Source organism: Seriola lalandi, unplaced genomic scaffold (genome assembly GCF_002814215.2).
Source record: "Seriola lalandi dorsalis isolate HSWRI2012SDOR001 ecotype SW California unplaced genomic scaffold, Sedor1 jcf7180002054244, whole genome shotgun sequence".
NCBI classification, from domain to species: domain Eukaryota; kingdom Metazoa; phylum Chordata; class Actinopteri; order Carangiformes; family Carangidae; genus Seriola; species Seriola lalandi.
In genome coordinates this window covers 257,588-326,681 of record NW_019524797.1, presented here as the reverse complement: position 1 = coordinate 326,681, position 69,094 = coordinate 257,588, and the positions used below count along the sequence as shown (strand labels likewise).

The following is a 69,094-nucleotide window of genomic DNA, read 5'->3' as shown; positions in this document are numbered from 1 at the left end:
TGTAAACTCTATAATTGCAAAATAACCCTTTTAATAAATGATGATGATTATGATGATGAAGTGGGTAAGAAATACAGATAATAATAATAACAGATAATAAATCAGGTTGTGTTTGAAGCCATATTTTCAAACTGAAAAGTAGAAGTCTGACCTTCAATGAGCGTCTCTTGATCTTTTTCTGATCTGCTGGTGACTTGGGGGTGGTCTTTGGCTCCTATGAGGAGAAGGGGGAAAACAAATCTGATAATCCTTATCTGACATCTGATCTACTTGATATTTTCTATGCACAAGTTATATCTGGACAAATCATTGCAATAATATTGATACTGTTCTATATCCAAGAATGAGATTTTACCAAAATACTGTAGGTGTTTCACAGTATTAAATATGAAACAACAAATAAAATGTTCTGGTAAAAAAATATCTGAATATATCTGAATGAGCTTACAAACATCCTCAAAATGCTGGTGTTACATTATCAGCAGAGGTATTTGTACGAATAAACAGATATTTCAGTATGTCAATATAGCAGGTACCTAGTGTGATAAAATCAGTGAGAAAAAAATTAATTATTGATCAATCAAATGCTATGTATTCTTCATGAGTGAACATCAAGTTAACATGTTACAAATGTTATTAAAAGTAGAAAGCAAATGCTAATCTAAATCTCTAACCAATAACAGATTATTGTGCAAAAAAAAAAACCACACTTTGTATTACCACCCTGAAATAATGTTTTCTGTGTGATGAATTACCAAACAAATTCTTAGAAACACAGATGAATTAATTTTGTGTGATAGTAAACTGGCTAATTTTACACAACCCTAAGAGGGATTAAACAAAAAGCAATACTGCATACTGTAGTTGTAGGGTCATCGGTCTTGGACTTCTCTGGTGAGCTTTCAGACATGGAGCTGACTGATGAAGCTGACAGCATGGACTTATTCCCCAAACTGGAAACGTTTCCTGACTCATCCTGCTCCTCTGGCTCACTGTCAGAATCCTGTGTTGTGTCAAGTTGTGAGACAGATTCTGTCTGACTCCCATCTTTATCCTCCACCTCTTCTACTTCATCATCATTGACACAGTCTAAAGTGTGTGTTTTAGGAGTGGGATCAATGTTGCTGGTTTTCTCAGGAGAAGCAGTTTTGTCTTTGCCTTGATGCTTGTCTTTTTTTGGGAGGCAGGGAGACACAGGAGCAGGTGAAACAAGGCACTTTACAGGAGAAGCTTTGTCCTCAGTCAGATCTATAACCGTGTTTTCATCTGAGGCTGCAGGGCACCTTCGGCTCAGGAAGCCATCGAGGGGCCCACGACCATTAACCAAGGGTGGTCCGCTGTGCACAGGGAGTTGAGAGGACTCATTCTCATTCTCCCTGTCTGAAGGTTCAGGACAGGCATGTGCACAGGGGCGTTTAGGCGGCTGGTTCTCTTTAGGTTCAGGGTTCAGGCGCTTGAATGGGAGGCGAGCTGCAGGCAGAATAAAAACATTAACAAATAAATAACATAAACACCCTGAATCACCATAATAGTTGCTGTATTGTATCTGTTCACATAACAAAATATTATTAATATATTAAAATATTATATTTACAGATATAACAAAGCATAACTGAATCTTAACTTGTGAAAATCTTGTGTGTATTAGTAGGGTTAATACTCCAATAATTTCAACTTGCGCTATGTAAATATAATACCAACCAAAAGTGAGGATCAAAAATACACAAAAGTGGGGATTAATCAAGAGGGCAGAAGGAATACACAAAGGTGCAATAATCATTAATAGGCACTGTAAACGTAAGACATGATTAGTTTAAATTATCAACTGTCCATGCTAGATCTAGATATCATCAATGGAATCAGATAATGTCTTATTGTCATGATCTTTCAATAGTGTCAAAAATCTTGAAAAATAAAAACTTATTTGATATTACCTTGTACAAGTTTCTTGTTGGCATTGTTACTTGACTTACAATCCATGCCTGAAAAGAACAAAAGCACAGGCACATCAGAAAACAATACTTAGTGTCAATACTAAACTTCAATATTACAAGTCTGACATAATGCACCAGCACTGAAATTGGTTGAAGAAAATCCATAAATGACCATTTTTTTTACAAATGTTGAACTAACTGGGTGATTGATAAGCGTTTGGTGGCAGATGAAAAAGCAGTACTAACTTAAAACGACCATCACTGCAAATAAAGCATCTCAGTACATAACTCATTTGAAATAACTATAACAACCTTGATGCGGATCACACATTTAACACATTAACAACTCCCCTCAGCCACTCTTTCTGTTAACGCTCCGCTTTTAGCAACGTAACGTTAGTTTACTACCGAAATAACCACATGCCAGTGCAGCTACTGTACTGTGTGTCGTAAAATACTCATCACCCCGTGATAATGTGAAACTCTTACCGACTTGCAATAACGCCCGAGAGTACCGTTTTTCAAGATGTTTCATTAAATGTCACAATAGTTTGCAATGTCGGTGTGCTAATGTTACGGTGTTACAATGAATGTAATGGTTGTGTTTGGTTTGCTCTCCCGCCAACCGGTATATAAGTCGGTGCAGCAGGCCCAGCCGAGTCCGCAGGGCACGCACCTTAGGGGCTGTCAAGCAAATGCTGCTTGCCTGGCCATAATAACTCGCCGAAAACTTCGAACAACTATAGCAAATGGTTATAATATTATTTATTACAGCCACAGGAACCTTGGATTTGGGGAAGATCTACGACAAATGAGCAGCTGTAGAGGTTCACCTATGGGACCGGCTTTTATGTTTGGTGCTAACGTTAACTACCTCACGGGGTGCTAACAGGACTAGCTTGACTGCTAACCCCACAAAACTAGCAACTTTGCTAAGTACCACGGGCGTAGCTATGAGCTAGCAGCAAAGTTTGCCACAAATATATACACTTTTAACGGACAACAACAGACTTGTGGATGAAAAACATTAGTATTTTGAGGCATGACTTACTTTAACGTGACGTTACTGTTTATCTGACGTTAAAGCTTCCGAAATAGCAATTAGCAATACCAGTGTTATGTCGAAGGGTTAGTCAGTCTGTTTTTCAGTCGATGTGTGTCCACTTACCTTAGCCTGAACCTAACCGTATATCTACCCCCAATTAGCCTATCCTTTGATATATAATCTGATCCTCAAAGTTATCTCCCCTACGCCAGACTATAAACTAAACCGAGCCCTAACAGCAACCAAGACCAGGTAGCACGTTAGCTATACACAGCTAGCTTTAACGTTTGAAAAGTTAGCGGGCGAGTTTCATATTAAATCAGTCAAAGTTTGTCTCATAACAATGACAATAGCAGACATTAAGTGATGTCGTTGGGGAAAACGAGGTTAATGGCCTTACCCAACTGAGCATTGAGAAGCGGGCTGATTTATCTTTAAACTAAAGTTTTTCATTATGTTGTGCTCGCCAATTAGTATAAACGGAACTGCACCAAGTCCACATTATAGTAGTGAACGTTTGGCATGTTGTTTGGACCATCTGCAGGCCTGTTAGACATGGCATTAGCTTTACCTCTTCTGCGGGGAGTCGATGCTGCCAAATGTCCGTCCACAGATGGGTTTTCCGCGGCCAACATCCCAACCACTGACCCCGGGCTCCTCTCGTTTGTAGTATTCTCAGGCAAAACAACTTCAAAACAATGGCACGGTTCGTATAAACACCCGAGAATGTCCCCGATAACAAACCAGATGCTGTGCTGCTATTTAAATTACATGTAATTCTAATTTATTTCAAATAAAACATAACGCATTCTCTTTCCGTATCTCCCACATACTCCCTTGGTTTACCCCACTGCCTGCCTCGCGCTCCTCAGTCGGAATTGGCGGGAGTGTGTCGCTTGCTTCAATAGCCTTCGCTGATTGGTCAGCGCCAAGTTACTGATCACCGCTAGAGGTGTTTGATTTAAAGAGCCGCGTTGTACTTTGCTCGGTGTTTTGTGTATTGTAACGTTTCAGAATATTTGTACGGACAATAACGCATCAAAAATTGTATGCAGCTTTAATTTGTATCAAGAAAGATCAAATTATGTGAGCTAAATTAATTAAATAGATCTTTTGTCTCTCGTTACAAACATATTATCCACCCGCCCGGCATGCCCTGTGCTGTAACCCGAAAGATGTTAGCTGTGTCTCGCAGGCTGCTCACAGGGCACGCCTTCTGAAGGATGTTTCGGGCTTTGTGATTGGCCTTGGTGTTTGACTTTCAGAAGTCTGGGTTGCCATGTTGTGGGACAGTGAAATGAAAGAAAGAAGTCGGACTGAAGTCCGGTTTATGAGGCCAGTGCTCTTTGGAAGTTTGTTTACTTAGCGATAGTTATCATGAGTTATCCATAGTGCATGATATTCCCTAATACAATATATATATATATATATATATATATATATATAAGACTAAAACATTTTTGTCGCTCACTCTCAGCACCACAGTTCATATCAGTGAGAAAGTTGTCAAATATCCATGAGAATGAAAGAAACTTCTACCCTGAATAAGTTTAATAAGAGTTTCACTGCTCTGCTCTAAAATGATAAGGGCATGCCATGTACTGTTTACAGATTGAAGACTTGATGTAGTCCGTAATTGCATGGGTGGGATATACAGCCTGTGGGTGGGATTCATGCGAACTGGTGTCATGTTGGAATCACGCGTCTCCCGTTTACCGCTCACACGAATCCTGGGACTTGTAGTTCTTCTGGCCCCCGAGCATGTTGAATGTAAACAGTTTGGAACTACAAGCGCAACGGTGCAGCGCAGCCGCAGTGTGTCTGATCGGTGTCGGAAAAGCGCATCCTGAATGAGTCCCAAACCCCTGCAGTTGTCGACGGAAACGTGAAGAGGTAAACGTTATCTTGATAATATTGCCTAATCTATATTATGCTTTTTGTGGATTTATAATCCGTAACGGTCTTTCACTTCTTGTCAACTGCTAATCAGTCAGTCAAATGAAGCAACGACGTAAGATAAAGAGACAGTAAGCTAGTGTATGCTTCCAAGGGACTGCTGGCTGCCCAACAACACGCTTTAGCTACTATCTACTGTATAATATCACACATAAAGTTAGCGTAACTTCACATAGGCATAGTTAAAAAGAAAACTAAACAACAAAAACCAAACAAGCACAAGTAATCAGAACAACATTTTAGAAAAAGACATGCAAATTGGTTAAAGTTGTTTTTGCCTGTATGACTGTAAACTGCTGATTTCGATTTCTGTGTACTCCTATTATCCAGGGGAGACCTGGGATTTCAAAATGGCAGGTTTGTCATTTAAAACTTATCTATCTATCTATCTATCTATCTATCTATCTATCTATCTATCTATCTATTTATTTATCTATCTATCTATTTGTAAGTGCATTCAGACATGATGTGAAATATTCAAATGTAAAATAGTTTTTAATGATGACACTTTTCTCCCCGTTTCAGAGCGAGTTAATAACTTTCCTCCCCTGCCTCAATTTCTGAGAATAAAGCCATGCTTTTACCAGAACATTGAAGAGGAAATCCCCACACCCCACCAGCAGTTGGTGCGCAGAGTCTACACACTGTGGATGAGTACGTGCTTTTACATGCATACATACATTTTTTTTGGGAGGGAGAGGCATTCCTTGTACTATTGCTAAGTTCAGAAATCAATCGCTGCCCTTCTTCTCCTCTCCTTGTCTCTCCACATCTCCTGTCCTCTCTCTTCTGCAGTGTATTCAGGCACTCTGTGCCTAAATGTGATCGGATGTATTGCGTGGTGGGCTGGCGGTGGAGGTGCCACAAACTTTGGATTCTCCCTGCTCTGGCTCATCCTCTTCAGTCCCTGTAGTTATACCTGCTGGTTCAGACCACTTTACAAAGCTTTCAGGTTAGTATCTGGTAAATCTCATGCGCAAGAGTCGTATCTGAAATTCCACTTTAACTTCAATTTATTAAAACTGCAGTGTAGTTTTTTTTAGCAGTTATATTAACAGGTTGTCTGAAATGGGATGTAGAATACAGGTCTACAACAATTTTACAAAGCATACTCAAATTAACAGTATAAAATAGCAAAAGTCAGCTGGTGGTTTTAATGGTTTTACTCTTCTCATCGTTAACAAAAAATGTGGTGGTGTTTCTGTTGTTCCGTTGAGAATAGAAGGTGGACTCGGCTTGCCAGAGAGCATATTTTTCTACACAAGCGATGATTAATGCTAGGCCAGGTGAAAGTATAGTAAGTAGTAAGTTCTAGTAAAGTATTGTGCCATTTTCACTCCAAGTGTCTGCAGGATCATTGTGATGATGATCATCAAGTGTGCATGTAGAAATCAGTGAACCAGGCAGTCTCAGCTGGTGCAGCTCTGATTCAAGAGCCGCTCTGTCACATGTGAGATGTGAACGTTAAATTCGATCAGAAAGTGTTCTGTTGACGATGGAGTGGAAAATGAAACTGGTAGTGTAGAAACAGGAAGACCATGGCGTAGAAGTAGGTCAGTGGTGTTTGGATTATGAGATGGTCTGAGAAAAAAAGCTTCAGTAATGTTGTGAAAGCTCCGTTTAGCACATTAGATTTGTTGTTAAAATTGATGTTTAAGTCACCAATTACAATGATGTGGTCAGCACAACACAACATCTGAGTTTTGTTTGCTTAAGATTTCTGGTTTATGATATGTAACATTAAGAGCATGGATCAGTTATTCTTATGCTTTTAGATAGTGTCTCGGTGGGATGAGTCACCAGATAAATACTATTAACACAGCAAAAAACAATATTGAGCTCTTGATGTTTGAGCCCAAAAATGATGTTTCTATGGAGCTAATTGTTTCATGATTTGCTCATGCACCAATCATGTTTACTGAGGACATTTCTATTTTTTCCATGGCTTGTTTAGTTGTATGCATCGTGTTTCATTGTAAGTTTGTTGTCAGTTTGACCCACATGTTGACAACCAGTAGGCGGATGCAACATTCCAACAAAAATAGGGCAACACTAACTTTATTTGTTTTCTTTGGTTTTTTTTCTTGTTCGTAGGGCCGATAGCTCGTTCAACTTCATGGCCTTCTTCTTCATCTTCTTCCTTCAGTGTGTCTTGGCCCTCATCCAGACTATAGGCATCTCTGGCTGGGGAACATGGTGAGTTGAATCAAACCGGCTTTGAAGACTGTGTACATGTTGCCTGCCAGTTTTACCAGAGAGCAGGTCACGAGGGTTTCTATCAGCCGGAAAATGTGCTATCCATCAGATGAGAGAGAGAGTTAAGATAGATTTAACACTAGAATACAACCGTTAAGTTAACACATGATGTGGTTGTTAACAATATAATAACTGTATTGGGTACTCATACACAATCTGCAAATCTTTAATTCTATTGATTGCCAAATCTTGTCTGTTTCTGAGTTTGTTAGCCCGGTGTGCTGTGCCATCAGCGTCTTGATGCTGGATGTAAATAGGGGATGAAAGGTTTTGGCCATGACCTTAAGACTAGATGAAGCATTCTTTACAGATAGTAATTTAGTGATTAGTGATTTCAACAATGAGTTCTTTTTCTTCTTATTATTTTTTAAATATATTTGAGTTGCACATGGGTTCAACTCTAAACACTGAGGCTCCTAAATTCAGGGGAATTTGAGCAAAGTCATAACATTACATAATATTATTCACACTTGTACAAATATGCTGTTCTTATTTCTGCAGTTACATTTTTAATAATTCAATTCTAGAAAATGCTTGATATGATACAGCGCTGTTGTATTATATCCTTTATTTTAATGTCTTTTCTGATGTATTTTTATTTTATGTGCACATTATAAATGTATGTGTTTATTTTATAAGTTCTCAGAGTAAAAATGCCACATCAGTCTTACTCAGAGACCATGTGGAATAGAGTTGTTTTTAAAAAATCATTTTTAAAAATCTTTTTACTTTTGTAAGTTTAACCAGAAACAGTCTTTCTCCAACTGAGTAAAGTAGGACAGTAAATGAACATCTGCATGTGATAACAACACTGTTCACTCATAGGACAATGTGTGACTATAAGTCAGTGTAACACCGATCATCATTATGCTGTTTGTCACTGCATCCGTTTCCTCACTGCTTAATGTTCCTTTACTGCTCATTAGTAATTTTGGATTATACTTGTAATAAATTCACTTTGCTAATTCCATACTGTATGATACACTAACACGTACTACTCCATCTGACTCTCACCAACACATCAAAGCGGCTGGATTGCGACAGTGATGTTTTTCAGCCAAAATGTGGGCTCCGCTATAGTGATGCTTATCACAGCTCTGCTCTTCACTCTGGTGACTGCTTTAATGGCACTGGTGCTCATTAAGGTGAGTGAACACATATGCTGCAGACACACACACACACACACACTGTTGAATGTAGTTTTTGCCCTGAGAGACTTAAGAACAGACACAAATACACACTGTGAACTGCTTTCTTTCCTCTTTCTTTTCCCGCGGGCAGGTGCACAGACTGTATCGTGGCGGTGGCGGGAGTTTGGAGCGCGCTCAGGAAGAGTGGAGCACCGGGATGTGGAAGAGTGCACCAGTGAGGGAAGCAGGGTTCAATGCTGTTGCTCAGACAGCCCAAGGCCCAAGCTTGCCCCAGTACCCTGCTGCAGTGCCAAGCTATCCCGACAACAGTCACTGGTGATAGCAAGGCACCACCTCTGGATGGAGACAGATAGCTGGCCATTTCTGTGGTGCACAACAAATCACTTGAAAGTGCCATATCATTTCAGCCTTTACATGACAAAATGCATAGGCATATATATTTTTTTTTTTTGAATGAGAGGACAGGATCACTATAAAATGTTTTATCAAAGAGTTTTGTCAGCAAAGCTTTTTAAAAGCCCTTCACTTCTACTAGAGGGATAGCTTCAAAATATACCATTCCATTTCATTTGTGTTTACATACAGTTTATTGAAATGAATGAAAGATTTACAGTTTTATGCTCAGAAGAAATTTTGCTTAGGAAGATGAACTGTCTCACAAATATGCAATTGGAAATCGCAGAAGAGTGTGAACAGTTTGACGATAGCAGTATGTGAAGGACGTGTGCCTTATGGACATTTATGATAGGATTGTTTTATGTGTTATACTAGAACTGCATGACAGAAGTTGAAGTATGCTGAAGAATTTTTTTTTCCTTTTGCAACAACAGAATCTGCAAACAGCAACAGAATCTGCAAACAGCACGCTTTTTATCTGGTGGAATTCTTTTCTGTGTACTTTGTGTGTTCTGGCAGGATTTAAGTTTATTTTTGATTTGTTTTGCTCACTAACTCCATGCCTGCCTGCTTTGGCTGGGATTTCATGAGATGCGCCTTACTACAGATTTTGCATGTGAAAAAATAGCTTGACTGTCGCCTTAACAAATGCTGCTGCTTTTTTTTTTTTTTTTTGTCAAACTGGACTTATGCTTCAGTGAAGCAATGTTTGGAAACAATTCAAAAGTTGTTGGTGCCTAATCCTCTTGTGATTTCTCACTGAGTACTGATGTGCCAAAACACTTGTCTCTTTCCCTTATTTTGATGACAAAAACAAATCACACCCAAGCTTTATATGTGTTTGTACTCCGCCTTAGCAAGTCTCAGTTTCTATATTTCCAAAACTGCACTGTTTGCTTTTAGTGGTCAGCGACCTGCCGTGAAAGCACCTTATCAGCTGTTGTTACAGTTCCCGACGCTTTCGATTTCTCCCAGATAGACTGAATTTTTGTGTTTGGTGGCTGCAGTGTGTTTGCATGCAGCTTATTATGGGTGTGGGGTTAAATAGGATTTTTTTTGTTTTATTTCAAATATTCTGACCTCATGTAACCAACATAAACTGACACAAACATCTCTCAAAAAAAACATCTGTAGATGGATCTGCAGTAAGGTGAAATCTTGCATGCAAATGTACTCACAGTCTGTTTAAGTGTAGTCTGATACTGGATATTGGCTAATTGTCATTCCAACAAATTTCAGAGTGAATGATCTGATTAAAACAAATGAATGTGGCTTTTTTTATGCAGGTAATATAGCAGCTCACTTTAATTTTGCCTCAATCCAATCAAAGCCTGTATGAAGCACCAACTGGAAGAAAAAGGTGCCTGGCTCATAGTTTGACAATTTATTTTTCTTTTCTTGTTACAAAAGTGTCCTTCATGGCCAACTGCCAAATTCAGTATTTTGATTATTATTTTTTCTTTCTGTTATTTGATAAGTGACAAAATATAACAGATATGTTAAAATGACCTTTAAATATTGCAACAACAATAAATATTCTTACTCTCATTGTTTCTGTATGTCCTAGTTGAATGTGTGAGAAATTACAATGGTTTAACGTCTGATAACCAGCTGGCGATGTAGGTTAGGTCTGAGTTGAACTATTTATGAACTCTAATAGCAGTGGTTCCCAACCTTTTCCACCTCATGGCGCACTTGAAAATCTCAAAAATGTTGGCCCTGGAACAATATGAAGGCCGAATACTTAAAGCAGGGGAAGCTCAATTTTCTTTTCTTGTTTGGTCACTTGTCGATTCAACATCTGTCTCTTGACTCTCTTTCCTTTTAATTCTTCCTGTTGCTAACCTGCTATCCATTTTGACATTCCAGTTTTTGCCATGGATGTAATCTTTTAGCGCGCAACTAGACTGAGATATAAAACAAGTAAATGATGTGGTCCGGCCGGCGACAACATAAAAGTTCCTATCATCGACTCATCACAATGATGAGCCTGAATACATGAGAAGAAACTATGAAAGAAGTTTCTCAACATTTTTAATGCTTTTAAAGATCATTACTTTTTAAAACACTTAAAAACATTTATTATATATATATATATTTTTTTTTTGTATAGTTACATCTTTTCACAAATGATTTGTCAGCCCTCTTGCAATACCTTCGTGGCCCACCAGTGGGACCCGACCCACAGGTTAGGAACCATTGTTGTATAGGCTATCTTATTTTTTGCAGTCTTTTAACACAGAAACAATGCTGCTGTGTGAAAAGATAAATACTATGTTGGTTATTGGTTTTTGTTTTTATATCAACTGAACTATAGTCTATGACATTAGATATCTTTAACCTTCAAACACTGTTAAGAGGAACAATACAGTGCAGAGACAAACAGCTGTCACCCACTGGGACCACGTGTGCTCGGGTTGTCCCTGTTGGTGGCCATTTTTGCTGTGTGTACAAAAAAAAAATTAAATAAAATCTCTGTATCCCTCATCCTCAGTGTAGAGTTGTTCACCCTAGCAGAGAGATGCTGTTGTCATATTGATTTATTCAGAAATGCAAGTCAGAAATGTTCAAAGAAACCAAGTGTGGGTTAAAAAAAGGCTGCGAGCATCATAGAGGAACTCAGAGAGACAGCCAGAAATAAAAGTAAGAGGGGAAACCTCATTAAATCTTGGGAGGAAAAGGAAGACTGACGAACAGGAGAGAGGGAAGCTAAAAAAAATAAAAATCTAAGACAGTGCTCTCTGAAACTTATAAACAACTACACTAAAAAAAGCTAACGTGGATCGTCTTAATTCCCTGGTGTAAATATGTCTATGCTAAGCATGAAAGCACTTTTTTAAAAACTGCACAGGCAATATTTTATTAATTTATCACCTGATACGATCAATATATATCCTTAATTCAGTTCATGACAAATATCTTATACTGCACTGTTGAATAATTGAGAAGAGATGCACTTCAGGCCTTTCATCTCTACAGTACTTGTTGGAGGTGAAACGTGAGGTGGCTCTGAGCGCTGCCGTTAATGACAGTGTGAAAAACACAGAGCAGATTCACACTACATTCCTGTAATTTAGTTTGGTCTCAGAGTCTTCTTCAACAGACAACAAACAGGTCTGAGATAACCGTGGCGTCGCTGCAGGTTTTTTTTGTTGATATTATCCCGCCGCACAATCCACAGGAGTATCTGTTCGAAAAATCAAGACAAGAAGCGCGTCAGTCAAACGTCGCAGCAGCATCGCTTTCAAATACATCACTCCACTGTGTGTGAGGGAAGGTAATCATTACTGACAGCTACATGCGCGTCAAACTCCCAATAAAGTTTATTGTCATATGAACAAGGACTGCATTTTCCGAAAGTTTGACACTTGGTTCTTATCCGCGTTGTGTCTCTGAGTTGACTGCCACTGCCAGAAAGTTACACCCACACCTGTACATCCCAATGACATGTTGTCTTTTCCAAAGGGAGACTACAGTGTATGCCTGGAATCTAAAATATAACTGTGTACCCAAAAACAACCCTCGTTACACTACGACACTCTCAATGATGATATAACATTTACTGGAGTGAGATAATCTTATTATTATTTTTGTGTTTTGAAAGATGGAGGTATGACGTTCACTCTGTTTCACCTGTGAGTGTCATTGACTGGTTAAACAAAGGTACATCTGTAGGTCTTTTTTTTTTTTTTTTTTAAACAGCCACCAATAAAGGAGTAGTACACAGAGTACTGATCAATCATTAACAGCCAAAGAGTGATGGTACACTCTGACTGATCAATGTTGTCTTAAATAAACAGTACTGTCCATAAAATGAAATGTGGCTTGAAATTAGAGGTCAAAGTGTTTGCTACTTGTTCACCGTTGTTGACCATATTTACAAGACTTTTTGTAGATTACAAGTGTTTAAAGATGAAATAAAAACGACTTTACAACAAATAAATAGTTGAAAAAAAAAAGGTCTTGGCTGTACACAATATATTACACAAAGTTATTCACAATTTGTCATTATACAAAAAAATACACATATAAAAAAAATGTCTTTTCAGCAGTTTCCTGGAGTGAAAAATCCACCAGAAAAAGTGTTTTAACTGAACATCAGCTGCCCGGTTAGAGTACAGAAATGACAGTGAAGGAAACTGGCGAGGAGAAACAGGACACCAGTCAAAAGAATTTATAATGTGAAAATCCTTTCGGAGAACTGTCTTGTGTTGGAAGGGCACCTATAGAAAGATGATTAGTGCAGTTTCGTTGGCCTCGGACTCTGCTACTCTATACCTCAGCAAAGTTAAATCTCTGACTCATCATTTATGTATCCCAGACCGTCCAGACTTGAAATGTTGGCCATAGGTGTGAAGTGGTGCTCCCCGTTCCCTTTGAAGTCAACAGCAGAGTGATTATTATTGGCACTGCAAGGTCTCCCCGCCTCAGGCCCCAGGAGCTTTATCTCTGAAGTTCTGTTCTGGATGTGCATGTATTCGCCTGACTGCCTTTTCCCCTCGCTTTCACTGGCGCTCTGTGCAAACTTGAAGCATTCCCAGCCTCCTCGAAACCAGATCCAAAATATGACCCCCATCAGGGAGAAACAAAGCAGCGAAAGCAGAGCCACAGCCACCTCTAAGCGAGTCACCCTGCCAGTGTCGCTTTGAGACTCGTGGGATGGGTCCTCATTATCCTCATCTGGCACCGGACCTGGTGCAGCTGTATTCACAGTGTGAACAGAGTCGGAGGAATTTGCCACCTCATTGCCTGGAGTGGTGCTGTCCCCCACCGCCGGACCAGAGTAGAGCTGCAAACGATAAACCGCCACAGTTCGGTTGTATGTTTTGCCATTTATGAGCTCTACTGAGTCACAGGTGTAAAAGCCAGCATCCGACTCAGAGGCGCTCAGGATGAGGAGGCCTCCGCTGTAGATGTAGTATTTGTGGTTGGAGTGAAGTGTTTGGTCAGAGAAACGCCAGTGGACCTCTGCCAAGTTGGAGTGAAGCTGGCAAGGCAGCTGGATGTTGTTCTCTGGGACGAGGGTGAAGTCCACAGCTGGGACTGGATCTAAAAACACACACCAACACACGGTTGGTTTCAATGCTTTCTAATAGATACAGCTGCTGGTACACTGGTTCATACAAAAAGTCTTCCTAGTAACGCATGTGAACAATGCGCTGTAAGGGAATGTACCTGGCTGAGGACACCGTGAGACGTCACCCTCCTTCAGACTCTGCATTGCAGTATCTGAGGAGGGGGGTACGCTGTGGACTGAGGAGCACTGCTCAGTAGAGAAGTCCCAGGCACAGTACGGATCCCTGGCCAGGATGCAGTCCACACAGGTGTCATAGCGGCTGCAGTTACTGACTGGCATCTGGATAGCACCAAACTCTGAACCTGCATACAGCTGGCCCTATGTTTACACACACACACACACACACACACACACACACACACACACACACACACACACACACACACACACACAAATTAACCAGCTGAAGTGTTTCACCTTTACATCCTCTCTACAGTCTCTAAGTGACGACATATTCAAATTTAGACTCAAGCTTGTTATGTAATATTTACCAAGTAAAGTAGCAGTAGCAGTAAATGACCATAACCTGTGATGATGATGATGATGATGATAATGATGATGATGATGAGCTAACAAACTTTATTGAACCATCTCGGGCCTGTGTTGAGTTACCTTGCTCGATGAGAGGCGCAGGATGGTGATAGACTCTGGGTTTTCAAACAGTTGAATCTCCTCAATTATGAACATTTCTCCGTCGTAGTTGACGGCCTTCTGAATAAAACCATTGTCTATCAGGAGACAGTAAATACCAATGACATTTAGTAATTATATAAAAATCATTAACCACGCAAGTTTTAACCAAGATCACGGCTTTGATGTATCCTGTCACTATTCATATCAAATCACTGCGTCTCTATCAGCCTGCAAATGAAAAAGATATTGATTGAACAAATGTTTTATAAGACATGACAATAACGGAAACATATTGTAAGTAGAGAGAATAATCCTGAGTGAACTGCTGATCTGTCTCATTGATGTCTGTTACACCTACAATATATCAGTCAAAGGTCTCCTGACAACAGCTGCTATAAGCTACTGATCAGACCAAGTCAGGTTGTAGCTGTAAAATTGCATTTTATTTCTTATTGACTCAATTTTTCATGCGGGAGAGGAAGAATGTATTATTTCTTCCTTCAGAAGTTACTTAATCCTGCTTTAAAGCCCTGAAAACTTTCTTAATTGCAGATTCTTACTGTGAACTATGGGCTCCTACATTACCACAGTCATTTTTGGAATTTCACACAAGAGTTTTCTGCATTTCTGTTTTTTTTTTTCATTTCTTTTGTCACTGGTTTGCAGTGGGTGGGGCTCACCTGGAGAAAAGGTGATTTGGAATTTCTTATGATGCCAGCACTGTCAATCAAAACACACCCACACAGTCCCGATGAAGAAGATTAGCTGACATTTTTTATCTTAAACTCTTAAAAAGTAATAATTTAAGATATCTTTTTCCAAACTTTAACTTTGATTGATGCTCCCTCAGTCATTAAAATTTGATATCACAGAGAGCTACTAAAATTTTCAGGGGCTTTAAGTTTAATCAACCAGAATATTCAAACAGAAAAGTAAGCTAAGAAAGATGCTAATTTTCTGATAACTCCAACATCAGTTCAGTTCTCCTTGAATGTGACAAAATCTACTTTGCTGTCCTATAGTTTACCAGTGCCAGTGAACATGACGGCGTATCTCTGTCCGTCCAGCGCCAGCACACTGTCCACTACGATCCGAGTCATCAAAGCTCCTCTCTTGACCAGCAGCGGCTCTCCTCTTATTGGACGAACGGCATCATCCATGAGGGGACGGTCTCTGATGAACTGGAGGGTTTTGTCAGGAAGGTCCAGAGAGCGATTCATCCCCATTTTACGAGCCACATTATTGATGCACTGCAACACAAAACCTCCATTTACAATTGTGGGTTTTGGGGATTTGCCTCGTACGCAGCGAAATTTCTTGCGGTACACTCACCGCTCCTGGTCTGGGGACTGGCACTTCTCCAGTGTACATCACCCACTTCACATGGGATGTCTCCACAGCAACGGGTGTCTTGAACTTTCCCTCGCTGAAAATATCTCTAATGGCAGACACGCTGTATGCACACACTGCTGATACCTGGGAGAGGCTCCTGGAAACACCAAGTCCAAACACATTTAGTCAAACAAACTGATACATTTCTGTTTTATTTGTATGACTGGAGAATATTTTTTACATATGGAATAAATAAATCACACATCGGTCAAGTTATAGTATTAACGGCTTAATACCTTATATTACAATAAACACAATGAAACAAACGCAACACCTAATAATTTTGTGTGAATATAGACACCTTTGTTGTTCCTCCTAACTGACTGCTCTGCATACGTCCTAGATTATCCTATGTCAACACCCACCCTGAGCCATAAAACCACGGGATTTTACTGTAAATACTCACGACTGCGGGGTGAAGACAGCGTAGAAGACACTGTTCCTCCAGTCCTTGTGCTTAAGCAGGAAGACATCCTGGACAATGGGGGGCAGGCTGGGTTCAGGGAAGGAACAATCCAGACGAGCTTTCAGGAACGACGTCCATTTCCTCTGCAGCGTCCGCTGTCCGCCCATATCCCCCTAAACACAGAGACAGAGCACTCTGTCATGTGCACATATTCGCTTTAACCACAACAACCCGACTTGTCAGATGAGGCTCCATGAAGATGCCAAAGATCTTGAATAGATTAGACGTTTTTATACCTTGCAGACACGGGCCACTCGAGATACCGCAACTTTGCTGTAGAAATCGTACTCCATGGCGTTCTCGCTGAAGAACAAGTACACTTTATCATCATCGCCATCGGGACTGTCAAAACTCTCACTCACAAAGTCCATGTAGACAAAGTTTGGCTCTGAAACCACAAAACGTGAAATAAGTACTTGATATGAGAGAAAAGTCAGATATCAACACATATCATTAACCGCATCATGCATTAGTACTGCTGCTGCAGTCACTTTCCTCTTAACCATGCACATCATCATCATATAAAACTTTAAATGGCCATTTTTTTTTTTTGCAGCTGAGGAACTCACCACTGAGCCAGGAGCTCTTAAACTCAGTGCGGAGAGCCAAGTTTGAACTGCGCAGAACCACAGGCTCAGAGCCCAAGAAGTTGATGGATGTAGCAGAATACAGGTCATTTCCTGTTGGACAGGAACAAGAGTTGAGGAAAAATTCCTGGAAATCAATTATTCATATTGAGTTGGAACAATATCACATTTATATGCCAACTAATGAACTGAACTGACTCTGCTTTAGTGCAGCTGTTAAAGGAGCAGGTAGCAGCAGTAAAAGATACTAGGTCACATTTATAACTCGGTCTTGTGGCTCGTCTAATCTCTATACACTTATCATACTCTCATCTTTTCTGTTGGTGCACTTTGAGCGTTCAGCTTTATTCTGTGCTTCATTCCCTCTGGCAGAAAACCTGAATCAGACACTCACCAACCATGAGGGAGGAGTATCTCTGGAAGGGATCAAAAGGACACTTCCCCTTTCCCTCCTCCTGCTTTCCCTGCAGCCTCAGCTGTCCATTAGCAAACGTCTGCCGGAAACAAAGGGAGAGAGAGAGGAAAGAAAGAAAAACTTGTTGAAGGAGGGAAAAGAAAGAAAAACTGAGTCATTTTATTCAGACAAAGTACTGAGAGTCTGGTTATATCTTATCATGATTAATGTTTAGCCCATTAACCACAACTTGCATATATTGACATTATTACGCACCATTTTCTAAAGTCAACAAAAGATATATAAAAGTTTTTACAATGATTAACAACCTTTGACGCAGCCATTGTTTTACATGAAAAGCAAACCTGATGTTCATTTCTTACTAAAACTTACAGGTTTGCTTTTCTTTTTTCTTTTTTTTTTTTGTTAAATCAAATTCACATTATTGTTTTGTGGTTCTGCAGTTACACATAAGAACCATTTAACTCTCCGTGATGATGCTTTCAAGGGAGTGCAGCCCTCTGAGATTTGAGTTCCCTGCCAAAATAAACTGCATTCATGAGCTACTGTGTGTTGTCGAAAAATCAAAACCCAACAAAGGCAATAAATAAGCAAACACCGACATTATGAAGGGATGGGCTTAAACTGCTTTTTGAATCACAACCAAGACACACTTTAGAAAAAAGGAGACAATGTGTTGACTCTAATAATTGAATAGCCACAACGGCCATTAAAGGAACTGCAGCATAAAGCCTTTGTCTAATGACTTGAACACTGACTGCAATTTTTGCCGCATGGCTTAAAAGAATAACTCAGGTGATGTTCTAGATACATTTTTCTTTTTGTCAACAAATCCCATGAGAACCAAAAACAATCAAATGATGTTACTAACTGGCACTTGAACTGTCTGTGTATCCTAACACAGACAGTTCATCCTGTTGTACAAAAACTATTAAAAACACATTGAGCCGCATCATTGCACTGGGTGATATGTTCCTTCATTACCATGAATATGGACACTGCAGTTTATCTTGACTCCCACACACACACAGTCCTACCGCCTGAAATACTCACTAGCGCGCCAGATGGGTATTAATCTGCAGCTTTAAATAGTCCCCAACGAATGCAATACTTGCTTCTGTTTCAGTAAAGTTTAGTAAAAACTATAGCACACAAGTGTTTTATAAAATCACAGCGCCTTCTTTTAAAAAATGAGACTATATTTTTGAGACATTTTTTTTTAAGAGTTAAGATGGACTAACACATTGTTGCTTTTGATCTTTTCATGATATTTGCTGACAATAAAAAAACAATACAGAATAATGCCAACTGATTAACCCGATAGAGAGTCTTTCATCAAAGTAAAAGGGAAAAGGGCAAAAGTTCCTGCCCACAGAAAACAGTTTGTAAGATGCTCTAAACTAACCTCATATTCTGTACTTACCATATAATCACAGGTGGGGCTAAAAGCGTTCGTGCCACACACATACATTGCAGTGTCATTCACTCTGTGCAGGGTTCGAATGTAGTTACGGCATTCCACCTGCAACAAGATCCAGCAGAGAGCATGCCAAGGTCAGAGCTCTGTTAGTTCAGCCGCAAAAATACAAACATGCCATATACATTTACTGACTGCACAGGGTGCCTGAAGTTGAGCTGGTGACCAAAAGGTCAAGGCTGTACACAAGCGTTTTCTACTCATGCCTTTATTTGGGCTATGAGTACGAAGCTGTAAGCAAAGCACTTCAAAGTGAATTCTGTGTATAGACTTAAAAAGGAAGGAAAAAAGAAAAAAACACTCCCATATAAATGATTTACAAATGCACAGAGAAATAGATTGTATGTGGGAGTAAACTGCTTCCACTCAACAGTCATCCTTAAAGGCTGTATCTTCGCCCGAGGATAAAAGTTACCGTATGTGAGCTCTGTTTTGAAAGACATTACACAAACCTCGGCATGTTTTCCCTTGTATGTGCACTCCCTCTGCTTCTCCTCGGTAACTCGCCAATACACCTGCATCAACATAGGGAAAGTGTCTTGTCAAAGCACGCAAGAATGGGGGCGCAACCCAACAGCCTGACAGAGGAGCTGCAGCCTGTTTACACAGTACCTGTAAGCTGGGAAACCAGTCCCTCTTCAGTTGTGACTGTTAGCTGTGCAGCTAGAATTATGAACCAACAGACCGATGAAGAGTTCAACAACTCATCAACTGATTTCTGCAAAAATTTCTACAGATGTAATGAAATATTTCCAAATAGTAAAAGACCATAATAAGAGGCTGTGTTTTATAGGATACAAACCTGTGGTTCTCAAATCCGGGGGTCAGGACTGAGATGAATCTCAGGGGATCAGGAAGTGATTAAAGGCATGAGAATGCAAAAAATATTTACTGCTGTAACATGAAACTATGTGTTTGTTTTAACCTATTTCAAATGTTTGCTTTTTCTGACTCTTAAAAAACCTTCAAATCAGTCATACTGAGTGAAAAAAAAACTGCCCGTAACTCACAACCATATCACTGTAACCTGAGATGTGGGGTCACAAATAGACATGGCTTCATTTTAAGGTGTCATACCATAAAAATTTGGGGGTGGGGGGTGGGTGTTGGTGGTGGTGGGGCACTGGGGATCACTGATATAATCTAGGATCAGGCAGTCAAGTCAGTCTTAATGATTATTTTATGAAACAGTTTCATCACTGCAGTAAAATATCATAAAAGTTCAAAAGATGTTTTATTTTTAGCTTCACTGAGCAAAATAGCATTTTCAGGTTAATATGTAAGAGCTTTGCAGACACGTGAGTTTCATCAGTTATTATATCTTATATCATCATCAGTTATTTTAAATCAGCTTCAAACACCACACCACTGATCAGAACAGAGTGCCAAACTGTTAACATTTTGTAAACAGATTGCTCTCAGTGAGTCTCTTCACATCTTCTTACCTCTGACTTCCTGACTGAGATGTTGTTGATGTCCAGAGCATATACGGCCTCTCGGGCCCCCAGCAGCAGCACCCCAAGGTCATCTCTCATTAACATTGTGGAGTAGTTAGAGATCCCCTCTTCTCTGAACAACTTCAGCTCATCTAAACAGGAGAACATCTGCATCACTACGCTGCATTTAGCTGCTGTACAGTTGAAAAAAAAAAAGCTCCCACAGCAAAAAAAAAAAAAAAGAAAAGCAAATTCATTAAATTTAATGAGCGTTTCCCAACCAGCATAAAATCCAAGCAGTTAAAGCTGTAGCACTTGTTCGTATATCATGGTTAAAATATTCAAATGCATTCTTAAACTGCTACAAAATCTGGTATTCACGGGACCAGCCCAGGGGTGGAAACACTGTTACAACACAGCAGGAGTATGAGAATTTGTGACTTACTCTGGTAAGGGACAGTCTTTCGTGGGACACAGTAGTGAGTGTTGAGTGCACTCAGTGAAACATGGAGCATCAATCCACAGACGATGCTCAGAGCTGAGAGAAGAGACATGGCTCAGAGTCCAGGTTTTGTCTAAGTGTGGAAGAGCTGCACAGTCCAGCTCTGCCACCAAAGCGACCACTCAGAGACAGATCATGTTCCAAGGTCTGAGTCCAGATGTCGTTAGGCTGCGGTGATGTCGCTGTCCTGGACATGTGCTGCTCTGGCACGAGTCATGTTTTCAAAGCAGTTCATACGGATGTTTTAACCAACCAGGCCTGTGGAGTGCAGCTCAGCCTGCTTCGACTGAGTTTGAAGTCAGCGTCCTGTGTGATGTATATCTATGTTGGTGTTAGCCTCCAGCGCAGTGCTAATGAGCTGCCGGTGTCCTCTCCGCAAGGAGGAGCAGAAGCCATGCTGCCCAGCTACTGGTGAGGGATGCTGGTGGAGATCATGTTCATCCTACCACCTTCTAGAAGAGATATGAAAATATCTATGAATGAGATGATCAAAGAAACACATTATTTACTTATGGCAGCTGATTTCCCTCAACCACCTGATTTCTTTCCACTGATTCTGTTTCAATCTTGATCATTCATGGATAATTATTACATGCAGAGACATAAAGATGCTCTTTTCAGTGATTCTCCTGTGCATGTGTTGGTGTGTTGCAATGCAAAGTGCTGCTTCTTTTTTTACTGCACTGAATATCTAGCATCTGCAAAACTACACAGTATGACAGTAAGTAAGAATGAGAGATAGACTTCAGATGATCCTTCAGAATTTTCACTAGAGAACAACAAGCATAATAAAAGGGGCAGTGAATAAATTTGGCATAGCATTTTCATTAAACTGGGGGACTCACAAGAGACAGATTATAAACACAATGGTCAAGCTGATATATCTTGACTTTTAGTCCTTTGTGTGGGTCAAACACTGGAACCTATAGTTCCCATAACACGACTCAAAAGCATATTTCATTAGACCTCGTGAGTTTTTTCTCAGAGGTAAGAAAACTCAAGGCCACAAAAAGACATTATACAGCTGTTATAACAATTTGAGTAATACCTAAGATTTAAATGTAGTGAAAATGATAGTCTAAGAAAGTATGAAGAAAGTATATACGTGAACAACACAAACTGTATGCAAAACAATCATGACCTTATTGTTACATCAGAGAAGTGAAGCATCACTTACAGTTATAGCTGTGTAAACTTCACAGAGTAAACTGATATTAAGTGAAAATCTGCACAGTGCCATGCTGCCGACCAACCCCCACTCTCTCTTCCTTCTCCACTCTCTGTGTCTTCCTGTCCTCCTCCCTGATAAGAACCTGCTTCCTCTGGGCTCAGTGGGGTTCAAACAGCAGAGGGGATCAGTTCAGGTTTGGGCATGCATACAGATCACAGTGATTCGCTGCTTTTATCACTCCATCCCCATCCTGGGATTCATGCTGAATTGAGATTTACCACTTCTTTGGCGAGTTTCTCACTGTTTTTGACAAACTGAGCGGCGCAGCCTCATTCAAAATTCATCAAGGCACTTTTTTTTCTCAGAATAACACACAAAGCATACTTAAGAACAGCCTCACAATGTAAAAACTATACTCTTATGTTTATGGTGCACACCGCTCCAAAGCAGCAGCACCTCACAGCTGCTTTGCACCTTCTATTTGAATTTTAGCTCGCAGAGAAAAAAAAAATACAGCAGATTTCATAGAGATGCATCCTTTGAAACACACACCGCAGAGTCCTTGCCTGTTGACAGAAACCAAAACGGCAGCATCCACATTTCCTCGAGAGACGGCTTGGCGCTCGCTCCCCTTTGCCTCTGAACAACCTCGGTTTTGAATGTGCGTTTGCAACAAACTGCCATGCTCCCCACCTTGTTGCTACTTGACACAGCAGGACGAGCTGCTGCACGTATAGGACTGCTCATCTGTTGTCAGAGCACCGATGTCTTGCGTACTTTCCCCCCCAGGCTGAGCGGGGCGGGGAGGGGGCTGTAGGTTGAGCACTACAACTGAATGGAATGACTGCTGGTTGTTTTTCACAGCGTCTGACAGATACTTCCAAACAGTGCAGACAGGTAGGTATGGCTACAATAATAGAAGAGCACACAGCAGTTGTCCCCGTTTTCTCTTCCTTTGTTTATCCAGGGTCACACTCGCACACTGACATGTGCACGTGTGGACAGGGCGTGTGTGTTTTGGGGGTGGGGGTACACAGCTGAGGTTTTTACAAGTTACCAGTAGTAAGTCATACACAGCTGATTTTCTCGTACAATCAGACCATTGTGCTTTGTCTGTCGGCTTAATGACAATTTTCTTTCTCAATCTTTGGATGTTTACATTTGACTGGACAAATTATATAAAATAATATAGTAGGAGGATTTTAGCAGTAAAAAAAAAAAGTAAATCAAGTAATTAAAATGTTTATGGCACCATTTCTTTATCAATGCTTAATAAACTATTTATTTAAAGTTGCATTCACTGATTTCTTGGCAGCTTGGCAGCAGTGGAATAAGATGTAAACAATTTCATATTATCATCTTACACTGAAAGGTGAACATTTTAGCATCAAGCAGTCACAGAGCAACATTAGCATTCATCTGGAGTCGTCTGACCACCTGACAAAAATAAGTCCAATATCTACTCTCCGTTTTGATCTATTTAGGTCTTCACCAACTCCCCAAAAATGTGGCTCTTTAGCTACTAAATGCTCCACTATGTTCACCAGCTGGTCTCTAACTTTGTCTTTCTGTCATTTGGGGCTTAGCAGGTGGCGTACAGTGTGTTCAGAGCTGTAATAAGAGCAGAGATTACTGTTCAAAAAAAAAAAACAATTAGCTAAAAGAAGCTAAAACTTTCCTTCCATTTCTTTTCTGTTGTATTTATTTGTGGGTTTGTCACTTACGATTGTATCGCAAGCACGACGAGATCTTACCAAGAAAGGTAAGTAAACAGCTGTTAATGCTAACGTTAGCTATATAGCAATAGCAAAAATTACAAATAACTCCTTTAAGATTTTCATATTATGTTGTGAATAAAACATTAAGCACGAATAAAAGGAAATCTTGTACTGCCATATTGTGACCCCAATTTGATGAGAAGGGTCTCTATATCCTCCACCTTTACTGCTTGCTTTGTCTCTTTTAATTAATCAGGAAGGACCCTCCCATGGCCTGTTTGCCCCCTTACCTCGTGGAAGAGGGCAGGTCAACACCATCGCCAAAATCCATTGTGTTAATGGCTTTCCAATCTTAATACCTGCCGACTTGATGGCATATTACAAAGTTGCTTATGGAGCTTTATTAATGACACACCTTTATTAATACTAGTAAGTCATTAACAATGGGTTGTGGATTTACGCTACATGTGCAACAGCTTCTTTAGTGATTGCCTTTTGTAAAGTGACACATTTTCACTTCTTCTCTGTCTCAAAGCTCGGCTCCGTCTCTCAGGATAAATCATCACCACTTTCACACTTCACTGACCAAAATAATATCAAACCACCATCACATTAGGTGTGCTGTACACTGAGGTAAAGGATACGCTGTGAAAGACTGGTGTGAAATGCAGTTACACCTTTTGTTTATACGGGATCAATGCTGATTCCAGTTAAGCCAGCGAAACCTGCTCAGGGATCAGTTAATAAACACACTGCTGTGTTAAACAGCTCAATACAACTTGATACTCTCCCCTTTGTAAGACTATACGGGACTTTAACATATGCACCTCATTAAAGACATTAATATTTATGACTGACATCATTTGTGAAAAATAGAACAGTATCTGCATGCAATGAACAACACTACAAAACACTCTTTCTCTTGAAAGTCAACCTGACATTTGAAGCACTGGTTGCATGTAAATACAGCAACTACACACTCAGTGTCAGGGAAGATGAACTTCTAAAGAACAAGAGCAAGACTAAAATAGTCTCTTTACATCTCTGTAAATCCAGATGTAAATGTGAGTATATATTTCCTACATGCACCTTTCTAAAATGTCAGCACTGTGGCCGCTGGTGGGTTTTTATACATCAAGCAGAAGAATGTGAACAACTGTGGGTTGAAAGGCTGCACGTGATCTTGTACAATACGATGAAGAAGCCCTACAGCAGTATCTCCAGATACTCCAACCACTTGAAGCACGAGGATATTTATATCCTGTTCAGGAGCCTCCATGATATCTACAATACTCTGCGATGGACTCTCACTACAACAGCGTGCCGCATACAAGATAAAACCCTAAACGTGCACAGACAAGCACACTGTTGTCATCACCGTGAGTCATAACAAATCCAAATCCAAAAAGCCGTGTGAAGAGTCAAACAGCTGGAGTGAACCATGGCTGCGTAAGCTTCGGCTCCAGCATACGTCTTCATTTGTATGAATGCATAATGCTGGGCTGTATGGGCGAGGCGTCCTGCGGCTGTAACTGATTCACTTGAGCGGCCAACTAACTGATCTGCAGGTTTGATGCCGGTTGAGTCACTGGCTGGTGTGCTGACTGCTTGTAGCCCGTTTAGCTGCCTGTCTCTGTGTCTGCAAGGCCGCCAATCAAACGCAAGCTGAGCAGTCCACAGGCAGGCCGGCTGGTGAGCTGGCTGTGATACACTATTCCATCACAGGGGCCTGAACAGGAAACCGGTTGTGGGAGGGTGTTCACCTTTGACACTCCTTGTGTCACACAGACTGTTGTGAAACACACATTGGAAAACACACCCCAGTTCAGCACTGGGTTATATTTGCGCAAGCTCAGATGGACTAAAACAAAACATTCTTTTATCATAATGACAGTAGATTACCACCTTTTGTTTTGATGTGCAGAGGAGCTGTAATTAGGTGAAAACAATACTTCAAAAACATGCTGTGTGTACAGTTTTCAAGCCTGCAACGACGTGTATCATTAAACTAATGGACAACTAGCAGTCAAAGCACTTCACACAACTAAAGGCGACAAGCAAACAGAATAAATATGCAGCAACATGTTCAATAAGATGGTTGTCTCTGCTCTGACAAATTACTTGTCATTGATGAGACAAGTGTGGTTGAGTGTAAATGCACGCTTGAATGCACACACACAAGTTTGCACAGTTACCCTTGTTAGGACATTGCATTGACTTCCATTCATTGCAGACAGCTTAACTCAAACCCTAACTCAAACCTTAACCAGGACTTCAGAAATGAATACTGATCCCGACGAGGTTTATGCCGAAAAGGGTCCCAAAGTGGTAACAAAAAAAAAAAAAACGTGTACACTTAAACACACTCACACAAACACCCAGGCAAGTCCCAGCAGGAGCTGCGGCACAAAAGGAAAATATGAACACACAAACTCCTCTGCCTGCTCTACCAGTAATGCAGGACAAGTTCACTGACACACGGGAACACCTAAGAAAACAAACTGTGGTGACGACTTCAATATAGATTTAAAATCAAAACCACGGAACTGATTTCAGGACTAATGGACTGTCATTTGATTGAACTTTATTGAGTCAAAACTATGGGCTGCAACTACCAATTACTTTCCATATGTATTAGGGTAATTTTACAATTAATTTATTGATTAAGCAATTAATTTATGGTCAATAAAATGTCATAAAAACAGTGACAAATGTCCAAATCTAAGGTACGGTTCAAGTTGACATCTTGTTTTATCCGACCAACCGTCCAAAACCCAAAGATATTCAGTTTACTATCATATAAAAGTGAAAAGCGGCAAATAACCATTAATCGATAATCAAAAATGGTCAATTATCTTCTTTTTTTTCAGGTGTATTGGTGAAGAAATGGTACAATAATCATGGAGGTGACAGTGACACGCTGCTTTCAAAAAACATATTCTAACTGAAACTGATTCAGAACATCATGGATGGAGACGTGGCACAAACTGGAAGTTTATTATATTGTTTTCCTCACACCTGTGTATCAGGCCTGCAGCTTCATCAGATCAGGTCTTATAAATAGCTGCCAACACAGCGTTAAAAATACCATGTGAGCCTATCATGTGATAGACACAACAGTAAAGGTGTGTTATTTCCTGCTTTGGTTCTCCAGACTTATGTTCACTGTCCATCTGAGTCCCTCTAAACATGAGCTGCAAGGGGTAATTTATGATCTACACCCCTGCAGTGACAAACAAACCAGTGTCAAAAAAAAAAAAAAGTATTATTTGTGGCTTAGCTGTGTGCCTCGACACCCACTGACCCCGCTGAGCTGCAGTGTGACAGATAAAATTGGGCAATCCCCTGTGCAATTTCCAGCAAGTGCAATGACAGAATTTAGTACAGCTACCCCTCTGCTCGGTCAGCCACACATGTATCATGTGCTGTGATACAACACACACTTGACTAACACTTTCACTCCCACAACATTCAGTTAAATTCAGTCACAATGTTTTCAAAATGAAAGCCACTACTAACACCTCCAAAATGGCACACAAAATCCACATTTTCACAAGTTTTCTGGACTACTTTACTACTGTGAATAATGTTTTTTTACCTTTGAAAGTCAGAAGATTCAATTGTTGCTCGTTGGTTCTCAGTGGATTACAAAAAAGGGAAGTTATATATTTAGCAACAGTAGTTGGGTTTGTGGATGCAATACTTTTCCCACAGAATTTGACCACACATTCACTGCTGTGGCACTTGTCCTGAAGCTGTACCAGCGACCTTACAAGTATGACCCCCCTCCCCTCGCCCCCCTTCACAGTGGCACTAACACCATTAAGTGTTTGTACAACATATCCTACCACTGCTTAGACTAGCTCTCGGCTGCTATTATTAGATTGGGATATCCTATAATCTTTAGATAAGGCAGAGATGTTACAGACTGCTGTCTGTGCTCCTTTCAGCCCCGCAGGCTGCCAATCCAATTCCCTCAACCAGCCCCGAGCTCCGAGGAAACATAAAAAAGCCAGTGGGACTCAAACCTGCGCACAAACAAGTCACTAAGTCACAGCAGCGGCTCATGTCCGTGTAACAGAGCTCTGACTTACCCGGAGCTGTCAGAGTGGTCCACATAAAAGATCGTCCACACCGCCGCTGTTGCTGTCGTGTCTCCTCTCGGATCCGGCTCTGCGCCTCTCTCTGCTCCACCTGTAACGTTCACTCCACATTCAACTCCTGCAGGGAGCGATTATCTGGCAGCGCCTGATCATGTGACTTTTGATTGTACCTTACTTCAAAAGTGCTCGTTCACTTTGCAGCCAATCAGATGAGACGGAATAATAATAATAATAATAATAATAATAATAATAATAATAATGTTTGGACAACTTGTTTTTTTTTTTCAAGTGTGTGTTTTAATCGCACGTTTAAAATGTAAAATTAAATTGTATCAGATCCATCAGTGGATGCTACCATCACATATTTAAAATGTAAATATTACAAACTGTACAACAAAAACTGCTTTTTCAGCATTTTAAATTTTAATATAAACATACAGTTAATTTAAAACATTCAGTTCAAAACATTAAAATTTTAGTCTCATCACTATTTCACACTAAAAAGAACAATTTGCCACTTTATTATCTAACATATTAAACTACTGCTGGAAACTTTTTCAAATATTCAAATAATATAAGATTTCGAAACAAGAAAGAAAAGAAAAAAAAGACAAGAAAAAAAAAACTTTTAAAAATTTACTTGTGCACCTTCTGCCATCTACTGGCGGCTAATGAAAGATATATTTTACAGGATAAGAAATACATAAAATAAGATACAAATGTCCAGTTTGGGGGAAAAGTCTAAATCGTGTCTAAATAAACAAGCTCCGTGACTTCCTCACGGTTTTTGCCTCCGTTTGCCTTCGCCGTATCTCTGGGACTCGGGGTCTGGAGGTCTGCAGAGGAAGGGGATGTCTTCAGGTGGTTGTTTTGCGCCCCGGGCCGAGGTGATGGTTGTTTGTTTGCCCCAGAACAACGCATGTTTATATAGACTGGATCCTCTAATGCATTGAAGAGTAAAAGCAGAATGAACACATGATGAATTTATGTCGTTACATACAAACTCCATCTATGTAATATGCCATTAACACCACCGCTAGGTTGTGGGAAAAATTTAAATCTAAAATGTTATTTGTGTCAGTGTTATGTTGTCTGTTTATAAAGCATTCTTGGCTAAATTCCCTCAAAGGATGTACCTCATCTAAAAAGGAACTAAATAAAGGTTAAAGATAAAAGTAACATAATGTTCCTCCATCACTGAAGATTTACTTTGAAGCGGGATAAAATGTATTTGGGTAAAAATTGTGAGATAAAATACAGTTTGACCCTTTAAATTATATATTATATATTACTGTGCAAATGATTTTTGACAGTAACAGTGTAAAGCAAGGAAAATGACATATATTTGGAAAGAAAGCCATTTAAAAACTGTGATAAAATACCTGATATAACAGGACAGTGGTAAATAACCTGTAATTTTCCTGTTTATTAATTTTACTTCATTTATAGTCATAATTAGGCACTGCCTGCAATTACCTTGGAATTAATTATCTACTGTCATTACATCCATGTTGCTGAAATATCAAATCATTCAAACTGGAGCAAACTCCTCTGATCCACTTATAGGCCTAATATATGGACAAATATTTATTGTCAGAAAGCTGTAATACTTCTTTGTATCTGTTTCACAGATACTGTTTTCAATTCAGTCTATGTTGTCAGTTTAGGGTGACAAAGCTTCGTTTGCAAATTAAAAATCCATCAGGAAATGTAGGCACATATTTTCGGAGTAAAAAAAAAATTTAAGTAACTAAATTATCAGATATTATTGTTGTTCGTGTGCTGAGCCTCTCAAACAATGTTGAATTTATTACATTTTCCGAAGCACATTTCACTTTCTGGCCCGACAGCAGCCATATTAGAAGCGCCACACATTACAGTTCTTCTCCATAGCACATTTTCTGTATCACTGTCACCAGTTGTGATGTCATGTTCTCAAAACATGAAATGCAAACACTGCATCAATTTTATATTCACAGCACAACACTTGTTTTGTCTCATGAAAAGCCGTCACTCAAAAATGTTTAACCCATGCCCCAAAAGTCGATGAATTCAGTGCATCACTGCTGCCAAAATTCAAGTTCTCTTTACAGTTCAGATGGTTAAATGGTAAAAGAACCGTGTCAATTTAATTAACATTTAATTTCCAAACAGTGTAGTTGAGCAGCCAGCTGACTATATCAGTCGGACCAAACATCAGTTTCAACTAAAACGTCTACATTCACAGCGTCTGAATGACAGTGTACACATTTCCAGTGTGTCCCGTAGTCACAGTAAACACCTTACAGTAACTATAATACACAAAAGACCACTGTCTCATCAGGGCAATTATATAAATTAGAAACTACACTGTCTTGCAGGAACTCTAACATTCACAAGGTGTTGAAAATGAGGTTAACATCTTTTGTATATAAAGTCATTCGCTTGTAAACTACTTCCTACTACAGAGAGGTCTGTTGTCTGCCTGCGATGTCTCACAGATCACTGTGTGTAAATGTGTTTCGGAAATGAGAATGAGTTGCTGTGAGCTATAAATGACAACGTGATAAACTGCACTGAAAAGTAAAGAATGTGTTACTAGGTGACTGAATTTCAAAGTCATCTGTTAACAATAGTTTCGGCAGTCCGACAATACCCGATCACTGACAATATGAACCGTTTACACTTAGAAGATGTGTGAATTGTGGCTGAAATATTTTGCATGTGAGGATTTAATAACGACGGACATAATTAGAAAAGCAATCTATGTCTGTTTTGATCACTGACATTAACTCGTCGTATTACAGGTCCAATTGAAGATAAGTGTACATTTGAATTCTGTGCAACAACAAGAAGAAAAATCATCTACTGTTTTGACAACTAACAAATATTCTCAATATTCATTTTCTCGATTCATCTGCTAAAAAAGTTCAAGCTGACATTTTGTGATATATTTTTTTCCTCTAGCCAACAGTCAAATACCTGAAGATATTCAGTTTACAATGATATAAACGATTAAAATTAAAGCTCCAACCACAGAATGATTAAATGACTTAAATAGTTAATCAGTTATAAAAGTAGTTGCTTATTAATCTGCTGATCGATTAGTCAACTAATAGTTTCAGCTATGGACAAAAGTAGTGAAAGATTTGAGCGTTTCACACATATTTTGATATTTTTGGTTTCTTCATTTTTGAAGAAGTATCAAATGCATCTGTGAGAGTTTCAGTAAAGACAAAACAGATCCCTTTAAAAGAGCAAATAATTCAGCAATAATCTATGTGGAAATGTATTTTACATGTCAATTATAGGCTGCAATTGCAAGTAAAATTGTCTTTATGAGACACAAAGCAATAAAAGCGGTGTGTGGTACGGTGTGGGTGGTTTACTTTACTTTTTTGTAAATATCTGACACAGTTCTCAATACCGGTCAGCTGGTTGTAGCTAGATCTTATGTATGCACTTCCTGCACTGAGCTCTGCCTGCAAAAAGTTGACCTTGTCTGTTCTAGAAATTAATGTCTTCATACTTTCCTCGCTTAAACCACACAGGAGGGTGGAGGCAGCCTCGTTCATCCTACAGACACTCTAAAGTCGTCTCACGCTGCGCTGTCTAACCACACATACCTCTTGCTTACTCAGTTTGCTTCCACCGGCCACAGTTTGGGCAGATAGAACTACCTGCTGTCATATCAAGTGTTTCCTTTCCCTTTGGTTGAAATACAGGCAAACAAAAAAAATGCGAAATCTTTGCAATGAAATGAATCCATCTGTAACTAGAGCAGATTTGATCTTACTGGGTTGTGTGAGATTATTTTCATCTTTACCTCTCACCCTCTTTTTCTCAGAGCAGTTTTCACACTACAGTAGATACAGAGCTTATCTACAATCTATAGATGTTGTTTGCTGTAGTCTTATTAGATCAAGATCGTTATCTAAAGGAAGAGGAGAGTACCTCCGCTTCTGTTGCATCTTTTTCTCAGCAAGGTATATGTGATCAGCAGGACCATCAGGATGAAAGCTGAGACCCCCAACACGATCCATACCCACCAAGCAAAAGGGAGTAGGGATTGTTCTTGATGCGTCACTGAGAAAAGAGACAAGAGAAAAACTTTGTCTTGAAATGTGATCATATTTTGTGCCAATGTGTCCTTAATCCTTAATAAGCCATTATAAGTCATAATCGCAATTTCATTTTAAAACATTTGTGTTATTTAGTAAATACTGTATAAAACATGTTCTCAGGTTACAAATGGGCCAACATACAAGAATGAGGCTAATATAAAGTTAAGTGTTAAAGTGTTTTGTGGTTTCCATAGAAGTTCACACCTCACAGGAATAGATCGAAAAGCCCATGACCAGTTTTTATCTCTCACCCCCACGGTCTTATCACCTCCACCAGTGGACACACGACTTCAAAACCTGTCAATTCAGCGGAAAATCTACACTTCCTGCCACCAGATATATTTTGAATATTGAGGTGAAAAGTTTAAGGACCAAGCTCAGACTGTGCTGGGTCCTAAAAATACATGGTGCATTATTGTTCATGGGTATGCATCCACACACACACACGCACACACACAAACTAACTCACACAGACACACACACACACACACCTTGTTTACTCGTTAATAGTGACGGGTACGTTGTTTTTTCCAAGCTCTGCGCTGTGACGGAGGAAAAAACGATACTTTAACAAGCATTTGTTAGGTCTTGGCAAGCCAGAGTATTTCCAATATTTATGAATATAATAACAATAAAACATTAATAAAATAATAATAAAAGCTCTGCATTTTCTATACAGCATATAAACAGATAAAATGGTTTATAAGCCACTATAATGTAGTATTGAAAGCATTTGTCAGCAACCATAGCTCCTGCTGTGATCACTGATAATTGGAGGCTGATTTATGAAACGATAATGAATGACAATGTAGTAAAACAAAGCCACGATTATTTAAAAAATGTCTACATAGAAGAAGTTATGGTGATATATAGTTAAAATACAGTACATTAATATACTTTACATCTGCTCACAACTACATCATATTTCATTATAAACCATTTATTAAATGTTTGCATACTCTGTATACTTACCAATAACTACTTCTGTTCCATTGCTGTAAGTAATAGTATGACAGGGAATCTCTGATGTGACTTTGCAAAAGTACCATCCGCTATTATTGTGCATAACATTTTGCAACGTCAAGTGTGTTTCTCCTTGGGTGGAGATATTTTCACCAGCAATCGTCTCAGAGATGTTCTGTGAGTTGTTCAGTGAAGGTTCAGCTTGGTTAAAATACCAGCTCACCCGAAATCTTATATATGTGTCTTTAAACAAAAGACAGCACAAAGTCAGAGAGGAACCCAAATCAACTTTTACTTGCGTTGTACCCACAATCACACATTGTTGATCTGATCCCCCCAGAGCTGCTGCTGCCACTGTAAATAGATAGATAAATAGATACATTAAAATTAAAAAATTTTTTTGTTTGTTCACCAGCAGTAACAAAAACTACAAACAGGAAACTGTGTTTTATTCTACAGTAGCTTTGCACACGTGAAATTTCAGTCTGTTCATTCATCACTGCATTCAGCATCATCATGCTAGACATATATGGATACTTGTTGTCAGTGTAATAACATCTTAATGTGTCAAATATCAAGTCAGGACACTCACCTGTGAACAGCACCAGAGCCAACTGCTTCAGCCACATTTCCATTGTGTCATATGCGAGGTGGTCTTCTTCTAACTCATCCTGTCTCTGCTGCCTGCCTTCTGCACATCTGACAGAGCTGTAGACATGAAACCTGTGTGTGTGTGTGTGTGTGTGTGTGTGTGTGTGTGTGGGTGGGAGGAGGGGTTTTCTATCAATGTACCATGAAAATGAGTTGCTTTCACAGAAGGTGCTGACTGTAGTGCAAGTTGTATATTCAGAAACCAAAGATGAAAATAATGTAGGCTTGGAAAAAGACAAGGGAGATCAAACATTAAAGCGCTGCTGTTCCATAACAGAAAGACATCAAAACGGCCTGTGATTGCTACCCCACTGCTATGTATAGCCTACATCCTGTACACTTCTGCAGATTGATGTCAGACAGCTAATTCCTCATTGAGATAAATATACATGTGCTGACTTGCTGTGAAAAACAAAACAGGGCACACGACGATATGAGGGGTTTATGAAACCCTTGTGGGTTTTGGTGCAAGGGTGCGAAAACGCATTTCACCATGTCCCCACGGTGTCTTACTAAAAAAGGAGCAATATGCTTCCGGTGACAAGACACAACTAAGTATGATGGGGTAGAGCTTTCAATTTCCAACCACAACCTATAAAATAATGGGCATAATATAATATAATAATTGAGACAGCAGAGATCAGGGACAATAATAATAATATTTCTTACAGTATAGCTTCATGCAGGAGAGATGAGATGATGCTGTTATGTTGCAATGATTTACTCTGTCTGCTATAAACCTGCCTTTAATTTCCTTTAAGTCAGTGGTTGTGGCATAATAAGTGACTGTGTTTTGTATTTGATTGTATGTGAAGTAAAGAAAAGGCCAAGATGAAACATCTCAAGTTTACAGGCGGTGTATCGCTTCTGAAACCTCAAGATTTTTCACATCAAGCCTGAAAGTAGGTCTCTGTCTTAGATTATACATAAAGAAACTATGTAAAATTATTTGTTTAGTAAGACAGTGGTTTACATACAATAGATTTGACAGGGCACTGAAACATGTAACTTGTTGCACATTTTCAGTGTGTTTTTGGTTCATTATTATCACAATTCCAGCTTTGCCACAAAAGCAAAACGTATTATTCTACATATTTGGTTACAATATAAATACTTGTGTTGTAGTGACAAAGATTTGTAATTAAAAACACAAATGCTCTATTTTTTACATCCACAGAACACATTCGTATTGTCATCACTCTTGGATCTTGTGAGCAGAGTTTTGGCTTCCCTTTTACTAGTTATTCCACCATTATTTAGAAAATACTCCAGATAAAGTTATACTGTTTCATCAAAGTAATATTTAAAAACATTTGCCATGTAATAATGATACAGGATTTTCTACACTTTCAGAAAACCATCAGACAGGAAATCAATACCGCCTTGCTAAATATACTGGTATTCTTATTAACTACCAGTGTTGGAAAAAGTATTCAGATCCTTTAAGTAAAAGTATAGCAATACTACAAAAGAGTATTTTAAATGTAAAATACTCTGTTACAAGTAAAAGTCTGTTATTTCAAATAATATAATATATATAATAAATATGAGTAGAAAGCAATAACAAAAAAAGTTAGTATACAAAGTATAAAAAGTAAAAGGGTCACAAGCCACCAGTGAGCTACCAGTTTAATCTTAATGTTGTATTTTATGACCTTATTTCATTTGTTTCTTCATGTAAAATTTTAATCTGACATGTAACATAATAAATATATCTTTCAGATAAATGTAGGTGTAAAAAGATATTTCTGTCTGAAATGTCTTAGATTGAAGTATATAGTCGCATAAAATGAAAGTAAAATACAAATACCTCAAAATGAAGAACAGTACTTGAGTAAATGTATTATTTATGTGGATGGATGCAGATGCTGAATAAGTTATGTCAGGATAGGGAAATAACCAGGAGTTATACATTCCTGTCATGGATACTGTTCTGGTCCATTATCTAACAAATCCTCTTAAGAATATTTACTTGGACGCTGCCTGGATATGTAGCTGTGTGATATTAATTTATTGAACTACCTTTATACCACCAGCAAAGGTCCAGGACAAATTCAGAATTGCTACATGGTAATGAAAAGTAAAGTAAAGAAGAAATGTTTGAAGAACTCTTCATGAGAGACACAACAGTTTTAAATTAGAGGCAATCATTTTGCACCCTGATTAATTTCAGTCTTGGAAGGGTTTCAGGAGCTTGAAGCATTTTATCAAAAATATTTCAGCACATTGCTAGCACATCTAAGTGCATAAAATTATCTACATTTGTTTTAACTTGTCTTTTATTTATTGCATGATCACAAAGTTTTGTTTGGTTAGTGCTGTCATAGTGTCTTTTTACAATTATACCTTTTTACGTACAGTCTATGAAGTATACCTAAAACGCAATCTTAACTCTTCAGCCAAACAAAATATATTATTAATAAGGTATTGATAAACTTGAAAAAAGAAGAAGAAGTTTTTAAGGTTCTGTAGATCTCATTGCCACTAGATGTGCAGCAATATCTCAGACCAAAACAAATGCTTTGAAGGTCGCATCTCACCCTCCCTTCAAGTTCTCTGTCGGGACGCCCAGTGAAAGTGGCCACTAAACACTCAACAAGAAGCATAACTGAATTAAGTAGCCATGTACACAAAAACCAACAAAAAACAACCCAACCGCAACCATTAACCTACACCAGCGTTGTCATGATATGCTACACCAGCAATGCTGGCAGTAAGCTAGCTAGCTATAGCAACATGTGCCAAACAAATTCATAATATCAATAACAGCAAGTTAGCTAACGTTAGCATGCGTACTGTTGCCAGTCGCTAATGAGAACAGGTAATATTAGGTAGCCATCAAGTTACTTACACACAGAGGGGAAGGAAAAAAAAAAAACAGATCCAGGTCAAGCTGGAGCCTTGTAGCAGCTCATGAGGTTCTCCATCATGGTAGCCAAACTAGTATTATTATTATTTAGATAAAAACGTGGTTTCTTGAAAGGAGGAAATTGTGAACAGTGGCTTTCACCTGGACGCTGAACTGCATCATGCACGTGGTCGCTCCCTGTGTGTTTGTAAATGTAGGGAAGACCAACAGGTGGGGACTCTCGCATACGTGCACTATCATGCACGCGCCGCCGTACCAGACACCGGATTCATCTTTTACTCAGAAGGCCTTTATTCCACTATATCTTTACACAGAAAATAATGCTGCTATATTATTGTTTAAAATCTGGTTTATATAACTTTTAAAAATTATTATCAGTCTGGTCCAACAGTACCTGAAGGCAGCATTATTCACTCACACAACAGAAACACCACTACCCAGAATCCTCATCTGCCGCATGCGCTGTACGCACTACGGCCCAAAGGCGTTGGTGGTTGGTGTCCGTGCGAAGATGCATTGCACCCCGGCAGCATCAGTACCAGCTCTGCCGTGCTACTAAACCAAAAACCGGGGGACGGAGGAGAAATACCGGCGGTGTTTGCGGCTCGAGCGGCGCCGGTGCATCTGTGCGGCGAGATGGGGGACCAGAAGGTGAGCCGGAGCGGGAGAAACAGGTGTCTCTAGTGGGGGGAAGCCGTTTCAGGGCGTAGTGTACAAAGGAAGGAGGGGGAGACGCTGCAAAATTGGGGAGTTTGTGGATGCAGTGCAGCCTCGTACTTGACAGTCGTGTTATTTATTTTAATCAGTGTTTGTCCGGTTGAAGGTGAGCTTTATCTTGGTCAAGCCATCGACCACTTTGTCATATCGATGGATCGGCGTAACAGTCGCGGACTGGAAGGGAGGGGGGTGGGGGCTTGGCGCAGCTCCTCTCGCTTCAACAAACATTACACAGTCCTACAGTATGAATATGAATGGGCTTTTCACTGTGAGATAGACAGCGTGAGAGGAAATACGACGGGAGTGGTAACATATCAGAGGTGTAATTTGTATAATAATCGACCCAGTGTGGGTCCAGTCCTCTTGGAGTCGGCTCTTCAATCGTCCTGGAGCTGCATGATTCAATTAAAAATGCGCATCCTTCCGCCCGTGAAGTGTCCTCCTTCCCTGCGTTCAGAAGCTAGTCCTCTCTGATCCAGTCTGAAGAACAAGGGTTTAATCATGTATAAAAGGGAGCTGAAAGCCTAAAGCTGCTCGTGTCCTCAACCAAACACTGATTAGTACCACTTCAATAGAGCTGGTGTAATGTTTGGTTGGTAGAGAAACCTGCAGTGATTCAGCCCTCTGTGCCACAAGCTTTGGAGTCACTGATGGAGAATATGAAACTACATGCTCTTCCCTTTTTCAGTCTAAAAGGGTCAGACTTTGTCTTTTTCCAGGCATAACTGTAACAAAATGTTGAATTTTTTTGTCTGCTCTTCAGGAATCTCTGCGTAAGATCACCCACACGCTGGCCGTGAAGAATGAGGAGATTTCAAACTTCATCTGCACTCTCAAACAGAGTCTCGACAATTTGGAGGTACAAATGCACACACTGCTGAACTAAGATCTTCTTCATTTTAATCCAAAGTTTGTCAGTTTTCCTCTGTCCATGTATTCATCCAGTTTTCTTGCTCATTTTTTGTGACACTAGGCAAACTCCAGCCGAGTGCAGGAGGACCTGCAGTCCGAGTTCACCAACCTCCACTCAGTTCTGGACGAGATGAAGGAAAACATGTTGACACGCATCAAGCAGGAGAGAGCCAGCCGCACATATGAGCTGCAGGTAACTACTGATGTTTCTGCATTTTAATTCACAAAATAACAGCAAATGTATTTTAGAATGAATATTTGTAAGATGTTCTTATTTCAGCTTTTGTAGAACAAAATGAAACACCTTTTCAGTCTGAAGTACTCAAGCTGTGGTTGATTTTTTTTTTTTTTTTTTGTGGTCATTTGACAAAATGTGAACAGGAAATGTATCACCGGCACATTTTGCGACTTGAACTCTTTATTCTGTATCATATGTATCTTGCCACAACATGAACACCGAATGAATGATGCATTTTAGCGTCTGACTAAAAACTAAAAAGCTGTTTTCAAAACTCTGATTAAAAATATAATAGTTTGGAAAATAACTCTTAATATTGTAATTTTTTTGTGGCAAATAATCTCTAAAATAATCTTGTTGATTTCAAAGTTCTGTCACTAAAGAGCTGATTTTTCTGTGTAGTATTTTTTATAACTGTCGTTTCAACCCTGCTTTAATGAAATAGGCTGTTATTTTAAATTCTTCTCAATATACTTAAAAATGACTTCTTGATCTTTGGTACATGCATCCAGCACTCTGTAGTCTCAGGACACAGCCATGACTATCAAATGATGCAGCTAACTCCATAGCCTCTGCAGAGAACATAATAGTCCCATTATACTGAAGACAAATGTGTGAGAGTTTGCAGATACCGTACTCTGTTTGACTGTGACATGATATTTTGTTCAGAGTCAGCTGAGCGCCTGCTCCAAAGCCCTGGAGAGTTCAGAGGAGCTGATGGAGCTGGCCAACCAGACGCTGTGCTCCTCTGAGACGGACGGCTTCACTCAGGTAACTGACCGACTCTTCTGCTGCTGTAATGCTGCCGCTGCCATGTTCCCCTGCTCGCTGTTTATGACTGCATTTTTAATGATTAATGATGAACTTCAGTGTCCATATTTATGATTTAATCTGTCCTTCTTGTGTTGTCATACTACCAGATATTTTAACACAGCCACCTGCGACTTTTTTGTGTCAAATGACAACATGATGGGCTACAACTCAGTTTTCTCTTCGCTCCGTATCTCTCCTTTCTCCTTTTCCTTTCCCTCTCTGCTTCTCCTCTCCAGGCGGCCAAAGACATTAAGGATAGGTATAGTACTCAGCCATCCATTGCTTCCCTTTTGTCATAGCCTCCTGTAACCAATGAGCTGTGTCATAATGTAGCATGCATGCATTGAAACACGTAGCCACCACACCCACTCCGTAGACAATAAGCACTATGGAAAACGTTCCACTCGAGAGTCTTTTGTCTCTGTGTTTCCCACTGTCTTCTAAAGTCTGTACCATCCTGTGTCAGCTCCTCCCTGGATGAGTGTTGTTCCCTCTCTAGCTCCGCTTTTTAAGTGTGGGTTAGGGTGATGAGTTCAGTGGTAGTAGCAGAAGTCTAGCTAGTGGCGTTTTCTTAGTTTGCAGTACTAGACTCACCTGTTTTTTCCCTCTGATTCAGTTGAATAATCGACCTTGCTTGTTTCCATCCCGTGTGTTTGTGCCTCTCTGTGTGTCTCTTTGTCTGCAGCGTGACAATGGCTCCAGCCTTTCGCCTCTCCCTCAAGGCTAAAGCCAGTGACAACATGAGTCACTTGATGGTGGATTTCAGCCAGGAGAGGGAGATGTTGCAGGGCCTCAAGTTTCTCCCAGGTCTGCTCCACTTTTAATGCAAAGACAGATAGAAATTAGAGATTTTGCAGACATTGTAATGTAACTGTGGATTTACACCAATACTGCATTTTTTCCATTTCTCCATTTCATGCTACTTTATACTGCACATTTCAGTGGGAATTATCGTGTCTTTTGATCCACTACGTTTATTTAACAGCTGTAGTTTGTAGATACTTTACTAATTAAAGAGAAACCTACAAAGAGAAAAAACATATTTTCTTTGCATAAACCCCCTCAGTCTCAAGTAATCTTATTCCATATTTGAGACCAAGTTTTCCTATAGTGAAAAAAGCATTAAAAGTAACATTAAGCCTGTTTTTAATGCAAATCAATTTGTTTAAGTTCTTTTCTTTTCCCCTTAAAGTAAGTTTCAGCAATGCACCTTAAACTTAATTCAAGATACACAGTTTTCCCCTTTTTTTTAATCAAAATAATGGTACGTTGCAGAATCATCTTATAAGACTGGCAGCTCAATCTGTAACAGTACCCCAAACAATTCATACGAGGTAGTTTAAATCAGCTCCACCTCGACCACTTGTAACAGTAAAATGCTGTTTGCACATCAGTTCATCAGTAACTACAATGGCACTCAGTAGAGCACATACCTCCGCCAAGGCCAAATACTTTCTTCCACCAGATCTGGATTTTTATCTGGATCTGCAACAAATTGTACATAGTTATACATCTCAACAACATAAATATGTGTATTTTTTACATCAAGAGCCAAAAATTATTTCCTGAGAAATTGACCAAAGTGATTTAAAAAAATAAAAAATAAAAAATAATTCCTGGATCTGCCCCTTTAACCAGATCACCACCATTCCTCCATCAAGTTTGGTGCAAATCAGTTTAGTGCTTTTTGCATTCAAAACAAACAAACAAACACAGGTGAAAACATCATCTCTTCATAATAATAATCCAGGAATATGATCTATATACAACACAATGAAATTGGCCATTCTACAGTGCTTTAAGTACATTTAGCTGAAAATGCCTCTTTACTTTTACTTTTGACTATGTTGTGATATTTTAAACCAGTGTTCAAAAAGAAAAGTCAACAAATGCTGGTTAATATAGTCTTTAGTAGATAAATCTGTTTTTAATAAATCAGTTGTGACCACACACAGGCATTAACATTTAAATGCTTTGGTTATACAGTCAGGGCCTTTGTTTTTAACTCCCGTGTTGCACTTTATTTAAGACAATACACTTGCTCTGTGCTGCCTGTTGGTCTGGTTTTGAGGTGCTACACTTCTCAGTATTTATTAATCAAATGACACGTATTCAGAAAGGGGGTCACTCACAGCGATGAACCACAGAGAGTTATGACACAATTTTGCAGATGTCTGTGGCTTGTTAACCTCTTTAGGGAGCGGGTGTGGTTTTACAGCCCCTGTATTTACTGAAGGGCTCGGTTTCATTTTGAGAGCAGCTGTTTCCAGCAAAAACCAGCTCTCTAGCAGCAAACACTGAACACGACTCTTCTAAATGTTGCCTTGTGTCTTCTCGATGTGTAAATGGACAATTGTGTGCTAACATGGTCGCCATAGCATCGTACAAGATGAAACTATACAAGGCTCGGTCAGGTGTCTTTGAGTTATTCTGCCCCCAAGTAGTAAAACATTTTTAAAAAATACAGCAGTTCCCTTGTTCCATGTGGCAGCTCACTTCATTTTTGTGATCAGTTATTTGTTGAAATTTTCATACAAACAACCAGACATGATAAACACAACAGTAACAATATATGAAGCCTATAAAAGGGAAGGATTTCAAAATCTGCTCTTTAATTAATATTTCACACATCAGTTTCTGCAGTGAAGCACTGAAACTGATTTTGGATGTCCCTCATAACAGAAATGCTGTTTCTTCTCTTGCACGTTCAGTTCCCGCCACTCCAGAGATCCAGGTGTCAGAGTGCCAGGTGTGTGACAACACAGTGACTATAGTGTGGACCCTACCGGAGCCTGACAATAAGATAGACCACTACATACTGGAACATCGACGGACAAATCACGAGGGTCCGCCACGCATCAGAGAGGACTACCCCTGGATGGTGGTGGAGGGGATACGAGAGCTGGATCACACACTGATGGGTAGGAGCAGGACTTTGAGGAGATTTGTGGCATTTGTTGTCTGAACTTTGATGAAGCTGACTCATAATGGACGCTTATGTTTTTTTACTCTCAGGTCTGCGCTTTGACACCCGCTACATGACGTTCAGAGTGAGAGCGTGTAACAAGGCTGTGGCAGGAGAGTTCTCCGAGCCGGTCACACTAGAAACCCACGGTGAGAATACAAGACGTAAAGCAGACTTATTCACAGTGGGACGTGGCTATTTAGGGTGTTTTACTAGTTTTAATGAGAAAAGAATATTGGATTGTGTGATATATAATATACCATTTTTCAGTCTGTTAATAAAAAGTCTGCCACCTTTTCTTTTTTCAGCCTTCACCTTCAAACTGGACTCTACTTCGGCTCACCAAAACCTGAAGGTGGAGGACTTGAGTGTGGAATGGGACAGCAGCGGAGGAAAGATACAGGACATCCGCAAGGAGAAGAACCGCACCAACTCCCCGATGCACTCTCCAGCCAGGTTTGTATAAATGTGAACTTCAAAAAAAGCATGTGACTATAAACAGGGGTCTAAAAAAAACACACATAAGGCCTGTGGTCATGTCACTTACTGTCATTATGAATACATCTCAGAAATATAAATCGTTGACAGTCTCTACCATCTCTCTGTCTATGATCAGGTCGGCCCTGATGTCTCCTAAGAGAGCACCGACGGCCCGTCCAGGCAGAGACAGGTTTACAGCAGAGTCCTACACAGTGCTGGGTAAGGATACGCTCAAGGTACAAGTAAAACTCAGACTGGAGTTACAGCTGTACATTTATTTGAAACAGAGCTATTCTGAAAGTATAAATTATTTCACTGCTCGAGGTTCAACTTCACTGGGTGGAGCAAAATAACTAAAGTGTAAATTGTTGAGTAACATTAAACATTCAGATCTGAGTTAAAAGTGGAAAAGGTTAAGTGATACCTTTTTAAAAATGTTATGTAACCACAACTCTCAGCCTACTCAATATTGATACTGCAACTGGTATTACCTTGGCTTATGTCTCATTACAGCTGACACCATGATTGACGCTGGCCAGCAGTACTGGGAAGTGCGGTTTGACAAAGAAAGCAAGGCCTTCGCTGTCGGGGTAGCCCTGCGGAGCCTTGGCCGATTTGACCAGCTGGGGAAAAGCAGCGCCTCCTGGTGCATCCACCTGAACAACTGGCTGCAGCAGAGCCTCACAGCCAAGCACAACAACAAAGCTCGAACACTGGACTGTCCGATCCCAAGCAGTATAGGAGTCTACGTCAACTATGATGAAGGTAAGATATTCACATCACTTCTGAGCTCTTGAAATTGACAATTTCCACTGTTTTTATAATAAACTAAATGATTAATTGATTATTTAAGAAAATAATTGGCAGATAAATCAACAATAAAAAACACATCAGTTGCAGCCCTACTTTAATATAGTAAATATGTGTGATTTGCCTTCTTTATTTTCTCCAGGTGTACTGTCTTTCTACAACGCCAAAACCAAGCAGCTGATGCACACCTTCAAAACCAAGTTCCAGCAGCCACTTATACCAGCTTTCATGGTGAGAAATGTCTCTTTAAAAATGTCTGTCATCTAAAGGAGTGTGCTGTGACCTTTCTGTTTATGAACTGGCTGTCAATGTGCTGCCCCCTGCAGGTGTGGAATGGCAGTTTCTCAGTAGTGACAGGCCTGCAGGTTCCCAGTGTAGTGCAAAGCGGCCAGAGGAAGAACAGCGGCACCAGCAGCTCCAACGCCAGCCTCACCTAGATCCATCCACCTCATAGAGCTGGACACTTGCCAGCTCTGCCCAATCGCAGTCACCCGCCGCAGAATCTCCTCTGCCCTGACTGCGGTCAAAGCCATCATGGAAGAGTTACATCACTAGAGTATGATGGTTCAGCTTGTTCCTCACGTCTGTGTTGCATGACAACAAAAAATGTTTTTGGGAACACACGAGTCATCAGCGCCCTCAGTGACAGAATTCTTCAGATGTATGACTCTGGCTGTTGTGATTGCTTGGGACACGTTAGGTGTAGTCTTGCTAGTTTTCCTCTCTCTACACATTCATTTAGCACTGTCCCACTGCTGCTAGAGCAAAGATTTAGCGCTGGCCGCTGCCCTTCCTTCCTTCCTTCCTTTCCATCACCAAAACTGTCAGCCGTACTGTCATGCAGATCAGCTGCAGGTGCAGGGTCAAGCCCTGTACTGTCCGCACTCTCCCTGTGCCTTCCTTGTCATTTCCAACCTGATTGGCTAAATCGGGTGATCAGTACCAACATGCGAATATTTCACAGCAAGAAATGGTCTCACTATTTCAATTTAAAACAATGTATTGTGTCAGTGTCAGTATAACCTGGTTGTATCGTAGCTTAGTGGTAATTATCACCTACTGAATCTGCCTCTATTCATCAACCAACCTATCTAACCAAAATAACAACTTGCTCCTAGTGCTACAGTGCTACTCAATAGAATGTAGTTTATTACTGAATCAGAATTTATTAAACTCTACTTTGCCAGTGGCTCATGGCTCATAATAAATGAACAGCACATATTAGGGGTGTTGTATTTGAATTCTTGGGCATGCAGACTTAACAGTGTTTTCACTTTGTAGTCAGGACCTACAATCTGCGTGCAAGAAACTGGGTCCTTTAGCCTCCTGCTGAGGTTCTGTTAGTTTTACATTAGAGTCAGTGTTGGGCTTCATCTGACAGCCAGACTCTGCACAGAGAGAGGAAGTTTTCCTCAATTTAACGTCTTGTAGTGGAGTCATAGAGCCTTCAAGACATGGCTTCAGGATTTTGGAAATGACTGTACTGTATACATTTTATTCACCTGACTGCACCCTAATGCTTGTATGTATAGTATGTATGTGTCCTATCCCTAATAACGCCACTTAATTTGCTGCAGAGAGATCCTGTTATGAGTAGTGGGCTGTCTGTAGTCCAAATATAACAAATAGCTAGCCAGTAGCTCCAGCTAACAAACTGTGGTGTGAGAGTTAGGCAGGTTTTGGATCCACCTGGGTGAGAAACAAAAGTGAACTCTGGAAACTGTTTACTGGTGTTATGAAGTCCTTATTTGTGCACCACCCGACCTCTGAGTAGCGTCCTTGTCATACATTACACATGGTAACAGTCTTGCTTTGCCATGTTGCTTCCTCTGAATGCATCTCCTGAATAACTGTAGCCTGCAATGCTTTAAAGAAGCTTTCAGCTGAGAATTATGTTAACTTTATTTCACATGCTGACAAAATGTCACAATTTATTGTAAATAGTTTAATTTTTCCACTATAATGTATCAGTCATTGAGGTAATAAAGGAGTGAGAGCACTTTGTTCATGGATGTCATTTACAAGAAGTGTAAAAAAAAAAAAAAGTGCAACAAAAAGTACATGCACAGAACATCATAAAATAGATAGACAGGTTTCTAAGTGCTGCATTGAACATACTTAAAGTCACTTGTTCATGGGTCTGATTTGAAGAATTAAAGCAATCAAAGATACTAAAGTGAATTTCACTTCGCTGAAAAACAAATGTATATATATATATATATATATATATATTCACAAACAGGGTTTACTTTAGCCAACCGCTAATTTTTGATGTGGCTGGGAGAGAGGCAGTAGTACATTTTGTTTTTCATATACATATATATATATACACACACACACATATATATATATACAGTGACGGCTGGTTGTGATATTGGATGGATGGGGTAACGATGCATTATACTCATCAATAGTTCACGCTTGAATCTAACCCTAACAGCATCACTTCCGAGATACCTAGTTACAGCAGCAACAGTGTTTTACAATACAAAAAAACTTATATAAAGTATATACAAATAGTGCGTGCGATATTTCATCAGCCAGTTTTTGTTCATAAACAGTTAACATACAATCAGGTAATTCGTTTTAGCTAGTCTTGTTTGACAGATGATCAGCTAACTGGTCGGAGAGTCGTCTGACCGCAGCAGAGCTAGCTCGCGTGCCCCACAAAATTTATTAGCCCACAATCCAAAGCTAGCAAATGCCTGTTTTTCTTAACCAGATGGCCCTCATCGAGTTGTTGTTAACTTTTCCCAACACTGAAAGCTTTACGCAATTTAACAATGTGACTTGTGCTACACACGTTTCCTAATTTTGTCAGATAAATGTTTCAAGTCCACAATTCCTTGCTGGGTCCGAGCCGTGTGTCCTCCAAAGAGCAAGCATGGGAAACAGAAAAAGTGAATTCTTAGCTACACTTGCAGTTAGCCAGTCCTTTACGTTGGTACCAAGTAACTGAAAACTTACGATTTTGTCGTTTGTCTTTTTGTGTTATTTGAAGATCGTTTGGACGATGTGCCCCCAGTCTCTTCAATTCCAATGTTTCCTCCGAAGACATTGAAGAAAATGGATGAGAAAGTAAACAATCCACTTCGTTCATGCTAACACCCGCCATTGCCACGGTCACGCGCCTCTCCCTCGCCACTCTACAGCAGGTGCTACAGAAGCCGCTCGCTGTGCCGTCATTGGTCAAAAGCCTGTGGCCTGTGGTCTCAATGAATTTAGCCCAAATCATCAGTAAATCAAAGGGGCCGTGCCACGACAGTTGACACTACGAAGATAAATTGTAGTTGATGTTAATGTGTTTGGGCTGTAAAAATAAGCCCGTTCAACTATATCCCTTGTTTTTCTTATGACATTGATGCTTTTCCTGCTCTAGTGTCCACCAAAATAAGAAAACAATCTGTTCTTATGTTTTCTTTGTTGTTGTTTTGTTTTTTGTTTTTTTACAATTTCTCATCTTTTTGCAAAAGATAAGGGAGGGCCCTGTTAGCCCATTTATACCAGCCGTCCCTGTAATATACATGTATATATATATATATATATATATATATATATACACACACACACACACACACACATATATACATATATCACATGCCTGTAAAGGCAGAGCATAGTCACTAGATACATTTAAAAAATATATAAAATTATACAATTGAAAATGACAAATTGGACAAAAACAACACTGATATAGAAAATTGATTAAGAAAATGCACACCACTGTCAACGGTAAATGTGCAAAATGTACAAGAGACACAGTGAAGATAAAGTGACACGTACATCCCTCTTTACAGTCGATTAATGCGCTAATGAGTGTAAGGGAAGGTTCAATCAATAAAGCGTTAATCTTCAGAGTGGCTTTACTGCTGACCAGCAGCCAGTGAAGAGGAGGAGCAGAGCATCGACTCAGAGGAGGAAGAGGTTGTTCATGTAGAAACAGCTTATCTCTGTTCCCGTGCGTTGGTTCGTCTTGCAGGGACAGACTGGGAGGTTGGCTCTGCACTGGTGCGAGTCAGCTGCTGAGGCACTGTTTCACAGATGGTGATGGCTTTAACAGACTCCCACTAGGAAAGAGGTCACTGTTCACACTTTGCCTTTTGTTCCAACTTTAGTTTCAGCTCTGTTATTGCTGTGAGAGGGAATAGAGCATATCAGACTGTCGATGAGCTTCAGTATTATGGCAAGAAAGTAAAATGACATAACAGGAAAATATGAATTGAGAACACAAATTTATCTGCACAACTTATTGTCTAAAGAAGGTAAAGGTCTACATGTGGACTTACTCTGTGCTAGAGGGTCTGAGTGGGTTCTCAGTCTCAGCTCAGACTTTGTGGAGGAGAAAGAGGACGAGGGTGATGTACTGAGGGTCAATTTGCGAGGAGCAGGAGTCGGAGGCAGGATTGCTTTCTTTGGAGTTTTCTTATCTAGCTCTAAAGGACATAAAAAGAAAATTAAAAATGAAGCCGTGCAGCGGGTAAAGGGAGTATTCTGAGATGGAAAGCTCAGACAGATGGACTCACCTGACGTGGCTGAGGAATCCTCGGACTCTATGTCTTTCTCCACTGTTTGAACACAGACATTAGTTAGTAGCAGCCATGGAAAAAATGAAGTCCTACCTGTTTCAGTTATGCAAGACAGAAGATCAAATGTCAGGAATGTCAGATTGGCTGATTGATAGGACTGCTAGAATTACTCACTCATTTCATATAGACACGAATCCTCTTCTATAACTAGTGCTGGTACTGGTTCAGGAGTCGGTATTCTTGGAGCAACTGTATAACAAATTAAAGGGTTGAAAATACAATGACAGAGGTAAACAACAACTGCTGTCACAGTGCCCAACGCAAGCAGTAATGCTCAGCTGGTCTTTCAGATCGGTTGATCCACCACTTTGGTTTAACTAGTCAGGTCCAGTATACCCAAGCAATGTGTGAAGAGACGTCTTAAGCAGACAATGCATTGTTTTAAGGGGCCACAAGCCCAGACATTCAGTCTTTGTTTGCTTGAATCCAAACCGCAAAAAAAAAAACCAAAGAATTTCTACCTGTCTGTGTCTGACGTAAAGGCAAGCAAACCATGAGTGATTGTGTGGGTGTGGGTAAGAGGACAAACAATGCAACTCCGTCTCTACACGATAACTAAACTCACCAACCACTTAAGATACAGTATTGCTTTTCCCTTAAGCACGTTAACTCAGTTTATAACATAAAATAGAAGATTATACAACATCTTATCATTTGTCTTAAGAGTACCTGGTTTGGGAGGCACACTTGGTAGGACAAGGTTTGACGGAGCATGCTGAACACTTCTCTCTCCATTTTCATTATCAGACCAAATGAAAGCTGTAAAGGAAAAAAAAAAGAAAAAAAGTCACAACTTACATAAGTCTTGTGGAGAACATGGGATGAAAATGCTTCAGTTTTTGTACATACAGATGTTTTTTTCATACGGCTCCTCGATGATGAGAGGAATCAGAACCCCGTCAGTTTTCTCGACTAAATAGTTGATCACATCATGCAGAGTGGAGCAGGGGACCTGCAGAGGGAGCAGCCTGTTTTTAACTACAGGTGAACGATCCAATAAATAAAACAGGTTTTTAATATTAATAGCACTACATATCTAAAATGACTCAATTACCACAATATAAGTATTAACATTCTTGTAACTTTCATCACGGTTTGAAATTGAGATTAATTACTGATGTGAGTCATTAGTGCCAACAAGGAAATCAGGTGTGAAAACAACTTGCCAGTGCGCGTGCACACACACACACACACACACACACTGAACACATGCATCATTTTATGCCAGCAGTGAGTCATGACAGCCATCATTAAAGCCACTTCATGTGACGTATCATCTTTATTGCACCCTCGTGTTTACTGGTAATCACCCTCCTCTTTTCCAGGAGGTCCCATAATAAATTTAATCTAAGTCTCACTTCAGCCTCCAATAAAACCTTGCAAAAGTTTGGAAAAAAAAAAAGGCCATATGAGTTTACCTTATTGTTAGTTTTAAGGACAACAGTTTAATATGACAGACATATCGAACAGACTAACACTGCAGAGACCAGAAGTTTTTTTTATCTGTGGCTCACACAGTATAAAGTACCTTAAGCTTAACCAGATGTTTTAATACTTACAGGATTGTCCACATCAATGACGAAGCCCCCTTCATGTTTACGATTCACACGGTAGTGTTTGAATATAGAGCTGATAGAGAAGAAGAGGCAACCAGAAGACACAAATGAACACATCGACACTTTATAGTGTGTGTGTGTGTGTGTGTGTGTGTGTGTGTGTGTGTGTGTGTGTGTGTGTGTGTGTGTGTATGTACCCCTCATGGTCTTGTCTGGTGGTGACAGCAAAGGTCCCGTCATTTCGAGGCCTCAGGAGCAGGTTTCCTCTCTTGGCCTCTTTCTCAAGCAGCAGCTCTGCCTCCAGACGGGACACGACGTGGTAACAACTGCAGATGATACAGAAGGAAAAACGTCATTCATCTAACATTGAGTTCATTAAAAAGCGTCACATCAGACCACACATGTATGTACATGAAAACTAGGAAGTGTGAAGTTTTGTCTGAGATTCAAGGTAGCAAAGACCGTGCTGTGCTCTCAGCCTGTAGATTTGTTTTTTTAATTCTGAAAGCTGCTCATACCGTGAATCAGCCAATAAAACATGAAATTAAAAACAGAATATATAAAGAGCATTTCATATATGTATTTTTGTCTGAAAACCTAAAAATCCCCACACGTGCAGATACAGTAGCTCTGCCTGGTCAGTAATGCTATGAAAACTTTATAAACTGTAAAGGTGCAGAGACCCAGATGCATGTGTCCACTCTGTCTAGAAAAGTTTGGGAATTTGGTAAAACCACTGAAAAAAAAATCACAAATTTTCATAAGAAAACAAATGAGTCTTTGTTGAATTGAGTCATTCCTTTCTTTTCTTTTTTTACCACTCAAGACCCTTTTCATTTCAAAATGCTCTTTCTTAAATTTTAATTTTGGTCACGTTTCTTGTATCTTGGCGTCGGCCCTTTACATTGGCCAATATCAATACTTCCGTGTCTCGTCAGTACTCATGCTGGCATGTCTGCTTGGAGGCTGATGTAGTGACTGGAGGTGTCAGCAGTTGGAGGGACATTTTTTAGTCTTTCCTTCTCCTTTTCTACTGCCTCTTTGAGCATGTGGATCTGACCTGGGAGCAGGTTGAGGGAGGAGGGTACCGACAGCTGCAGGGAGACACACAGGTTCTCCTTTAATTTATTTGTACAAATGGACTGAAATCATCAGCATCTGCCCAGATTTTCATGCATCTAAACATCAGTGTCTCATGAAACTCACATTTTAAACATTTAAAGTTTTATAAGACAATAAAATGTGAGATAAATGTTATACTCCACAGACCTCAGTCACAGAGAGGATATAGCCCTTCCACAGCTCACGAGCTTCTGTATTAGGGATCTAGAGAGACAACGGAGAGAAAAACTGTGAAATAAGAGGAATTACTTTGAAAAAAAAGAGAGGATGACTTACATATTTTCTATATATTCTCCTCACAGTGAATTTGACATTTCCATCTTTCATCTTGAGAATGAGTCTGGCTGCATGTAATTTACGATCCTGGCTGCTGTCGTCCGTTACTGAGATCAATCCGCTGAGATCCAGTTTCTCTATGTACTGATGAAACACACACACACAAAGTCCCAAGTGTTGGCTTGATCAAGAATTTCTTTTGAGGAATAATCATCCAAATGCGTGTAATTTATTAGACAAAATAATTTACATTAGTGTCTCTCTTCTCATTGAAGAAGAAAAGCATGTTGCCACACAAGCAGGTCCACAGTTTCCGGGATGTCTGCACAAACACAAAAAATAGAAACATACTGACTGAAAGACGGCACACCGAGCACAGAAAACAGGAAAAAAAACCCAGACAGATTTGAGTTGATGAGTCAGGTGCTTATAACTACAACTGAAATCAATGTGTGCTTGTCCTGGAAGAAATGTAACTGTGTCACCAGATTCATTTGTGTGTAGGCTTGTAAAATGGGACTATTGGATGAATCAAAGTCTAGGATCTCTATTGTCTGTTTCAGGGCTAAAGGTGTCGCCGACGCTGCGTGTTACAAGTAATACCTGAACTCAAAACAGCTTAAAAGTATTGGACTGTAAAATTGATACGTTTGTACAGAGGGGAATCCCAAATTAGTGCCAAACAAACCCCTGATGTAACTGAGCACCCCTGCTCATCTTGGATATGCCTGAGGTGCCCCAGGTAAAACATTTCCCCCATGCTCTCACATGGTTTCAGGTGAGTGTGCATGTGAGTGTGTACAGTCTCTTAGGGCTTGGCAGAACAGCCCACAGGATTTATTATTTGCAAAGCCTGCCACACCAGTTTGCGTCTTTACTTTTCTCTCAGCTCCTGGCTCGCTCTAATCTTTATGGCACAAAGAGCTGAGAAGCAGTCAGACCAGTCTGACAGATGCTAATTTTCTTCTGGAAAACTCAGGTCAAAGTCCACATTAATAACAGGTAACTATGCGACATTGTATGATCTAATGACAGGCGGCTCCGCCCACGGAAAACAACACTTAACCTGTCTTTATCTGGTTGTTCTACCTGGGGCTGTGTTTGAAGTGTGCTGCTAAACCACTGCACTTAACTATTAAGCATGTAATTACATTGCAGTTATATCAATCACGTGCTAGTGCAGGTGAGTGAATGAAACAGTTAAACTTCTCGTAAAAAGTGGTGAACAATGTTACAGCAGAGCTCCTCTTCACAACATCATAGATCAATTCATAGATCAATTTATCGCTCGATTAGGTGCTGAAAGGCTCTGACATTTAAAACATATTAAAGTTGGTGAACTTCAAATCAATGAATCATGTTTCTGTCTGTGTCTCTCTGTCTCTGTCTTACACACACACACTCACACACACACACACACACACACACACACCAACAACAACAACAACAATCAGTATTTTATCAGTCATTTAAGTCACTTCTCAAGGAACATTTTCTCAATCCAGCCTCTCAATTTTGAGGATTTGCTGCTTTTGTTTTTCTCATGAGATGGTAAATTAAACATCTTTTAGTGTTGCTTAACGAAAGAACCAATCTGACGCTGTCAACTAGGGTTTCTTCATTAATCATTTAATTAATATCAGTGTGCAATATACCTGTCTGTAAATTATATTTGTGAATTAAGTTATTATAATCATAGTATTCTTATATTCTTGAGCCAGATGTAATGCAATTTAATTCTGCTGTGCACTTGTCCTTGTGTAAAGTTTGAATGACAATAAAAATCTATCTATCTATCTATCTATCTATCTATCTATCTATCTATCTATCTATCTATCTATCTATCTATCTAGGAAATTGACAGATTAAATGACAATGAAAATAATAGAGTAATTGTTATATGCAGACCCAGAGTCAATAAGCCATACAATCTTTGACCCTCTCTAACAAGTTACCTTATCTTTGAACGACCTCTTCTCCAGGTATCCCTCATAGTAACAGTTCGGCAGCTGGCTCCTCTGTCGCGCGGGTTGCTTTGCCATAGCGAGGACAGTAGATGCCCACGATAAAACTGACTTTAATACAGCTCTCACTGTGAAGTTGGATTAGATTTCAACAATAATATATCAGCAGGATCTTCTCGCTCGTACTGATGTTCCGTTGAAAGTGAAGCAAGGACCTGTCCGTCACCGGGTTGACAGACAGGAGTGTCCTTAACGCTGATTGGCCAATGTGTGGAGTGGGCGGGTGTTTTATAAAAATATCCACAGGTGAAACTACTTGTGACAAGGATGGAAATCACCTGTATGCTTAGGAATCTCTGACACAAATGCCAGTGTGTAACACGTGTTTATACATTTTTAAATGTAGAGGAAATGAAAAGATAAGCTTCTGTGGTATTGACACTGACTGAGCTGGAAAAAACTGTTCCTGGTAACTGTTAACAGAACAAAAAATTCAAAATGGTGTTGCACATGTTGCCTGCTTTTGACCTGTGAAGACTTAAACATCTGAACAGTGCAATTAAGCTTACTGAATCTTAAAAACAATGTCAATGTATAGCTATTGGGTCTTTCAAAAGAAAAGCTTCCGAGCAACCAATAAATAGTGCAGTGTCTCTTATCTAGTGAAAGTATGAAACCACGTCATACAAGGTTAGTGGTGGTTAATTTGCTGTGAGTTGTGGTCTAAACTCAAACTGCTGAGGCTGAACAGTTTTAATCTAGATAAGCATGAGAGGGGAGAATTTTGATATTAGGTGATAGTGGTTAATATCACCTCCTTTATACAGTGGCAAAGGCTCAGCAGCTGTCCACACAGCTGGAAAGTCCCCTACAGTGATGTTATAGCCTATTGAATGTGAATGATGAAGTTCAGCAGGAAATTAAAGGATCAGGTGGAACATGAGGATGTAGATGGTACATAAATATAATGCTGATTTCATAACTTGTAACGTCATTGTTCATACTACTGAATAAGTGAGAGGCCTAAAGGATTTTATGGGATTTAAGGCAGGTTTGAGGTAGGTAGGGATAGGGCACCATCTGCTGGCTCTGATTTGTTGTCAGTGTTCAGCCCATCGAATACACTAAAATTAAAGTCTATTTCAACAGTCCTGCAATAATTACTATCTTTTTTAAATTCTGGCTTCCCAACACAGGCTACTACTGCACAGTGATCCCTGACATTATGTGTGTCTATCTGGATCAGCCATCATCTGGGACATAAACAAACTCTGTAGTAATCTGTTCTCCACAGTTTCCTGGAAAGATTATTTTAAAACAGGAGCACACATCCCAGTATCCAATAGGATGGTTGTTGGGTCAAAAAAAATCTAACAGTAGTTTTAATTTTTCATAAACCATAAAACAATAGAAACAAAGTTTTGCAAAACAGTTCTAACTGAAGATCCACCTGGCAGCTGTTTCTTGTGATTTCAACCATAACACAAAGTCTTCATCATTGGATGGGGTTTGCTCAAGTTAAATGTAAAACTTCATTCTAGACCTTGGAAATAGTAGCTGATCATTATTAATGCCAATACTATGGATTACTTATTTATTTGTTACCACTATAAAGACCACGTGAAAGCGAATAAGTGGAGCCTGAGTTTGGATTGTTTTGTCAAGCTACCACTGTTTCCAAGGTCAAGAGTGAACTCTGACAGAATAATAAAATAATAATTTATTGAAATAGAAACCTTTAACTGTGTTCAGCTGCAGTCTTGGGCAGGATATTATGTGGGATAATGAAAAGCAACTAAAAACGTTTCATTTTCCATTTTAAAGGCCAAATAATCAGCAATTCATCAATAATCAATGTCTCTTATCATACAGTTTTATAGATATGACAGCTTTGGGGCCTAGGATGTCAGGTTATTACATTTCTACAGAGAACAAGTCATAATGGCGGGGATCTGTCACATTATTACGCTTTAACTTGCTGTACCTGAAGATACGCACCGCTATCACGTGACAGTGTAGTGTTACCGTAACTGCGTCTCTCAGCGACTCTGCTCTTCCTGCGCAATATGCGCATTGTCTCCTGTCATCTTGGCACATCTCCCTGGTCAGAGCAGGGGTAGTATTTTCCGTCAGCGCCGCAGTCTCGGAGAGGTGATTGTATCTAACAATGGGGAACAGAGACGACGAATATGATTTCTTGTTCAAAGGTAAGCCGAGGAGAAACTGACTTGTGAATAACCTTGTTTGATGATATCCAGCAGGGAAACTGGTTAAGCTCAGGCTAGCATGCTAATGTTAGCTGCGTTAACGTCAGTGGTCAGGTTAATATCAGCTGGTGGCAGCTAACTGTAGCTAGCCCAACTATTTTCTTAGCCTGGGCAACTTTTTAGGCTCATTCTTTCCAAATAACACCATATTTATGTTTACCTTAGGGCCTATTGCCGCTTTTATTTGTGTCAAAGTTTGTTGCAAACCATGTGTTTCGCTACATAGATTTTACAGAGAGGAGGGCGTATGGCGAGGTAGCCCTGCAGGCTAGTAGCTAATCTAACGGGTGGAGCTATTACTTTTGCAATAAGTAAATTCAACTTTTCTGTCATCGACGAGATGTTACCGTGTCCTTACCTTGCTATAACCATACTTAAACCGTAACCATCCAAATAGCACTAAAATTGATTTACTTTCTGAAGCCGCTCCCATGAAATCAGTTAAATTTAATGGAAAAAGGAAACAGGAGTTCCCTTTGTGGTAAAGTTGCCACTCAGCGGTCTGTCCCTTGAGGGAAAAAACTCGCTCTATATGTAAGGACTGAGGAGCAGACAGCACAGGCACAGTGGGCTCCAAAGGTGTGCGACCACTTTCTCATTAGGAAAAGTACTATTTTGTTTCTGATGGCCAAACCAATCAATTTTAATGTACGTACTGGATCACTGAGTCATTATTCACATGGTCCTTTTACACCTTGGAGTTCAGTTTCCTGATAACATGCTGCTGACTTTGCTGAATAAGAATCAGCTTGTTATTGTGTCACTATGTTGAAGCACTCAGAAATCACATGATGGGGTCTAACTAAGTTTTATTGCTCTGATGTCTTAAATCAGAAAAGATGGAGTTCTACTTAATACTGATATAAAAGCAAGCTTTAGTTACATTAAGCACTATAATTAAGATTATTTTGCTGTACTTCAAACCAACTTCATTTCATTGCAAAGCATCGACTGAAATTTGGATGCAGGGATTTTAATACTTGGGGAATTTATGGAAGAAGAAACAGAGACATAAGCTTTGTCACATCTGTCTAGTAGAGTACAGTAGAAAAAAGAGGCTTTGGTCTAGTGTGGCTGCTGGAAATTGATTGGAGGGTAGTGATGACTCGTAACAACGACACAGGAACAAGAGGCCTTGAGAAACTGTTGAGTCAGATTTCCCAGAGAGCAGGCACTACTCCCAACAGGACAAAGTCAGAACAAGTCTGTGCTTTCACTTTGACTGAGGAGGTAATGACTGAATGGTAACCTGACTGCAGTGAATCCTATAATTAATTGTTTGATACATTTTGTGTAATTGACAGCATCAGTGTTTGTAATACTGCAGTTGAAAATCATCCAGTTAAATAAATGTGGTATGTTGATGTCAGTTACTGTGCACTTAAAAATAAATTTTAAAAAGAGGAAAATAACCAGCTGCAGTAGCAATGGATGAGGCAAATGGAAGTGAACATGGGAGGAGTAAAAAGTTGCCACAAATAATCACAAAATAACTGCTGGAATGATTGAAATGTGAAAGCCATATTTTCCTTGAATCCTTGCCTGGTAAGAGTTTAAATTTCAGTTTTTGTTTTTCGCTCTAGTTGTACTAATCGGAGACTCTGGAGTGGGGAAGAGTAACCTGCTGTCCCGTTTCACAAGAAATGAGTTCAACCTGGAGAGCAAGAGCACCATCGGTGTGGAGTTTGCCACCCGCAGCATCCAGGTGGACGGCAAGACGATAAAGGCTCAAATATGGGACACAGCTGGACAGGAACGCTACAGAGCAATCACTTCAGCGTGAGTTTGTGTTTTTTAAGGGTTTATAGAAGTGTATATTGTGCAAGGAAAAACAACAATAGAGTTGATGTACTCGTCTTGTTTTATCCGGTAACCAGGTATTACCGAGGTGCAGTAGGGGCCCTCCTGGTTTACGACATCGCCAAGCACCTGACGTATGAGAACGTTGAACGCTGGCTGAAGGAGCTGAGGGACCACGCTGACAACAACATTGTCATCATGCTTGTTGGAAACAAGAGCGACCTCCGCCACCTCAGGGCAGTGCCCACTGATGAGGCTCGAGCCTTTGCAGGTAAATAAAACCAAGCGCTGCAGTAATACAAACAAGGGAAGCCACTTTGTACATGTTTAAAATGTACCTTTCTTCTCTTCCCACTTTAGAAAAGAACACTCTCTCATTTATTGAGACATCAGCGTTGGACTCCACAAATGTAGAAGAAGCCTTTAAGAACATTTTAACAGGTAAGAAAAGCAAGACCCAGTGCATGACAGGTAATACAGGAAAAAATATCCAGTACAATGATGGATATGACCATGATACATTTAAGTTGTACAGTTAGATTGTTTAGCCATTTCGCTGCACAATTCTATTTCCCCTTCTAATGTGACAGCTGCACATCTGCACATATACGTTTTAAGGAGTTTAAACAAATGAAATGCATCATAATATTCTTTTTTTTTTTTTCTTCTTGGATTTCCCTCTGCAGAAATCTACCGCATTGTGTCACAGAAGCAGATAGCAGACAGATCTGCACACGATGAGTCTCCAGGCAACAATGTAGTGGACATAAGTGTCCCACCAACCACTGACGGGCAGAAGGGCAACAAACTCCAGTGCTGCCAGAGCCTGTGACACTCAACCCCATGACACTCATCCTCTCCTCCACATCCACCTTGACATCACATCACCTGTGCACTTTCTATTCCCGTAGCTCTGCTCACGGCCAACTCCTCCTTCACTCTATACTTTTTCTTTCTACCTTTCATGCTGTTTTATATAATACCTTTGAACTCACTCGTGCTCTTCTCTTCTGCCATGAATGAAAACAAGAAGCCTTTATGTCACTTGGTTAGTCGAGTTGTTCATGGAGTCAATGTGAAGGTTCCTGCAATGCAGGAACGAGGCAGCTGTCGCTGTCATAATGAAGCCTATGAAGTTGTTTGAACTCTACTGAAACGCTGTCATGCACAGGGAGGTTGTGACATACATTTCAACGGTTACCACTAGATGGTGCTGCTTAAATTAACTACAGGCAGTTACTCCAACCCAGTGAAGCAGTATTATGCCTTTTGACAGTGTGGTTCTTACATTCTTCTTACATCAGTTAAGTTATGCCAAAAATATCCTCATTAGGTATTTATTGAAGAATATTTGGCTTAAGTTGTCATTGTTTTACTTTCAGTTTAAGAACTGTAAAAATTTACAATAAAATTCTTGTCAAAAGTTGTGTGTTGTATTAATATATTCTCCATTTGAGGTACTTGGACCATAATTGAGTACCTCAATTTCTTGGTACTCATTATCCATACTGCACTACATGTCAGAGGTAAGCATTGTACTTTTTACTGTGCTACAGTTATCTTACATCTATAGATACTTTTTAAATTAAGATTTTACATGTAAAACATGGTGAATTTATAGAGTATACTGCAGTGTTAGAGTAACCAGACCATTACCATATAAAGTTGGAAAAGTTGGCTCAACCTTGACAGGAATAAAATGCCGCTTACATGTTCATGCATCAGTAATGATAATCAAATAATTAACATTACAAATATAATACTTCGAATTAGGCTATTCAGTATACCGAATACTTTTGATTTTTTAAGAACCTTTAGCTCATAATAGTTATATATTTTTACTTAACATAAGATTTTGAATGCAGTGTTCTTATTTATAGTATTGTCATACTGTGTTATTGCTACTTTAAGTAAAAAAAGCTCAGTACTTTTTCCACTACTGTGAAGTTGGGGTGAGCATTTCGGTTAAGAAGTAAAAAAGAGACGAGTTGTCTAGATAACTGCCAAATAAAGAAAAAAAGGAAATTGTAAATGTGATTAAATCTGAAACATGATTGAGTAATTCCCGAGCCAGCATGATGGCACTAATTTCAAGGTTATGGTGCAGTACACAAAAGGTTTACAAGTGTAAGCACAATAGCTAAGTAGACAGGCTGAACCTGTCCTCATTCGAATCACCAATCCAATCAAGACCCACTGGAAGCATCCCAGCATTTTTAGTGTTTTTTTTTTGTTTGTTTTTTTGTTTTCAGTGGGTCTGCCTCCTTCCTGGAGGGCAGAGACTGACATTAATAATGTTTTTCTAAGTAAGCTGCTTACATTTGCCAAATGCAGTGAATAGGACGAGGAGACTGTGACTCTCCAGAGATACAGTGGCAAAAACTTGACGCCAGCGGTTATTTTTCATCAGGATTAAGAGCTACAAAGAGCCGTGGTCAAAAACAGACTTACAGTAATGACGTCTCATCCTCACTGGGCTAAGAGGATGATCTGTAAACAGCTATATTATACGAATCACATCATCTACACTGTAATGGTGAAGCTATCTAAACAAAACAAATCAACTGAATTAATGTTCAGTCATAATTTGTCAACATTTTTTTTTTTTTTATTTGCTTTGCAAACGATTCTTGGCTGATTGCAGGTACCAGGATTTTGGTGACAACATCTTTCTTTTTTTTTTTTCCCACAGCACACCATACACATAGTATTTAAAATGTGAATACTTGAAGAATTGCAACAAATGACACATATTAACATACCCTACATGTCCAAAGAAGACATGTAGAATTAAAAGATTACAAAAATGTTATTTAACATAACACAACATAAGTAACATCTACATGTTCATTTGTGAAATCAACAAAGAAAACAATGATTTAAAATCCATTTCTTGGTTTGAATTGTGGAATATGTATAAAGTAATTATTACATTATGGTAGATGTCTCATGAAACACGATCTGTTTCATGTAGCTCTGATAACTGGCATGGATAGGCAGGTAGCTAAAGAAGGAGCAGTGTTGCATAATTCGTGGGCAAAGTTGTATATACTTCCAATACAATACAAACTATCAAAATACATTAACTTAGAAATTCAGCTGTTTCTTGTTTTCAAGCAATTTTGGAATTACTGCACCTCTTTACATTGCTTCAAATCAGTGCACCGATAGATCGTAATACTCGAGTAAAGCCTTGTTCATGACGAACAGTAAACACACAGATGATCAAATGACTCATAAGCTTGTAAGGCAGATGAGCCCCCGGGTGCATCGAAGTATTGCAGGATATAATCCTTTGTTCTTAGATCAGTTAAAAATAACAAACAAACGATTAACAGGGGCGGTATGTGGGACAACCCACCGTGAGATAAATGTTCCAAAGTGTAATGTTAGTGTAGACAGGAGGCCAGGGCTAGGAAATAACTCAACAGACACCGGTCACTGGAAATTCTACACTGTCAAACAGATGTGGTGTCAATTTCCCACCAAACAACTCTACTGAGCTGCACCCTGTTCCTGTTGCTAATGTTGCACAACAGCCACAAGCAGCCACTAAACTTCTAATGTAATTTCCGATCACAAGGTTTCTCAAGTATGGCAATCAACGCAGTGGATGATGAAAAAGAAACCTGTTTATGTTTACTGACAGTCAAGAAAAAAAAGAAAAAGGTGATTGAAACGGTCTGGCTCTCCTCCTCTTTACACATTTCGTTTGTGACATGGAGGTGATGCTTGAGAGCACATCTGTCTGTTTGTGACTTCACCACACTACACACCAGTTTAAGTAAAATATTGTTGAAGCCTGATTGTTATTAAGTAACTACAGATGAGTGACTAGTTAAAAGGAAAAACCTGAAAAATGCATAGTCTCCTCCAGGATGACAATGGCCCCATCCAAAGGGGATGAATGATCACTGAATGGTTTGATGAGTATGAAAATGATGCGAGTCAGATGCTGTGGCCTTCACAGTCACCAGATCTCAACCCAGCTGAACACCAATGGGAGATTTTGGACTGACAACACCTCACTAAGAAACTTTATGATGGTTTTTCCTTTAATTCGTCTCCTGTCTATATTTTAAATAAAAAGGTATTATCAACACAACTGAGAATAAAATACAGACTTTTAGGCTTTTGCATCTACAAAATGGATCCATCTTGTAGAGAATAAATAAAAATTGGAAGTATAGAAATGGGAAGAACAAACCATGATCAAAGTATGACAATCAAAATAAAAAGTAAAATAAAGTGACAAAGCTATAAATTTCAAGAACAAAACTCGGAAGCAAATGATTTTTTTTTTTAATTAAAATTGAGTTTGTAGTAATAAAATTAATTTTTTCATCATCTGATTAAAAAGTTGCTCCCTTGCTCCCAATGCCACTTGTGCAGTACACCTCAGGTATTTTAAATTGCACACTTATAATAATACCAACAATACTGAACTCTGGGTTTATCACCTGCATGACCTCTGAAAGGATAATGGTGTTGTATTTTTAAAGCCAGTGTCTTTGAGTCTGAGCCTTCATCAGGGCCATAGACTGAATTATGTTGGTGTTAACATTGTTCTCAGTATAACAAGCGTTGCTGAGGTTTTTATTTTCATCCTTCTCACTCTGTGGATAACCCACCGTGTGTTCAAGAGGCAATTAACCGTCTCCTCATAACCCAAATTAAATGGAATGAAGCAATAAACCATGTTCAAAAGTGACATGAAGTCTGGAAACCAGACAGACTCCGTGGTCTGTGTTTTTCTGCCTCTTTAATCAGAGAAGATCATCTCTGACTGGTCGATTAACAGCCACTATAAGCGACTTGATTACAAACTGCACCCAACTATTTACAACAGAGAGAAGTGAATTCTCTCTTCTCTCCCAAACTGCTAACAAAGCTGATAACATCACAACGTAACGAGGGAAAGTTGGCACCGAAAAAGACGACATTCATCAAATGGACCTAGAAGAGCACGTGGCCTGCTTGAAAGAAAATACAAAACAAAGCTAAAGTCAGATTTGGCCTTAGCGGTGCTTGCATAATGTATCCACCATGAAAGTCATTTTTGGCGGGTTACATTTTTGTTAGCCTGGCAGTAACTAAACATCCCCTCCTGAGAAACTATGTTTAACGATGACTTGAATGATACAAGCTGGCAAGAAGTTTGTATATCCCTGATTGTTGTGACCATGGAAACTACACACATATAGCAATGTGTATTGCTTTAAAAAAAAAAAAAAAAAAAAAAAAAAGAAATGGCTACTAATTAAGTACTTCAACAGGCCATTAAAAAGGATGTTTAAGTACATGGTATCAGCCACTGAACAACACTTATGGAAATGTTCCTCTAAAAGCCATTTTGATGTTTCCTATCGATCTATATAAATATAAAGACCTACTTGTTAAGTGCTGATAATACAAGAACCTCTATGAGGACACTGTTAAACCCTACTTCAGTAGGAATAGTAAATCTGTTCATTCTTTAGTGGTTTAAAAAATGATTTTACAATACACTTAACAGTAAAAAGAAAATCCCCCAAAATTACTGACAGTGGTTGCATGCATGACTGTGCATGTTGTTAGAGGTCTCTTCATGTACTGTGATGACTTCCATGTCCACAGTGTTATATTGCACAATCTCTGGTTTTACTAATGTTACGCTGGCATCCGTTCTCAGATGAGATGTAAAAACAGGTGCAGAAAAAACACTGAAAGACGTCCAGCAGGCTTGTGCTAAACTTAAAAAGACTGATCTCAGACAGCGTACTGGAGTCTGGATTGTAAAATGTAAATAATCAAAGAGCTATGCTTTAAGTGCTTGAAATAGCTCCCAAATGGTCAATGCTGTGCAGAGAATACAAGGCCAAAGAAGGTAAGTGCATGCCCAGATATGACATGTATCTAGCAGAATACACACTTTCATCAGTGCAGCACAACAATGAATCAACGTGCTACTCTGCAGTCATCTGTGTCCACTAAACAAGTAAGTTTGGTCCATCCCTTACTTCACTTTCACTGTAAGCTGTTGTTATCGTCACATCGTAGATGATGAGACTGTGTCCTTGTCTCTGTAAATGTCTCTCCTCACTTTCATGTGCTGGTCCATTCTTCAGTGCCTTTGCATAAGCTTGGTCAACACCGAGCGCGACAACAGACAGACTCCATTGAAATGTGCTCAGTTTTGCACCCACACAAGGACACATTTTTTTTTTAAAAATGCAATGTGAAAAAAAAAGTACTGATGGGGCAAAGAAAAAAATGGAAATAAGCAACAAAAAAAAGCCCACAAGTGCTTCTTTAAAGTCTTGCTGGCTGGCATGATGCACTGAGAATCAGCCCCACACAGAAAAGACACTGTTCATCACCATCATTTGGTCTCATACTATACTCTCATTGGCAGGCTTCTTCATCAGTTTCGTAGAGAGCAAAGAATGCTGGGAAGAGTTAGACTCCTTGGCTTCAGGAATGAGCAGACGTACTTTCTGGTTAGTTCTTCTCCACTCAGAGTACAGCTGACAGTGGTAGCGGAAAGATACCTGCAGAGACAACCAGGTAGGAGAGGAGGATGATATAGCATGAATTACTTCAATGTACTTTAAAAAGGGCTGCATTACAGTAAAGCCACAGCCTGATGTATGTGAATTTATTTTTTACCAGGGTCCAGAGAACATAGATGGTGAAGAGGGCGATGGTGAGGGCTATGAGGCCCACGGCCTGCAGCCAGCTCCCCAGTTGAAGGTGGTCCTGAGCGCCCCTCAGGCACAGCCAGCCTGAAATGGCTGCTAGGGGCGTAATGAACAGGAAGCACACCATGTCACAGAACAGCGTCCTCTTCTCATTACGAGGGCCAGGGTCCCGCAGCCACTGTGGGAAGTGAAAGAAAGGCAATAGAGAGAAAGGGGAAAGAAAGGGGAAAAACAGATCTTAAGTCATTCAAGAAAAGAAAAGACTCACTATGATGAAACGGCAAGCAAGCAGGAAGTAGAGATGTTAAAAAAAAGAAAAGCCTCTTTACATTTACACATGCACAATCATTCACACAATGAAGCCCTGCCAATGAGAATAACAAGGGCAAGAAGAAAGATTGATGCAGACAAGGCAAAGGGCATTGACCTTTGTTACCTCTGTGAGAGGCCTTGGTCGGCGCTCAATGCTGAACTCTGTGTGGCAGAGCTCACAGTAGCTGGTGTTGGAAGATGACAGCCACTTCTCCAAGCAGCTCTTGTGCACTGCGCCCAGGGTGCCTGTGCAGTCACAAGGGGACAGGAGACCCTCACTGTTGCCTCCTTCATGGCAAATACGACAGATGGGACCATCACTGTGACAAAATGAAAAAAAATTACTAAAATGCTGAAGGGAATTGCCACACAGCAAAGACATTCAACTCTACACCAGTTCAAAGTTAACAGATATTTACTTGAGAATTTTCTGAGAGAGGAAATCCCAGCATTAATCAGTATAGGGAACCAGAATCACATGATCACAAGCTCCAAATATATGATTGTGTAGTGAAACTAGGGGATAATCTCATTACTAATTACAATATTGATTGATTGATAGATACATAGAAAGATAATTTATTTATCCCCTAGGGGAAATTCATGTATTGCGTATTCAATTAAAAATATATTATATACAGAAACCTCAAAAATGGATGAAATACACAAAAAGATCAGAGGATGAATAGGGAGGCTACCATAAACACACATATATATACTATATATTTTGGTAACACTTTTAAGTCCCCCATATTTATAACTTTTAAGCAGTGAATAAACATTTAAAAAATGGCTTATAACACACTAAAATGAAGTTATGAGCACATTTAAAGTGTTTATCAATGTAGAATATTTGTCACCAATTGTAACATCTCCTATGAAGACGTATTTTACATTGCTACACCTGTGTTTTACTAAATTGTCATTCGTTATCCGTTTAAACACCTTCACTTATGGGTGCTGACAGAAGGAGGTACAGTAGTGATCAAATACATTTATAAACACTTCCATCTGCTTAGGACTACATAATAGTGTATAAACCATTTATTAAACATTTGAAAAGGCTTAAAGTAAAATGTTACTTTCTTCCCCCTGATACATATATAATAATTACATAAAAATGTATACATGAGTAATACGTTCCAACAAATCCGAGATTAACCTCAAAATGAGGCTATAATCTGAAAAATAACCATAATATCCTAAATGCGATTCAATAAATAATTATATAATATGTAACGTAACAAACCTTACAAGATTTAGAAAAAATTAAGAAGCCTACAGGGTATAAATAGTTAAGATAAATACCTACAAGGAGAACCTCGAACAGCACGCCTTTTTCACAGAACACATTTTGATGTATCACAGTGGGGAAAGCACCGGTGTGAATAATAAAATTAACAATGATGCCTGATTTCCGTTTAGCTGCTTCAGTTTCAGGGTCCAGCATGTTGGCTCGTTGTCACACTGAGACGCTTGAATAGCAAGTAAGTAAAACATTATATTTATACATCACTTTTCAAAACCAGAGACACAATGTCCTTCACAGTTACAGAAAGACGATAAAAGCATTTCAATAAATAAACGCGCCATACTAACAATAGTAACAGTGAGTAAAAATTGGTCAAGAAATAAGAACAAATCAGAATCAGGGCAAAGAAGCATCAATACAATGCCTTTGAGAATAAATAGGATTTGGATTAGATTAAAAACACTAGAATAGAAGAGGAAAACAAATGCCATTGTTACTATCATTAGTAATTCCTGTGCTTTTCTACTACGAGTCAAAATGTGCGCTGTAAAAAGGCGTACATCATGAATCAAGAGGCAGTTATGCCTCTGTGAGCTGCTTGTCCAGGACATTTCTGTTCATGTTAACTGCACAGGACTGTTAAAATTCAAACATCTGTCCCAAGAGGACAGGTAGGCGTAAATCAGCCTCACCTTTGTGTGCCCATGGGTTTGAGCACAGAGGACAGCAACCGCCCATCTATGGCTGTGACCTGGGTGACATAGAGCGCCTGGCACCCGTCACCACTTGCCTCCTCCACACTCTTCCATAGACCCGTGCTACTGGCGCAGTCACACAGAGAGCCAGGCAGGTGGCAACACCCGCCTGTCGTCATGGTTACAGTGTCCAGACGCTGGCTGTAGAGATGGCGGTGAGGGTGTGAAGGCTCAGAATATAGGGATGAAGGAGGGATCAGGAAGCACGAACTCTGCTCTTCCACGCGTTGGGGAAGTGTAGTTTCTACAAACAGAGGAAGAGAGAAGGACTGAGAGTTAATGGCTTTTTCACATAAACAATATCAGTGCTGGAAAAAAGTGCGTTTACTCAAGTAGTGTAATGAAGTAGAATTTTGAGGTACATGGGCTTGAGTATTTCCATTTTATACTACTTTGTACTCAATATATTGTACTACATTTATTTTACAACTATAAATAGATTCAGATTATTAACGAAAATATAAATCAACAAATAAATTATTATGCATTATTGTAGCTAAAACTACCCAGCAGCATTTTAAAATTAGCCTTTACCAGCTACAACATCAAAGCAATCCTTAGACACTGATGAATCAATAATTTTAATCCAATAACATAAAATATATTGAAATGAAATGAAATGGGCATTTCCACATGAGTACTTTCACTTTCAGTAATTTGAAGTACTAACGTATCCCAATACATTCTAAAATCATTCAGAAGCTAAAGTAAGCTGCCTCAAAAGCAAAATATAAACAGAGTAAAGATACAGCAGTTAGATGTAAACTCAAAATAGTGAAATGAGACAAGATATTGTATGTCATATATACATATCATATAAACCGTACCAAAGCAACAGTCAGTCAAGTATATTATCAACAGTATTGTGACAATATCATGATTTTTCTGAATTACAATTAGGCCAAGACAGCCTAGTTCTAGGTACACTTAGCTATATGTTATGACAGAGTTCATCTTGAAGTGTGCTTCATGGACCAATGATTTCCTGCCATGTGAGAATAACTAACATTATCTACACAGACATTTTGTCATTTAAAAGAAAGCTGTCTGTTTGGAGATGGGCCAATTTGCCCAAAGCATCTGCTAATCCATTGTAAAAGCAAGTTTGATCGTCTGTGGCAGCGAGTGTGATGTGCAGCAGACTGATAAACAGCTGTCTCCCCTCAGATAACCCCTCACTAAAGATAAGGTAGCTAAAGACACAGATGAATTTGCTACAGCCTGTAGTTTATGTGTTGCTGTCGAAATGGATAAATGGATATTTCTAAGTGTAATGTTTTTATTGTGATGAGACAATAGATACAGTAAGAGTAATAACATGAGCAACAATTTCCAAAAAAGCTTGTGTCTGATACATGTGTAGGCATTTCAAGTTTTTCTTTAAAATGCCACTCATACTTGTGTATTGGTCAGGGGTAAATACTGGGTTGTTGTTGCTGTTCACATAAGGCCTGGCTCTCCAAATGTAGCTGTACATGTCGCTGCATTACTCCATTAATCCAGTCCTTATATGATCCTTTGTGCTCAACACTGATGTTGTTGTGTTGTTTTTAAACAGGAGGTTTAACATGGCAGATGGTGCAGAAATTCTTGCGATAATTTATGGGGTATCGTGTCTTTATTCTATCTTCTTATAAATAATAAATACAACAATTTACACTCTATAATGATAAATACAGGTTTTGGAGAAAAAACATTTGATCTAAAACTAAAACAGAGCCGCAGTAATTTGAGTGTTGTAACATTTCTTTGTATTATAATTATATGTTTCTTTTCTATAACATTTACATTGCTGAATATTAGTTTTTGCCACTGCAGTGATCCAATATCCAAATGGTTGACAGTTTAAACTTGTCTGCTATTAGCTATGGTGCTCTTAACCACGCCATGGCTGTTAAAGCCAGACTTAACAGAGCCAGACAATAAAAAAATATATAAAAAAGCTTTGTGAGACTGGTTATCCAGGGGATAAAGCCTGAAGGCCTGAAACTGAATTTTTCAGATGAAATTTTAACCCCATTTAAATTAATGGAAAACAGTTACAGTATCCCTCCATGGAGGCACGATTAAGAGGAACAATCCCTGACCCCAAAAAAACAAAAAGGGTAGGCCCAAAACTCAGACAAGTCTTTTAAACCTAGTGATGCATATAGACACACAGACTAATGCATTTTCAAATCAAATCTTCAGATGAGAAACTTACATTCAATTACACTGTATGTAACTGTAACCTTTCGAAAAATAGTCATGGACATACATATTGCTACATTATGCCTTTTAAAAAAACTACCCTGCTGACAAAGTAATTTTCCTTTTCATTCCGACTCAATGCAGCTAACATTGCCGCGGCAGCCAGATGTTACAGCTTTGATCCAGACTACCATCTGGATCTGAGAGGGTTGTGTCATGTCTATATCATAATGTGCTACAACTGCGTTGCGGCACAAATTGCCCTGTGTATAGCAGTGCTGCAGGTTTACATATTTAGGACATAAGCACCGGCTATCCACGTCCATTTTGTTGTCACTATCAATTTGCTGCCTGATTTCATTGTCCAGTAAATAAACGCGGCCAGTCGGTGCCCGTCACAGCTGTTTTGTCTGCTAGCTGCCAGCTGTCAGCAGCTACAGTGAGCCGCTAGCCGTCGGCTGCTGTCAAAATAAAGACTAAAAAGGTCTACTCACCCCCGTGTGGTCTTCTTTATCAGTGTTTTACGGCGACAGGCATTATCGCCCTATTATATTCGCATCTCCTCCTCGTTTCATGTTTCGCTGTGTGTATGAATTGGTCAAATCGCAGCACTCCCGTTGGCTAATGCTAGACGCTGTTCAGCTCTGTGCTAGCTGGAGGTTCTCAGCTGGTATCACACAGCGGGCCAGACTTCCGCTTTCCCAGGTCTTTAAATACACCCAGGAGGCTCATCAGCTGTCTGCCTCTGCGTTGAACACATCAACACAGGCTAACTGAGAGCCCAACACCATCCGGACGAATTCAGATGGGGTTGTGAATAACAGCTTACCAAAATGAAGGGAGGGGCGCTAACCCGAAAACATCACATGGGCAAAACGTCCAGGAAAAATAAGCAGAAGTAGGACTGTATTTTTTTTTGATTGTGGTTAACGATGCTTGTGAAGCCAGAGAACTATGTAATTAACCATGTTAGTTTGAACAAGCAATCTACAACCTTATTATCATTTACAAAGTTGTACATAATAAACCCATTTTTATTAAAATTAAGTGGTTTTAAAAATTAGTTTAAATGAAAATGAAAAATGTCTGAAGCCAAGT

The 69,094-nt window shown here is 39.5% G+C and overlaps 8 protein-coding genes across 10 annotated transcripts in view; 3 read left to right on the top strand and 5 right to left on the bottom strand.

Annotated features, from left to right (window-relative positions):
* The window catches only part of chaf1a (chromatin assembly factor 1, subunit A (p150)), an 11,887-nt gene extending 7,995 nt beyond the window's left edge, over positions 1–3,892 (bottom strand). The window contains exons 1-5 of the mRNA XM_023404419.2: positions 3,551–3,892; positions 1,935–1,982; positions 860–1,470; positions 152–214; positions 1–8 (exon numbers count right to left, since the gene is read on the bottom strand). The exon at positions 1–8 is cut by the window's left edge and continues 237 nt beyond it. Coding sequence (XP_023260187.1) covers positions 1–8; positions 152–214; positions 860–1,470; positions 1,935–1,982; positions 3,551–3,614 — 794 coding nt within the window. The 5' untranslated portion in view covers positions 3,615–3,892. The remainder of the gene's footprint in view (positions 9–151; positions 215–859; positions 1,471–1,934; positions 1,983–3,550) is intronic.
* An 840-nt stretch (positions 3,893–4,732) lies between these two features.
* On the top strand, positions 4,733–10,286 carry scamp4 (secretory carrier membrane protein 4). Its single transcript, XM_023404417.2, has 7 exons — positions 4,733–4,872; positions 5,266–5,292; positions 5,461–5,589; positions 5,731–5,887; positions 7,030–7,131; positions 8,219–8,336; positions 8,473–10,286. The coding sequence occupies exons 2-7, from the start codon at positions 5,286–5,288 to the stop codon at positions 8,659–8,661; spliced, it is 702 nt and encodes a 233-aa protein (XP_023260185.1). The 5' UTR covers positions 4,733–4,872; positions 5,266–5,285; the 3' UTR covers positions 8,662–10,286.
* A 2,395-nt stretch (positions 10,287–12,681) lies between these two features.
* LOC111653743 (semaphorin-4E) lies at positions 12,682–27,864 on the bottom strand. Of its 2 annotated transcripts, none has more exons than XM_023404413.2 (14): positions 27,707–27,864; positions 20,667–21,175; positions 20,231–20,373; positions 19,238–19,300; positions 18,732–18,830; positions 17,288–17,387; positions 16,876–16,986; positions 16,543–16,694; positions 16,247–16,419; positions 15,781–15,937; positions 15,476–15,698; positions 14,428–14,543; positions 13,914–14,133; positions 12,682–13,787 (listed from the first exon to the last, which is right to left on the bottom strand). In XM_023404413.2, exons 2-14 carry the CDS (start codon positions 20,773–20,775, stop codon positions 13,027–13,029), a joined length of 2,427 nt encoding a protein of 808 aa, XP_023260181.1. In that variant the 5' UTR covers positions 20,776–21,175; positions 27,707–27,864; the 3' UTR covers positions 12,682–13,026. The 2 variants fall into 2 exon arrangements, with proteins under 2 accessions (XP_023260181.1, XP_023260182.1); XM_023404414.2 differs by having other exon boundaries at positions 20,667–21,172; positions 27,707–27,844.
* Positions 27,865–28,116: 252 nt separating this feature from the next.
* On the bottom strand, positions 28,117–34,321 carry LOC111653753 (uncharacterized). Its single transcript, XM_023404427.2, has 5 exons — positions 33,374–34,321; positions 32,791–33,135; positions 32,310–32,360; positions 31,649–31,780; positions 28,117–28,656 (listed from the first exon to the last, which is right to left on the bottom strand). The coding sequence occupies exons 1-5, from the start codon at positions 33,414–33,416 to the stop codon at positions 28,457–28,459; spliced, it is 771 nt and encodes a 256-aa protein (XP_023260195.1). The 5' UTR covers positions 33,417–34,321; the 3' UTR covers positions 28,117–28,456.
* A 2,470-nt stretch (positions 34,322–36,791) lies between these two features.
* On the top strand, positions 36,792–45,235 carry fsd1 (fibronectin type III and SPRY domain containing 1). Its single transcript, XM_023404437.2, has 13 exons — positions 36,792–36,952; positions 37,782–37,877; positions 37,992–38,123; positions 38,838–38,939; positions 39,218–39,240; positions 39,667–39,788; positions 41,693–41,902; positions 41,997–42,095; positions 42,255–42,402; positions 42,563–42,645; positions 42,940–43,191; positions 43,379–43,467; positions 43,563–45,235. The coding sequence occupies exons 1-13, from the start codon at positions 36,938–36,940 to the stop codon at positions 43,671–43,673; spliced, it is 1,482 nt and encodes a 493-aa protein (XP_023260205.1). The 5' UTR covers positions 36,792–36,937; the 3' UTR covers positions 43,674–45,235.
* On the bottom strand, positions 45,121–53,017 carry LOC111653762 (signal-transducing adaptor protein 1-like). The gene is made up of 13 exons (XM_023404438.2): positions 52,732–53,017; positions 51,027–51,098; positions 50,801–50,920; positions 50,648–50,704; positions 50,324–50,472; positions 49,576–49,704; positions 49,382–49,451; positions 48,672–48,774; positions 48,492–48,581; positions 47,937–48,011; positions 47,760–47,801; positions 47,523–47,669; positions 45,121–47,368 (listed from the first exon to the last, which is right to left on the bottom strand). Exons 1-13 carry the CDS (start codon positions 52,816–52,818, stop codon positions 47,316–47,318), a joined length of 1,194 nt encoding a protein of 397 aa, XP_023260206.1. The 5' UTR covers positions 52,819–53,017; the 3' UTR covers positions 45,121–47,315.
* A 1,794-nt stretch (positions 53,018–54,811) lies between these two features.
* Positions 54,812–58,230, top strand: LOC111653758 (ras-related protein Rab-11B). The gene is made up of 5 exons (XM_023404435.2): positions 54,812–54,947; positions 56,591–56,786; positions 56,885–57,078; positions 57,168–57,248; positions 57,494–58,230. Exons 1-5 carry the CDS (start codon positions 54,908–54,910, stop codon positions 57,637–57,639), a joined length of 657 nt encoding a protein of 218 aa, XP_023260203.1. The 5' UTR covers positions 54,812–54,907; the 3' UTR covers positions 57,640–58,230.
* Positions 58,231–59,390: 1,160 nt separating this feature from the next.
* marchf2 (membrane-associated ring finger (C3HC4) 2) lies at positions 59,391–68,836 on the bottom strand. 2 transcript variants are annotated; one of them, XM_023404433.2, is made up of 5 exons: positions 68,491–68,836; positions 65,744–66,050; positions 63,915–64,119; positions 63,456–63,665; positions 59,391–63,337 (listed from the first exon to the last, which is right to left on the bottom strand). In XM_023404433.2, exons 2-5 carry the CDS (start codon positions 65,923–65,925, stop codon positions 63,179–63,181), a joined length of 756 nt encoding a protein of 251 aa, XP_023260201.1. In that variant the 5' UTR covers positions 65,926–66,050; positions 68,491–68,836; the 3' UTR covers positions 59,391–63,178. The 2 variants fall into 2 exon arrangements, with proteins under 2 accessions (XP_023260201.1, XP_023260202.1); XM_023404434.2 differs by having other exon boundaries at positions 63,924–64,119; positions 68,491–68,833.
* Positions 68,837–69,094: the final 258 nt, after the last annotated feature.

Excerpts from the sequence above, each read along its gene's own strand:
- marchf2 (XM_023404433.2), bottom strand. The coding sequence starts at position 65,925 with ATGACGACAGGCGGGTGTTGCCACCTGCCTGGCTCTCTGTGTGACTGC. Across the intron at positions 63,666-63,914 it reads CTCTCACAGAGGTAACAAAG|TGGCTGCGGGACCCTGGCCC; the intron begins GTCAATGCCCTT and ends CACTTCCCACAG. Across the intron at positions 63,338-63,455 it reads TCTATGTTCTCTGGACCCTG|GTATCTTTCCGCTACCACTG; the intron begins GTAAAAAATAAA and ends TTGTCTCTGCAG.
- scamp4 (XM_023404417.2), top strand. Across the intron at positions 5,590-5,730 it reads AGTCTACACACTGTGGATGA|TGTATTCAGGCACTCTGTGC; the intron begins GTACGTGCTTTT and ends TCTCTTCTGCAG. Across the intron at positions 8,337-8,472 it reads TGGCACTGGTGCTCATTAAG|GTGCACAGACTGTATCGTGG; the intron begins GTGAGTGAACAC and ends TCCCGCGGGCAG.
- LOC111653743 (XM_023404413.2), bottom strand. The coding sequence starts at position 20,775 with ATGTCTCTTCTCTCAGCTCTGAGCATCGTCTGTGGATTGATGCTCCAT. Across the intron at positions 16,420-16,542 it reads GAGTGGCCCGTGTCTGCAAG|GGGGATATGGGCGGACAGCG; the intron begins GTATAAAAACGT and ends CTCTGTGTTTAG. Across the intron at positions 14,544-15,475 it reads CGTCATGTTCACTGGCACTG|ACAATGGTTTTATTCAGAAG; the intron begins GTAAACTATAGG and ends GTCTCCTGATAG.
- fsd1 (XM_023404437.2), top strand. Across the intron at positions 37,878-37,991 it reads AGAGTCTCGACAATTTGGAG|GCAAACTCCAGCCGAGTGCA; the intron begins GTACAAATGCAC and ends TTGTGACACTAG. Across the intron at positions 42,403-42,562 it reads CCGATGCACTCTCCAGCCAG|GTCGGCCCTGATGTCTCCTA; the intron begins GTTTGTATAAAT and ends GTCTATGATCAG.
- LOC111653762 (XM_023404438.2), bottom strand. The coding sequence starts at position 52,818 with ATGGCAAAGCAACCCGCGCGACAGAGGAGCCAGCTGCCGAACTGTTAC. Across the intron at positions 50,473-50,647 it reads ATATCCTCTCTGTGACTGAG|CTGTCGGTACCCTCCTCCCT; the intron begins GTCTGTGGAGTA and ends GTCTCCCTGCAG. Across the intron at positions 49,705-50,323 it reads CTCCAAGCAGACATGCCAGC|TTGTTACCACGTCGTGTCCC; the intron begins ATGAGTACTGAC and ends TATCATCTGCAG.
- LOC111653758 (XM_023404435.2), top strand. The coding sequence starts at position 54,908 with ATGGGGAACAGAGACGACGAATATGATTTCTTGTTCAAAG. Across the intron at positions 56,787-56,884 it reads TACAGAGCAATCACTTCAGC|GTATTACCGAGGTGCAGTAG; the intron begins GTGAGTTTGTGT and ends TCCGGTAACCAG. Across the intron at positions 57,249-57,493 it reads CTTTAAGAACATTTTAACAG|AAATCTACCGCATTGTGTCA; the intron begins GTAAGAAAAGCA and ends TTCCCTCTGCAG.
- LOC111653753 (XM_023404427.2), bottom strand. The coding sequence starts at position 33,416 with ATGGAAATGTGGCTGAAGCAGTTGGCTCTGGTGCTGTTCACAG. Across the intron at positions 33,136-33,373 it reads GGCTCTGGTGCTGTTCACAG|TGGCAGCAGCAGCTCTGGGG; the intron begins GTGAGTGTCCTG and ends ATCTATTTACAG. Across the intron at positions 32,361-32,790 it reads TGGAACAGAAGTAGTTATTG|CGCAGAGCTTGGAAAAAACA; the intron begins GTAAGTATACAG and ends CCTCCGTCACAG.